The 71,845-nt window shown below is 32.3% G+C and overlaps 4 protein-coding genes, 2 long non-coding RNA genes, 1 other non-coding gene and 2 pseudogenes across 7 annotated transcripts; 5 read left to right on the top strand and 4 right to left on the bottom strand.

The window, feature by feature from the left end:
- Window positions 1–4,901: 4,901 nt before the first annotated feature.
- TRNAM-CAU (transfer RNA methionine (anticodon CAU)) lies at window positions 4,902–4,986 on the bottom strand. Its single transcript is given in 2 exon segments — window positions 4,902–4,937; window positions 4,949–4,986. It is a non-coding gene; the product is annotated as a tRNA-Met (tRNA).
- Window positions 4,987–7,927: 2,941 nt separating this feature from the next.
- On the top strand, window positions 7,928–8,641 carry LOC128292931 (uncharacterized). The gene is made up of 2 exons (XR_008282920.1): window positions 7,928–8,445; window positions 8,533–8,641. It is a non-coding gene; the product is annotated as an uncharacterized LOC128292931 (long non-coding RNA).
- Window positions 8,642–11,297: 2,656 nt separating this feature from the next.
- On the top strand, window positions 11,298–16,035 carry LOC108470675 (uncharacterized). Its single transcript, XM_017772081.2, has 6 exons — window positions 11,298–12,298; window positions 12,412–12,535; window positions 12,650–12,779; window positions 13,997–14,033; window positions 14,178–14,430; window positions 15,543–16,035. The coding sequence occupies exons 1-6, from the start codon at window positions 12,116–12,118 to the stop codon at window positions 15,614–15,616; spliced, it is 801 nt and encodes a 266-aa protein (XP_017627570.1). The 5' UTR covers window positions 11,298–12,115; the 3' UTR covers window positions 15,617–16,035.
- Window positions 16,036–29,078: 13,043 nt separating this feature from the next.
- On the bottom strand, window positions 29,079–49,239 carry LOC108471523 (7-deoxyloganetin glucosyltransferase-like; annotated as a pseudogene).
- On the top strand, window positions 43,527–44,463 carry LOC128292932 (uncharacterized). Its single transcript, XR_008282921.1, has 2 exons — window positions 43,527–43,661; window positions 44,284–44,463. It is a non-coding gene; the product is annotated as an uncharacterized LOC128292932 (long non-coding RNA).
- Window positions 49,240–56,749: 7,510 nt separating the features above from the next.
- Window positions 56,750–58,904, bottom strand: LOC108470815 (7-deoxyloganetin glucosyltransferase-like). The gene is made up of 2 exons (XM_017772296.2): window positions 57,920–58,904; window positions 56,750–57,822 (listed from the first exon to the last, which is right to left on the bottom strand). Exons 1-2 carry the CDS (start codon window positions 58,527–58,529, stop codon window positions 56,885–56,887), a joined length of 1,548 nt encoding a protein of 515 aa, XP_017627785.2. The 5' UTR covers window positions 58,530–58,904; the 3' UTR covers window positions 56,750–56,884.
- Window positions 58,905–62,020: 3,116 nt separating this feature from the next.
- On the bottom strand, window positions 62,021–63,412 carry LOC108471524 (protein PHOSPHATE-INDUCED 1-like; annotated as a pseudogene).
- A 2,603-nt stretch (window positions 63,413–66,015) lies between these two features.
- LOC108470592 (protein PHOSPHATE-INDUCED 1-like) lies at window positions 66,016–67,283 on the top strand. The gene has a single exon (XM_017771951.2). The coding sequence runs from the start codon at window positions 66,195–66,197 to the stop codon at window positions 67,152–67,154; it is 960 nt and encodes a 319-aa protein (XP_017627440.1). The 5' UTR covers window positions 66,016–66,194; the 3' UTR covers window positions 67,155–67,283.
- Window positions 67,284–69,398: 2,115 nt separating this feature from the next.
- On the top strand, window positions 69,399–70,622 carry LOC108470713 (protein PHOSPHATE-INDUCED 1-like). The gene has a single exon (XM_017772147.2). It carries the CDS (start codon window positions 69,493–69,495, stop codon window positions 70,441–70,443), a length of 951 nt encoding a protein of 316 aa, XP_017627636.1. The 5' UTR covers window positions 69,399–69,492; the 3' UTR covers window positions 70,444–70,622.
- The last annotated feature ends 1,223 nt before the right edge of the window (window positions 70,623–71,845 follow it).

The raw sequence follows: 71,845 nt of genomic DNA, 5'->3' as shown, positions 1-71,845 counted from the left end.
CGTTAATAATGAATTTTAATTTTTAATTGACAAATATGATAAAAATTCTTAAGCTCGAGAGTGGCTCCACTCCTTAATTAACTGTCACCGCGTGGAAAGCGGAATGAAATAAATTCAACTCCATCCTGGATTTATTTTTTGGCATAATGATTTTATAAATTAATTATTTTCGAGTATTTATATTTTAATCAAAACTATACAAAATATTTAACTGAATATCGGAATAAATAGGCTTTTTAATAGTTAATGTACTTTAATTATAGTCATCTGCACACATAGGGTACTGTGTGGGGTTAATAGATGCATTGGATCAAGACCAATTTCAAAATAAAATACAGAAATAAAGGTATTTAAATTTATTTTAGTAATGTGAAACTTTGGAGTTTGGAGAATTTTTAGTTGCAATAAGAAAACAGTAATTACCACTCACATGCAAACACACACTAGATTTTGAGGAATTAAAAAACTATAACAATAAAAATGGACCACCCTGAGAAAAAAGGTCGGAGAACAAACTGTAGGGCCCGCTCAGCCGCGTTCCTCTGTCGGTGACATAAAATAATGACGTGTCAGTTATGGAGGCGCTGGTTACGGTTACATGCGATGCCGAAGATCTCAGCTATTATATTTTCTTTACGTACAGAGATTTGTGCGCTGTTTGTTTTTGTGTTGTCATTGAGGTAATGACGTAAACACGGGAGTGACTCGCACCATTCCATTTATCAAATTATACAGTCTTGGTTGAGGTGGAAATTTTGGATTATAGATTATTTTTCGTAAGTAACAACAAATAACAAAACATTACACTTTTATTAAATAAAATATAAATACTTTTGATATTCATTCTATTCTACCCAACATACTTCTAAAGTAGATCTTCCTCCAACCTTTGACTTCCAGGTACATACATACATGCACCAACCGTAAAAGATATTTTTAAGGATAATATTACATTAATTCCCACTTAATAAAAGGTCAAAACCATTTCCCATAAAAACGACGTCGGTGATCCCATTTTCACATTCAATCCCGACGCCATTGATTTCCTTTTCCGCATAATTACAGCCAAATGAGTTTGCTGGTCCATGCACATCTATTCTCTAAATGCCCAATACTTATACGGACACAAATTCAAAGCCTTTACACGTATAAAAGAATAAATATTCCTTTTCTTTTGCTTTTTGTGCGATTTTCTTTTAATTATTTATAATAATTGAGAATCATGAAAAATGAAGTTGACACGTTTTTAGGGACATATCGAATCATGTTGTGGGATCATTTATTGTGTTAATTAATAATTAATACAATAACAGTACTGTAGGAACCTTTTTTTGTTTTGCCTTTCCAGATTTAATTAATTGCTAAACTTCACTTGTACGAATGCATTGATGTTTCGTTTTACGTTGTTAAATACGCATCCTTCCACCTTGGTGCATTGTTAGACTTCAACTGGCCATGGAAGATGGGCTGTACCTCACCAGCCACGTGGTTTCGGCTCCTACATTGGAGCCTGCCTACCGATCCCATGTATGTTTTTACTCACTTCGACACTACACATAATGTACTTCTATTCTCAATAAGGAGATAAATTTTGTGGTTATTTTTGTGATTGAAATAGTTGTCACAAACTTTAGGTAAATTTTACAACAAAAGTATTGAGTTATCTATTTTTGAAAATATTTGGATGAGTTAAAGCTCAAAACATAAAGATCAATTGAATTGAAATTGAAGACTTAAAATTATTTTTTACGAATTAAATAATATTACTTACAGAATAAATAAAGTCACTTTCTATAGTTGAAGACTTTGAATTTCACCAAGATTCAAAATAACAAGAATATGATAACGAATGAAAATAAAAGAAGATAGAGATGATGTGTAGAAGTCTTAAAGAGCCTTGAAAATAAGATGAATTCATAACCTTCTTCAAACAATTCTAATTCGTCCCCAATAAAGAATCATAATAATTGGTAAGAAAAAGCTTGAAGTGATTCTCACAATTTAAAAAGATTGTTAAAACTCGTCTAAAATAATACTGAAGAAAAATTCTTTAAAAGAAAATTTAAAGAGAATTTTATTAACTCAAAAGTGAAGCACGAATAATAAATAACGAAGAGGCCTTCATATAGGCTAGCAAATTGCATTAAAATAGATTTCGAAACTCTAATTAATCTAAACAAGAAGTAATTCTAATATAACTAAATTTTCTTGTTTGACTAAGAAACATAAAATTCCTAAACAACTTAAAATACTTAAAAATATCCTAATATTCGGAATATAAAACCTAATAGATACAATAGTAGGACCATATATAATCAAAATTAAGCCTAAAAATTAAACCCAATATGATTTAAATTCGAATTAAAGCCCAAAACTCGTAATTTGTTGTAATAATCCTATCCATAAATTCAGCTCTCGCAATCTTCACTAAAGCAATCATAACTTGAGCTCCTGAACTTGAAATCAAGTGATTTAAAGTGCGTTTCGAAGATAAGAGATAGCTCTTTGAACGCTATGAAAACATCTCAACCCAGAAAATGCATGGATCCCATCTAGAAAGTCGTTGCAAGTATCATTCCTCCAATAAAATTGACTTTTATCGCTCAAAATCTCGTTTTTATCGGCCTTTTTACATGAATAATTCTCACTTCCCTTTAACCCTTCACAAAAAATTTGAACATTGAATTCATCATCACAACTTTCTTTGTCACTAGAGGAAATCTCAATAATAAGTATAGGATCACATGGTATTTCTTTACAAATGGTGTTGACAGAACTTTCTTGTTGACACATATCACAATCTTCAATAGTACTAGTAGAAGACTCCTCAATAAATTTTATGTCATACTTACGTTCCTCGACTTGCAAAGATTGTATGACTACTAGCATCGAATCAAGCTGAGAGAGCATAAATCAAAATTCAGCCAATAAGGAGCCCACACCACCCCAAAAAAAAAAAAACCCACAAGTGGAAATTTGACTACTACTATTCCTGACTGAAATTTATATATATTTTAGGATGCATTCTAACATTTGAATTCACATGATTGAAATTTACATATATTTTAGAATGCATTCTAATATTTGAATTCACATAAATTTTTTTAGTAATAGTTAAAATATGCTTAAGTAAAAAAAATAAAAGAGTAAAATGTCTTGGTCTAATGCAATAATATTTTTGAAAATTGGAAAAACCATAATATACATAATGTCAAAGCTTAGGGCAACCTATAGCCAATTCCCTCCATTGCATGTGATGTGTTTAAAAAACGTGGGAAAGCCATAATTTCCATTCTTCTCCTATTTCTTACATAGCTATAATCATTGAATTTTTCGCATGTGAATATCAAGATGCTTAATTTTCACAGTTTCCTCACAGGCTGACCACCATTCTTAATTAACCAAACAGATGAATTCCAGAAACTTCTTTGGATTTGAATTAACCTGGTTCATTGTATCTATTTAATTAGCCCCGCTTCGAAGCTTACCATGATTATCACTTTTCCATTAGGGACAAACAACAACTTGCCTAAGCTTGCAATTTAACGCCTTGTCTGTTAATGGGCCGAAATTTTTGAACATTAAAGTTAATATATGCCTATTTAAAAGAAGGCCTATTATTGTAATGAGTATGAGATTTAGAGTATTAACATATATATATTTGGTGAATAGATTCAGAGTATTAACATTTTTCATTGTAAGAAATATAACTTAGTGCAAATTTATGAAAGTTTTAATGGAAAAATCTTAATGAAGAGAGTAATATAGTTAATGTATAAGAGTAATGATGCTATATCTTGATTAAAAATTGAACTCAAATCACATATTGTATTACAATTTACTAGTGGTTTGCTTGTTGGGAATGTCGTATAAACTACGAACTAATTTATGCATTTTGGAAATTTACTTTTACGGTTGTTAAAATTAGCTGAAATTGAATGTGTAATTAATAGGTAAATTTAACAATGTGAAATATTAATTTTAATTCAATTAATCATGTATATGTAAATAAATAAACACATTAATTTATTTATATATTAAAAATATAATTATTTATATATGTAATAGGTAGATAATAATATTATCCCGATAGACAGTTTCAATAATATCTAACGGAAATTAACCCAAAATACTATTTTGTAATTAAGATAATACGCATAAGACAGTGAGCAATTAAGCAAAGCAATCATTAATACATTAATAGTGCAAAAACCACATTAATTTTAAGATGAATGAGGCCCCAAACTTTTTGTGACAGGATAGTGCAAAGTGGAGAGCGATGGATGATAGCGAAGGATCAAAAAACATTATACTCAAAACTTTGTTCCAAGAAAGTGGAAATGGCAACTTTATTCCACATACTGCATACATCCATGATTTGTAAAGGCAAGTCAAAAACTTTGCTCTACATCGTTTACGATTTACGTGTTTTGATGCTCAAAGGTCTCGATAATATTTTATAAATTGAAAAAAAAATAATTAATACATCTTTTTAGTCGATAATTGAGTCATCAATAAGTTGCACAGACATAATTGTGCTATAGAAGTAGATAAAATCATGTCATAAAAGCAGACAAAAATATTGTAAAAAATTTTGAGTGGAGAAACATTTCTTTCATGGACGAAATGGTAACCAAAGGAACTATAAGCAAAAAACGATTAACGGTACTGACAAAGATGCTTAGCTCACCTTTATACCAGTTAACTCCCTTAAAAACTATAATAATCCCCTTCTTATTTATTATTTCATTTTATGTTGTTTTTTAAATGTTTAAATACTGCCCATCCAAATTTAGGGCAAAGGCAAAGGCAAAGGCATAGGCATGCATGACGCAGAATAGCGTAAGCCTGACGACATTGACAATTCTAGGCTGGCACACACACATTGGCAAAAAAGACGATGGGGTGAGAGAGGCTCGAACTCTCGACCTCAGGATAACTCAGAAGCTATGAGACCTACGCGCTAGCCAACTGCGCCACCACCCCTGATGATTGTTGAGTCCAAAATAATCATTTCATTTAAGTGCACCTTAAAGAGATGTAACTCCAATTTCTTTTCATACAAAACTTCAGTTATAACACAACTATCCTACCTTTTTTTATATATATATATCTAGTAATAACGAAAATATTCTCACCTTTTAAAGTAGGTAATATTATTTTATAATTTTATATATTAAAATAAAAATAAAAATACAAATAATAGAATTTAAACTTAACCTTTTATAACTTTCAACATTTATATTTTATCATTTAACCAAAAATTTAAATTTTTTAAATTTTTATAGATATATTTATTACTTAATTTTATTTTTCACTCAGTCATAATGTAATTAACACAAAACATATTTGAAGTTAAGATTTAAAAAAAAGAATTTAACCTCAAATGTTTTAAATGTTTTTTAATTAATTAAGTTTTATAAAATAAATCAATAAACCAAATTTGGCAGAATTTTCAATATATATACAAACCTTTAGATATTATCTATATTGAGAAGAAGAGATTTTGAATTCCAACTTAACCTTATTAAAAGATAAAAATAAGTTTTATTAAGCTTTTATAATGGCGGGTTAAAGTGAGGATGAAATGGTCAATTTATTATTATTTTGTATGTAGCAAAACCTAAACTTTTATCAATAATTCATCAATTATAATAATAAAAATCTGACAGGGTTTAATTAAAGGAAAAGAAAGACTAGGATTTGGTGGTTGATACTCATATCTTATTCATTATAATTGAGTCATTGTTATTTTATCACGAACTAATAAAAATGAACCTAAATAAGCTTTAAAATGTTTTTATTATAAGGCAAGAAGAGGCTTTATGTTATGCTCTCTACTCTTCTAAAAATGAATGTGACGCTATTGTTGCTGATTGCAAGGAATTTCTTCGGAGCAGCTTCACATCAAACTTGGATTGGATGGGTTCGTAAGGCACCACATCTGCTTCCCAAATCACTCTATGCGTATTTAATAAAATTTCACCACCAAAAACAGTATATACGCCGACTTTTCAAATCTCCACCCTCCAAATTAACTAACCCTTACAATTGGTTCAAAGTTGCACAAATTTTATAAAAATTTGATTTATCGATTCATATAAAAGCCCACCAAAAACCTTAACATCGGTCCACACGAGAATTAAGAATATCTTCTTGTCTACTCATTTAGATCAAGATTTTGTTTAGCATCAAAACTATACGCAGATTGTCTAAGTTTGATTTAATTTAATGTGTTTCAAATTTTATCTATATTTATAAATAATTAATCCATATAATTTATAATTTATTAAAATTAAAATATACACAATTATTAAAATTAACACATTATTTTTAATATTTATATTAAAATGTTATATATATATATTCAATTAAAATCCAATATAAATTATGTAAAAATAATATATTACTACTAAAATTGAAAAACGGGCTAATTGATATTTCAAGTATATTTTAAATTGATCTAATTTTATTTTCAAATTTATTTGAGAATATAATATTTTTATTCAAATAATTTGAAATATCAAGAACAAATAACCTAACTTTTACAAAATTTTGTGATATATGTTAATGTCCATATTCCATACAAAACCTTTTCTATTGTTATAGTATTCTTTTTGTTTTCGATCAGGCTATTAATGTTGTTTAGGCCATCCTGTTCCGGTGGATAATGGGCAGGTTAATAAATGTACATAAATTTGCCAGTCTATATGATACAGGGCATTTGAAGCTCCTCAATTGATGCTATCTATAATACAAAATAAATTCTTTAAATACCAAAACACTAATATAAGGCAGGTAGTAAAGGTTTTGTATTTTAAAAAAAAAGAAAAAGAAATATAAGTAAGCTTCTAATTACATGACTCTATTAAAAGACTAATCTTATTTCAGATTGCTAAATATCATTTTCTAGTAGATTTCGGACACCTTCAAGTGGTTCAACAAAGTAACATTTCACATTCAAATATCTATTTAATATTTTAGTTATGCAATCCGTAATCTTGTTTTGCTCACTTAAAACATATCAAAATTTAACTTATCATTCTTTTAAAATCGTAATATGAATAAGTGGAATATGCTACTGTCATGTAATGTGGTTTTTAAGTTAGAAACTTATAGTTTTGGTGTGACCTATTTTGATTCCAAATGTTTGGTTTTTATTCATCATGGAAAGTGATACCCCGTCCAATCATCAAAGCCCATGGCCATGATTTGAACCCAAGAATATTCAGTTTACGGTTTTACACTTTGAGTCTTAATTTAGGTCTTTGAATGCAATATACAATCCTCAAATCTAGATCACTCAGACATCACATGACATTGCAAGAACATTTACTAAGGGAGTTAATAGTTGCTGCTAAAACAGTTTAACTATATGTCTTGATGCCAAAATGTCTAAGGACTGGTCGCCTATAAAAAGCAAAAGATATTTAACACTAGGCCCTCTGATTTTTCAGACATAGCTAGGCCACCCCTTTCCAGGGATCTAGTATCTTACTTTTAAGATAGCACAAAGATTTTATTTTCAAGACCAATCACAATTAAAACACATCTTGTTGCTCCATCTCAAAAATTTCAACTTTGGCAGCGGTGGGAGAATTGAAGCCGGAAGTGAGGTGAGTCTAAGGAAAGAATGTGGGAGAAAATGCTTTTATTTTTTGGGTGTGACTGCAAACTTTAATTAGCCATTCATTGATAGATGGAAGCAGTAGAGGTGGGCCTCAGCTCTCAACCATGAAAACAATGGAAGAACAGATGAAACCCATCATAAATAACAATAAAATATAAAGAGAGAAAGTAGATGAAATCCAGCTCATTGTTCTCAAAGAGTGATACGACCCCCACGTGGAGAAAACAGCCAGCCAGTTCACGGACTTGCACAGTTTTAATAAATATATTAGAAAAATAGTTTCTTATAGCTGTCTCATCGTCCCTAACGCTGGCACTGCCAACAAACAAAGCTAAGCTTAGATAAACTGACCCCCCTCTCTTTGGCTTTCCCCCCTCTCTTTGGCTTTCTTTGCCTGTTCTCATCAACCCCACAAATAACAATAAAAGGGTTCTTTTATTATTATTATTTTCGTTGATATAAAAGCTCGATCCACTGTCTTTTAAACCATGGCTAGCTTTACAACAAAGGATATGACAAACATGCGTTTCCAATTGGGAAATGGGGAAGAATCCTTCAAGAGAGAAAAAAAAGGGCGAGCTTTTCGCTGGCGGTTGTGGACAATATAATTAATGCTCTTCCACACATATATATAATGATAATGCTTTAATCTGTTAAACCATGATTTATTATTATTTTCCTTCATATCAGCTTTTGTTTATATAAATATGATTGACCAAATTAAAGGGGAATGATGTTATTGTTTTCAAACGCATGCAGTCATCCCCGCCCAACGACTCCCTCGTTTGCACATGATTTTCTATCGCTGTTCAGTGGTTAGTTTTATGTGTGTGATCCCAACTGTTATATTCTTTTGATATATATAAATAATATTAATTCTTATTTTCTGTATGTAAAAACAGGCTTGTGATTAGAGGAGGTTTGGAACATGGATTCATGTGGGAATATTCAAGGATCTATTTTTGTGTATTTCCATGTACTTATATATATATATATATTTAAAGCTTACAATTGTACACCACAAGTTAGTATAATGGTTAGTGCACATATCATTATCATATGACTTTCTATAACCTCATCAGGCATGCGGCCAGCTTTAAGTTATTTTGATGAACAACAAATTAAAAAGAAGAGAAAGAAAGGAAAAAGAGAGAAGAAGTGAAGGAATATATGAAATTTATAATTTAACGTATTCAAGGTATTATGTATTTATACGCAATTTTGACTTCTTTTATAATTTATGCTATTTTTTCAATTGTATTTTAGTATTTTTTTCTCGTGTCTTAAATAAAATTATTAAGACCATTCAATTAATTATTGTCATGTTGAATGATGATTAATTTTAAAATATAAAATAATAATGAGATCAGTTGGTCTAACTGATATTTTATATAAATAATAATAAAAGAACTTATCCATCATATTTCAAGAAAATTTCATCAACTCCATTGAAATCTATTTATTAAGAAATCTTAAATGAAAAGACAATTAAGCCGCCACCACCACCATTACTATTATCTGTTTTCTATTTAGTTTATTACCATTTCTCTATTTTTAATTACAAAATAATAAAAATTCAATTGCATATTGAATTAGTATAAAACTTAATTTATTTTACTTCAATTAAAATTAAGTTTTTTTTAAAATTTGTATTTAATTAAGTTATATATTGATTTTTTAGATGAATTCAATAAATTATTTTTATATAAAATTAATTAACTATTATTTAGAATATTTTAATGAAAAAATTATTAAATTATAAAAAGTAAAGGAAAAAAATCAAAACATCAACATATAATTTAATTTAATTTGAATAATCAAAATATATGTAGAAAAAAAAAAGAAAAGACAAAATAAAACAAAACAAAACAAAATACAATTATTATTGATAACAGTTTCTAAAGATATAGCCGGTTAATAACTAGTTAAGGGAACAACTTTAAGATATCAAGTTCAAATTTGATTATTATTTATATTTCATGTGTGATTTTTAGTTCATGTCTCATCATATATGCGTCGTGTATCTGGATTTATTTCGGTTTTTTGGTCTAGATCTTGATAATGGTTAAATTTGTTATTTATATTTGCAATTGTGCATTATGTTTATAACTTTTAAAAATAAATACATTATGTTTAATATATGATTCTATTAGATAATAATTTAATTTAAAATTAGTTAAAATATTTTATAACTAACTAAATGTTTATTACTTTTTTGAAAGGTAAATTCATTAATTTATTCAATGAATGGAACCATGCATACAATTCAAAAAGAAAAAAAAATAGCAAATACTCGTTGTAGATGGTGAAGGACAAGTTTCATCAACACAATAAAGGCTTTAGTCTCAGCATCAATAGAACATTATGACATGTTGATAATTGGCTTTGTCACAACTTAAGCACGACATATTTGGATTATTTGAAAGCATTTAAAATGATAATGAAACCAGCCCCAGATAATCCAAAGCGGCGAGCAAAAATCAACAAAAGAATCAAGTATTTGCCAAAGTAGAGAGGACGACAACAAAATCATTTTTGTCAAACTGAAATTACATGCATAAGTAAGACTGATTAAAAAATGTGCTACAAGAGCAGACAAAAACTTCTAAAACTGAAGACTTATTAAACAATAAAAAAACATATAAAACTTAAGTCAACATAGGTCCAAATCGACACGTGAAATTTTTTATTATTCTAAAATACTTTCAAACCAGAAACAAATTAAGAAGTTGACGAAAAGCCACCCGCTTTCCAAGAAAAACTACTGGCGGCTGGTGGAGTTTTAGCGAACAACAAGTATTATCATCTGCCCATCACAACTTGCGAAGACAACAAAAATACCTACAAAATAAATCTGCAAACTGAAAAGAGAGAAGACGTGTGTAATGATTGAGAATAAGAAGAAAGAAAGGGTTGATGGGAGAGAAAAAAGACGGGCCGTAGCCAACTCGAAAACTGACACCGCCGCTAAGCAAAACAAAAGATAAAAAGTAAATGTTTATTACTTTTAGTTGAAATTATTAATTATAAAGATTGAATCTAACAAAAATAAATAGAATAGTATAATAAATAATTAATTAAAATATTTTTTTATACAATGCTTAAAGAAAACTGACACCGCCGCTAAGCAAAACAAAAGATAAAAAGTAAATGTTTATTACTTTTAGTTGAAATTATTAATTATAAAGATTGAATCTAACAAAAATAAATAGAATAGTATAATAAATAATTAATTAAAATATTTTTTATACAATGCTTAGATTTATTCATAATTTCTCCCAATTTTTAAATAAGTGAAAATTTAAATTTCTACAATAATCAATTAATAATTAATTAATAAAATTTATTTAAATTTAATTTAATAAATAAATTATTTAATTGAATAAGTGTAATTTTTTATAAAGATTTTAAAAAATTATAACTGTATATCAAGCATAAATAATCTTAAAATTGATAAAAAAATGTAAAGAAATAAACAGTATAAGCCAATGATTAATATTTATAAATGAACAAGTTTGAAATCTTACTCATTTTATTCATCAAATTAAAAAAGCAAAAGCGGGTTCAATTGGTTGGACCATAACATCATCAGAGAGTCAATGGTCCTTTCAATGATGGATTATTTTATTTCTAAATGCTCTTCCAGCTTATACAAGCCTGGTATTCTCTATTTTCTTTTTATATATAATGGAAGTAGGTCCTGCAATCACTGTTTTTCTTATTAATTATTTGCCTTTTTCTTTATTTATTTCCTCTCCAAAAGCAATCACCAATGGCAATGTTGCTCAAGACAAGACACACCAATCACATTATATAATTTCTGTTTATAAATCATATTATTTAGTATTATGCTTATATAAATTATCTGCATTTCTTTTCTTTTTTTTATAAAGTTCAAATTTTCAGGCAAGGACTCAAAAAGACTACTGTATTGAGGGGTTGAGGGGGGAGTTAAGAGATTATATTAACGTAGGGACAGGTTCAAGTGCGTGCAATCACGCTGGCTCAGCTGTCATTCGATATTACGAAGCTAAAGCCCCCTTCTCCTCTCTGTCTCTCTCTCAATATCTCAATAGACAGCAAATTAACGTTTGCAGCTGTCGGGTCTCTGTGTCTTTAAACTACTGTTTTCTTCTCCCTTTTTATTTTCCTTTTCTGGCTTTCTCTTTTATTAACCAACTCATCAAATAATAACAACAGGCAACAACTTCTGTAACATCATAAACAAGGCTTCATCTCATTCTCTGACCCTCTTCAATGATTCTTTTGTGGTGAACAAAAAGGGTGGAGGGTGGGGGACTAGGGAAATGGATATAGGGACAAGCACAGTGAGCAACAAGCAAGGGAAATGAGGTGGAACTGCACAAGATTCAGCTTTCTGATCCATTCTTGTCAACTGTGAATGTGATCCATCCAAAAAAAGGAGGAGAGGGTTTTCATGCAAAAGGAAAGTTACCCATTTGTTGTTTTGTTTGTTTAGATGCCATGGCTTATCCACATTACCGATCACCTTTTGGTGACACAACGTTTACCAAAGTGTTTGTTGGGGGACTAGCTTGGGAGACCCCCACAGAGGAAATGCGTAGGTATTTTCAGCAGTTTGGAGAGATTCTTGAAGCTGTTATCATCACTGAAAAAAACACTGGCAAATCTAAAGGATATGGCTTTGTAAGTTTTATATCTGATCTCTTACATTCTCATATGTTGTTATGCATTAAGGTGTTCCTGACTCAGCTCGGAGGGCTTGTGTTGATCCAAAACGTATGATTACATTTGTGAAGGTTACGTTCCGTGATCCTGAATCAGCTCGGAGGGCTTGTGTTGATCCAAATCCTGTGATTGGTGGAAGAAGAGCAAATTGTAACATTGCTTCACTCGGAAGGCCTAGACCTTCACCGCCACGAGGTCCCCCATGCTCTTTGTTCAATTATTGAAAGCGAAAAGAAAAGAAAAGAAAAGAAAAAAAAAAAAAAACAGGTGATGACAATAATGAAATGGATATGATTGATTTTAATGCAGGAAGAAATCAAGGTAGCAGTCCTTTTCAGGGAGTTGCACAGCAAGGTACACCGTCGTATAGTGGAGTTGCAGCAGCAGTGCCTCCACCACCTCCGCCGCCACTACCACCTGTCATTTATCCACCATATGGGTGAGTACTCCCTATTGTTTTTTCAATCAAATCAAAGCTATTGCTTGTCCACATGCACCAGTTAGAGGAAGTGGTACATGCATGCCTTTAAAATTTTAAATAACTTGGTTATTTTAGTGTTTGTCTAATTACATTATGCAAATTTGTCATCACTTGGATTAAAAAGAAAAAAGAAAATGGGAACCTTATATTAATTAATGCAGTCAATGATACATATTGGGATCAAACTGAGTCTTTACGGAAAGGCTAAAAGCATTTCTTTGGCGAAGCAAGCCAAATATATATTTATATATGAAAAGGGTTTGATAGAGGAACGTTTATGATCCTTATAAATTCAGCTTTTAGTTCCTTATTATGTATGATCATATTTCCATTTATTAATCAACTTATAATCTAGTTTACTTTTTTAAGGTATATGAAAATTAAGTGACCAGTTAATCAAATTGGGAAATCCATGGTAAGATTAGTAGAACATATGGCTATGCGTTGTAGTGCCTATTTATATTTCAAAGTGGTCCCAAATAATGCAGATGTTGTATATGAGTTCATACAAAGGGATGCATTTTTAGCCTGCTTATAGTGCCAGGCATCCCAGAGTGAAAACAGAAAAAGTTTTAAGAAAAAAAAATCAGGTTATAGTAATTAAGTTGTTCGATGCTCTCATCTGGTAATGATCCAACTCATTTATAGTTAACATTTCTTGATGTGTGACATACATTTAACTAAAGTACCATTGCAAGAATATACCAATTTCTCTTTCTTGACAAACTTTTATCAGTGATCACTGGTGGGGTGTCTGAACTTTTAGTTTCTGGGTTTGTTGGCAGATTTTTATAACATATTCCACACTGAAATGTACGGAATAAGTTGATATGATACCCTTCGTTTACATCAAACATATATATATATTTGTGTGTGTACATGTATATATAAATGCATAAAAATATATATATATATTTGTGTGTGTACATGTATATCTAAATGCATAAACACTAGAGTTAATACCTTGAATTAATTTCAAGTATATACCTAAGCCGATATTGTTATTAGTACTAATAATTGCTTCACGGTGGACATCTTATTTGCTAGCTATAATTAATTCCTTAATATATATGGATGGTGCTTCTTGCGATTTGCTTCCAAGGGAAAACACGGTTTTTCCCCTTTAATTTGCTTCTATTTCTAACAAAAGTTGTTGATGAATTCTATCTTTCCAGGTTCCCAACTTACAGTCCTGAATACGGGTATCACCAAGTAAGTGAGGAACCCTAGACCTCAGTCAATTTCATAAGATAATTCAGCTGAAAATTAACAATATTAATAGTTAAGTTGTTTAATATAAAGCAAATAGTTGAGGCAACATTATTTGGTAAAGGAATGTTGAAAATGGCAATGCAGGCTCTCTATAATCCACAAATCCAGCAGGCACAATACTATCATCAACTGTATGGTTCATCATCAACTTCAATGGGGTCTCCATATTATTTTGGCTACTCTTTGCAAGCTCCCAGGGGAACATTTTCTGCACCCCAGGCTCAACGCATCCCCGGACCGTCCTATCTTTACTATCCTTCACAAATGGAGGGGTCCTTCTCCACCTATCCTCCCCCCCCTTTTCATCCCACTAGGCATCCATTTCCATCTCCTGCAGGTAAATAATTATTCCTTTCAGTTTTTACTACCACTGAATCCCAACATAACTTAGACTTCATACATATCTGATGATACTGAGTCAACTACTTTTCCAATGCTATAATCAGAATGCACCTGAGCCAAATGCTCATATGGTTTTAGTGTTCATTCTTGGTAAGTGGTAATAATTTTCTGCCTTGTTCCTCTGATTTTCACATACACATTCTGCCACAGATAATATATAGTAATAGCGTTCTAGTTTAGCATGCGCCAAATGGGAAGGGGGCCACATGGGGCAACCTCAAACATGTGAATGAGCTGTCTGGCTATTGGCATGACCTAAAAGATGGGTCAAATAGAAAGTCATGACAGAGGAGCATGGTGTAAACAAATAGTGACATGTGGTTCAAGTATCAGGGATGATGGTTTGATTGATTCTGATCATGCAGTCAAGTGGTCGAATTTGGAGTGGCCCACTAACCATGTTATTCACTGCCATTGTTTTAACTATTTCTTGTGTTCCTATATATGAATGGATTTATTTAACTAGACTTTAAGTAGCAAAGTTAGTATTCACACTTTCTTTTGACAAAACAAACCTTTTTGCTTTTCTATTGGACTGATCAGGCCAATAACCTTTCTTGGAATATGATAGATGAAAAAGGGAATGACTTTAAAGCACAATATATATTTAATTGATTGAAAAGAGTGACCAAAAAATTTGTCTTAAAAATCCCATTGAGTTTAAGAGTACTAACCCAGATTTATATTTATATGCTGAGAGATACTGGCTTTGCTAGGCTAGCTGTCTCAATGTTCAGTAAAAGAGTAACTCTCTCTCTCTATCTCTCTCTAGTAGATGCATGGCTATTGGATTTCCAAATTTACAATGCCCCCAGTCCAATGTGATGTATAAAGACATAACATGGAAGCCAGGCAGGCAGAGGGGCCCTGCTGCTCAGTGAAACATCACATGCGGGGCATTATTTCCTTATGGAAATATATATACATTTTAAAGTAGACTGCTTCATCTGTATCATTGGTTTGCTCTTTTCAATTGTATATATGTATGTGTATCTATATATATATATATATGCTTATCATAAATTTTGTTACTGATTTTGGTCTCAGATTCACAGACTCCTCAACCTACCTCCACAGAATCAGAACCTGGGGCCATCACTTCTGAAAGTCCAAAAACCTAAAGGGAAGAACTCATCCCTGATGCCAAAATGTTCAAATTGTACAATCTTGATAAATTTTTTATGCCCTTCTTATCACCTCATTTCACTCTTATATTCTCAACATTTTAGCCATAGCTGACTACTGCATCAAGTTACTGCTATGGCCTAAGGCAGGAAAAGGAGGACTAATCATCCACCCTTATGCTGAATTTTCCCCCCTTATTCCATTTTTCTCCCCAAAAGTTTTTATCTCAAGTTATTCATTCATTAGGAGTTTTTAACATCCTTTACAGAACTACACTGTAAGAACTATGAACCAAAAGGGAAGCACATTCCCTTAAAAAAAAAATTGCTTAACAATTTACCTCTCAGCGTCTTCTGATTTTCTTTTATGTATGGGGTCAATCTGAATTAATAAATATGTGGAATTAATGATGTAACTCTTTTTTATGAATAGGTCGCAAATTTACTAGTTACCGTAATTAATAATAATAACTATTAACCTAAAATGAATATTGGACCCAGTTTTTGCCCGCATAATGTATAATTCCTCTTAATATTTTTGGCTTTGGGATTATGCTACTTCTCCTTCACGATATTTATGACAGTGCACTGTCCCTCAATTGTCATTTTAATATTTTCTTAGCAAGTTGAATCTTAAAACCCTTAATTTATATCACCAGCCAAAAATCCTTGTTAAGAAGGGAAAAAAAAAACTATGTATATGTATAATAAGATGGATATTTCCATCTTTACAACTTTATCTGCATATCATAACATGTTTCGAGTTATTCATGCTCTGGTTTTTGTCTTCTCATGAAACACATAAACATGTATAGACCATTCATGTCGTGACTTATAAAACTTGAAAGAATGAATGGATCAAAGCTTTAAGCCCAATAACATTAGGATGATCCAAAGTTTTCTTTGGATCTGATTGTCTCAATATTACTAGTCGTCTCAAATCTTCCCTAATGGTGCACTACTTTTGTTGTTGAAGAGGACATAGGAAACCATTGTGGTGAAGTAGCTTGGCACGCTTCAGCATGGGGTTTATGTGGCCTTGTGCAAGGAATGGAATACAAATTGCATGGGACTTATTTCTCAACTCTAAATTCCCCATTATTACGTTGACTAAGGCTCCGTTTCTTCACTAAAAATGATTTTTGAAAAATAATTTATTTTTAAAAAATTAATATTTTTTATGTTTAGATGAATATGTATAAGATATTTTCTGTTGTTGTTTGACAAATTTTTAAAATATTTTATAAAATTTGTTTTCAATGAAACAAATATTCATTCGAGATTTTATTATCTTTTAATTATTTAATTAAGTTTATTTTATATTTATAATTTTATATTTTACATTGTTTTTGCATATATTAAAAATATTTTGTTAAATTCAGGTTCATTACAATGTCATTTTTTAGTTGCATGATTACCAAGTGAGCATTTTTATTTAAAAATGTGATATCAACAAAATTGACAAAAAATTTAATAATGTCACCAATTGGACTTGATTTTCAAACCTGAAAAGTAGAGGGACTAAATTCTTGAAAATAAAAGTATAGAGACTAAATTGCAAATTTGTGAAGAGTACATAAAGACTTATGACATATTTTAACCTTTATACTACAAAACATGTATTATTAATATATTTATAATTGTAATAAATGTATATTATTATTTTTGGTGGATAATAAATATTTATTATAAAATATTAATATTGAATATTTTCAATAATATATGATGAATATTATTTAAAATTATTATTTTAAAATTTATTATTAAATAAAATTAAAATATTTATTAAAATAATAAATTATATTAATTATATTAATAATTTATTATATGATTACATATAAATAATTAAATAGGTATGTTTAATAATATTAAGAAATATAATAATTTAAATATTTTAAAATAAAAATAAAATTCTTATTAATATAATAATATTAAACTTGATTTAAGTTGATTTTATATAAAAATAAAATTATTTATAGAGGAGCTTTTTTTGGAAAAGAGTAAGTTATTTTACAGGAAAAAAATTATTTTCAGTTGATCAAACTATTTTTTGTGAAACAAACACAAGAAAATGTAAAAAATATTTTTAGTAAAACTTTTTACATGTAAGCAACTAGACCATAATAAAAAGAGAAGAAAAATCTCAACTTAAAATAATAAGATATATGGAGATGGTAGCCAGATTGGGATGTTGATGAAAAAAGAGAGATTGAGCTTTCTTTTATGTAGTGCCACGGACAAATACATAGTTGATTCAACTACGTATGGGAAACTATGTGGCGTTTTTAGGCGGCAATTATGCAGAGAGAAATTTCATTTTGGACTCAAAACTCTTGGTTGCAGCATACACACCCTCACATCTATCCAATTACGCTTTTATCTTGTTTCTTCAAATAGTTGTATAAATAATATCAAAATATCTTAATTAGATCATTATTCTGTTTATGGTGAGTAGTGATAAAAAAAAAAGCATGTTTAAATTGACGTCAAATATTTTTTAATTATTTTTATTTTATTACGCTTTAAAAAAAATAACATAATCTCCAACTCATAATTTTTTTTTGCTTCATTATTGATATTATCGATGTACAAAATAATAATTCATTTTAATAATGTGATGACCTATGATTTTATCCTATCCTTTTCCCGATGAATCTTAGAAGCATGAAGAAGAAAATAGTAAACTATTAAAATAGTCGGTTTTTTTTTTATTTCTAGTTATATTTTAGTTGTTTATATTTGAAATGTTACGTTTTAGTTATATTATCGCGTTATAATATTTTAGTAATTGAGCCGTTAATTACCTTTAACAATGTAACGGTAAGTTGACGTGGCACGTTAAATCATCATTTCAAATAAAATTTTAGATTATTTTATATAATCGGTCCTCATATATTTTCATTTTGAGCAATTTAATTATTTTTTTAACTTTCTTCTCTTTTTTTTTTCCATTCTCTTCTGCTTCTTTATCTGTTTTCCTCCTGTCTCTATTTTTTTTTAACGTAATTTTTCTATGTTTTTTATTTGTTAAAACTAGCTTTTCTTATATTTTTTTGAAAAATTTATTTTTTTTCAAATGAAACGAGCTTATGGACTAATTTTAATAAATGAAAAATATAGAAAAACTACGTTAAAGGAAATGAAAGAGGGAGAAAATCAGAGGGAGAAGCAAAAGAGAATAGAAAAAAAAAGAAAGTCAAAGAACATAAAAAATTTACTCAAAATGAAAAAATATAGGGATAAATTATAAATTTAACTTAAAATTTTCGTTTAAAATTATTATTTAGTGTGCCATATCAACTCATCGTTACACCGTTAACGAAAATTAATAGTTTAGTGGTTAAAATATTACAACACGATAATATAAATAATTAAAATATAACCCGAGATATAAAAGTAATGATCACCTAATCGGTACAAAGAAGACAAAGAGACATCTGTTCTACGCAGAATTGGCAAAGCGAGACATCAAAAAAAATGATTAGGATGGAATTAGTTATTTAGTTATATTTCCAAAAGAGGAAAGCAACGCTTTATAGTTCTGTTTCATTCCTTCTCCATCAAAATGGGTTTGAAACAGTGAATACAACCTTTTTACATCACACCTTGAACCCATCTTAAGTTGGATTTTCTTGCTTTTTCCAAAATATTATACCTCACTTTCCTTTTTTGGCTACTAACTATTTGTTCTCTTAATAATAATAATAATAATAATAATAATAATAATATATTATTATTGTTATTATTATTATTATAAATCTTATCTCACGTGGAAATCATAAATATGTATTTAAAATAATATATAATAAATAATAAAATATATCGTTTAAAATTAATTAATAATAATATATGAAATATTTACGATATTAAAATTAAAAGAATGATAGATTAAATTATTTATTATTATATTATTATCAATCTTGAGTCGATATCAAGTTAATTTGTAACATCAACCTATTAATCAAATAAATTATTAATCCTATTTATACCAATTGGGCTTTTCCATTTTCAAACTTACCTCTCTTTATTTTAATAAAAAAACAAACCGATTTATCTAATTATCAAAATCATTAAATATTCATCTTAATTAATTATTAATTAATTCACATAGCTTAATTCTAATTTTTTCAATGATTATTTTACTATATTAAAATTTATGTGCAAACATATTTAATTATCTGAATGGAATTAAACTACGATAATTACATAATTTAATTTTTAATTTAGACTCAATTATTAAATTTATTCATCCTATTAATTTTTAAAATCATATTTTTCTAACACAGACTAAAATCGAGTCGTTACATTGTCTACTCTACATCATCCAACTTTGCATGTTACAATGTTTGCACTTGTTTTTTGATAGCTTCCATTTAGTTTTCAGGGGAGATGGGCTACGTTTGGGGTCAGGGGCGTAGCTGGGGGGGCTGGCATGGGCCCCGGCCCCCCTAAAATATAAAATTATATTTTTGGCCTATTAAATTTTTTAAAAAATTTAAATTAGTAAAGGTAAAATTTCACTTTGGCCCCCCTAAAATTATAAAAATTTGATTTAATCCTTCACAAATTATAAATATATAAACTATAGAAAATTAAAATTTCATCCGCCCCCCTAAAAAAACTTTCTGGCTTCGCCCCTGTTTAGGGTAAAATTTGAAGGTTATTTGCAGGATGTCCTTAGTGAGGACCAAGTTGGGAAAAGGTTGCTTCTTCATTAGTCTGTGAAGAAATATGTAACAATCTTAGCAAAGATGATTTATAAAATTTGTAACATTTCTTAAATTTGTAAAATTTAAAATTACCGAATCACATTAGAGTAATAATTTTAAACCAAAAATAATTTATAACGTACTTAAAACACATATGCACTAAACTTTATAAATTAAATTACATATAACTTAAATAACCGTATCAATATAAAAGAAATTAGCACTACTTAAATATATTTATAAATTAAAACCAATAATATAAATAATACCAAATTAATAAAAATATAAGTTAAGGGTTTGAAAAGAAGGGGCCAGTAAATGTCGATAATAATGACAAGCCTAAGCTTCGACGTCCACATACATTTGTGGTGCCAGCATGAGTTTGAACGTGCCAAGACGATGAATTCACATCACCCTTGAAGCTTGTTAGAGTAACTAATAAAATCAGTTAGCCGTTAGTTGTTAGTAGTTAGCAAAGTCAGTAGTTAGTTATTCAATGCTGTTAGGCTACGTTACTATATAACCTGCATACAGGTACATCAAAAAGGCTGAGTTTTGTATCTTATTGTAATCTTCTTAATTCAATACAGTAGTTCTATTCCTTTAGTCATTGTTTAACATGGTACTAGATGTCCATTGATCCCTGGAGGTTAGTTTTCTAAGTTCTTCATGTCTTTCAGTCTATCTGCTGTACAGTCTATCGCACCTGCAATGGCTTCCAGTGTTGCTGATGGTGTTCTTGATAGTCGGTTCTTCTTTACCAAGAAGATTAGTGTTCTTCTTGATGACACTAATTATCTATTGTGGCGTCAACAAATTCTTTTGGTGATCATGTAACACCCCACACCCGAACCCCACGCCGGAACGGGATGCGAGGCGTCACCTTACTTAACACATGTGTTTCAACCTTTTCGAGTCATCAAGACTTAACCAAATTTAAAATTTTTCGAACTTGGTTTAATCTTCTTAATACGGGCCTACGTAGCCTCAAACATTCAATGGAAACCACTCGGAACCAACTTGGGTCCTTAAATCGACTTAATAAAAATAATTCTTGAAACAGGGCACACGCCCGTGTGGAAGGGTAACACGCCCTTGTGACACACACGACCTAAACATCTAGGGACACGTCCATGTCCCATACTCGTGTAAATTAAATTCTAAATTCAAACCTACAAGGGTTTTGCAACGGCCTGACACACGCCCGTGTCCATGGCCCGTGTCCCTCACACGACCATGACACGCCCGTGTCTAAAAACCTTGACATTCTGTTTCTGACGTCAGCATCCGATTTAGGGCACACGGCCGAGGCACAAGCCTATGGCCAAAGGCTGTGTCCTCCACACGGCCGTGTCTCTGCCCGTGTGTTTACTACCATGCATACTGACTTGTAAAATTTACGTGTAGGGGACACACGGCCAAGCAACACGCTCATGGGGCTAACCGTATGTCACACATGGCCTAGATACACGCCCGTGTGTCTACTCGAGTGGACAATATAAGGCTATCTACAAAGCCCTTTGCCACCTTGAAACACAATCCAACACCAAACAACATAACAAAGTCTAAATTAGTATAATTTTCACAACTAACAACCGTAGTCAAGATCTATATACATCACATATATTCAACCATGCCAACAATTTCACATTCATGAAAGACTAGCTTGCATTCACATAATAACCTTCAATATTAGCCATTTTTCCACGGCCTTATACAAAATGAATCAAATACTAAAGTAAGCCAACACATTTGGCCAATTAACAATGGCAAAAACTCAAAAGTCAGGGTCTTATACATGGCATAATCAAAATGAAAGATCTAACTATACCAAGTGCTTCGGATGATAGTGTGATCGATGCCTCCAACGTTGCATGCAAATAAATATATGACAACAACTTTACCATTTAACACCATGCTCATAACACAAAAGTAGACATAAGCACAACTTACTCATCACTATCCAATATAATTCACATAGCATACATTGAGCTCACATTTCATGCATTTCAAATAGGCACCTGTACCACTCACAATATGGTTATACTTTTCTTGTTTAACTTAAACTGTAACTCTCATCGTTGAACCTTTTGGAATGCTATCGGATATTTATTAAGCCTTAAACTTGGGGTGTAATACCGATGCCATGTCCCAGACATGGTCTTACATTGGCTCATCCATTAAGTTGATGCCATGTCCCAGACATGGTCTTACACTGGCTCTCACGTCTCCGTGCCGATGTCACGTCCCAAACATGGTCTTACACTAATACATCTCGTTGCCGATGCATGTCCCAGACATGTCTTACACTGATTTACATTACGACGCCGATGCATGTCCCAGACATGTCTTACACTAGCTCTCATCTCAATGCCGATGCCATGTCCCAGACATGTCTTACACTAGCACACAAATAACCCGAATATCATGGCATAAATATCCGATTTATTTATTAAGGTTCAAACGGGAATTCTACAACCTCCACATTCAACATACATTATCATTTTTACAAAGAAGCACTTTATGCGATATCAATTCAAACACATATAATAACAATGTAGTTGTATTATTTACATACAACTTACCTCGGTGTACAAAATGTAGGCGACTAGCTCGGCTTAGTTAACTTGTTTTGCTTTTCCCCGGTCTAGGCCTGGATTTTGTAATTATTGATCTAAAATGATATAAATTCATTCATTTCATCAGCATATTAATCTAGGCACTCAAAAATTCATAATTAGGCAAAATGACCATTTTGCCCCTAGACTTTTGTAAAATGACCATTTTACCACTAAGTCTAAAAATCAATTTTTATCACATTTTTTCACTAACCAAGCGTATCTGAATACTTTTTATACTAGAAGTAGCTCACAATTCTCATTATTTCACACATTTATCATCAATTTTACAACATATGCAAAATGGTCATTAGTTAGGGTTTTCATGAAAACTACTTCACAAAAGTTGTTTATTATTACACTACCATAACTCATGTTCTTCCATAAAATTTCAGACAATATGAACACACTCATGGTAAAACCCTAGACTTTCAACCATTTTGCAAAATAGTCCCCTCATTTGAAAACTCATGTTACAAGGTTTCTAAAAGTGTAAAAATCTTCAAGAAAAATCATTAAAATCACTCACTTATGAGAGAACTTAGTGGCTGATATTTTGAGCTCTTTAAAACCCCTTTTTGATGCTGAAAATTGGTGAAGAAGAAGAACTAAAAAGATGAAGCCTTTTTTGTTTTATTTTAATATTATACTAGTCAAAATTGGTTACCAAAACTTCACCTAATTTTGACTTTCTAGTCTCATGGCCGACCAAGCATCATTTCTAGGGTCTATTTGCCCTTTAAATACCCTCAATTTAAGTTTCATGACAATTTAACACCTTTAGCTATCAAATTAAGACTTTTTCACTTTATGCGATTTAGTCCTTTTTCGTAATTAAGCTCACAAACGCTAAAATTAATTCACCAAAATTTTCATGCACATTTATAAACATGCCATCACACATAAAATAATATTAAAAATAATTTCTTCGACCTCGGGTTAGTGGTTCCGAAATCACTATTTCGACTAGGCCCAAAATCGGGCTGTTACAGATCAAAACATTTAAGCTTCAAAGTTTCTTGGATTCACGAACTGTCCCTCCTCCTCAGTTTCTTCCAGATGCTGCTGGTGTACCTCAAGAAAATCCTGAGTTTACCGGTTTGAGCAGTAAGATAGTACTCTTGTGTCTTGGCTCTTATCATCAGTAGCCAAACCATGTCCAAACTGATGTTTTACAAGCGAACTTTACACTCTCAGCGTAAAGGAGATCTATCTATGAAAGATTTTTTAATGAAGATTAAGGGGTACTGTGCTAGTCTTACTAGTTGTGGAGAGATCATTAGCGATCATGAGCATGTCACCGCAATTCTTAATGGTTTTTCCTCAAATTATGAGTCTATTATTACGATCATCACCGCCAGTCAAATACCCTACACTGTTTAGGGTGTCACTACTATGATTTTGGATGCTGAAACAAGGCAACTTTCTCTAGTTCTTGAGGTCTTTGCTCCTGCTAATGTGGTCTTGCATCAGCCAACAAGGCCGGTTGATAACAGCGAATCTATACCTGTTTATCGTCCCTCACTAGCACTCGAGGACGAGAGCGTGGTCGATCATCTGGCTCCTGCTTTCAGTGTCAACTTTGTGTGAAACAAGGTCACTTTGTTGATCACTGTTATTATAGGTTCAATGCCTCGTACAAAAGTACAGGATATAGGCCACCTCAGCCTCCACAGGTCAATGTTTGTATGTTCTGTTGTTTCTCCCATGATGCCTTGGATGCCACCTACATCAACTACCGTTCCTAATGCTCCACCAAACTGGTTTATTCCATCTGTAATGCCAACATCTTCTTGGTCTAATCCATTTGCCACAAACAGTTTTCTACCGACCAATACATCTATTCTAGCAGCCCCACTTCCCCAAGCTTACATTGCCACACCCGAGGCTGCTAGAGAAAATGCATGGTACCTTGACTCTAGGGCAACATATCATCTCACTCACTCACTCCCCTACTTCTCTAGCAGACAACACACTATACAAAGGTCCAGCTAAGGTGTATGTTGGTAATGGCAATGCTCTTCCGATCCTGTCCTTTGGTCAGTCTTCTTTGCTTACTCATTCGTGCCCATTATATATGCGATCTTTACTGCTTGTGCCTGGCATAACTAAGAACCTCTTGTCTGTCTCAAAGTTTACTAAAGATAACCAGGTGATGTTTGAGTTTTTTCCTACACAGTGTCAAGTTCGTGACATGCACACAGGGGAGGTGCTTCTTAAAGGGTCAGTGCAGTATGGATTTACAAACTTCACTTACCTACTTCTGCCCAGCCAGGCTCTTCTGCTTTAGGTCAATGTTTTACTACCAGCTTCATTATTCTTTATGATGTATGGCATTATAGGCTAGGCCATCCTTGTAAAGCTATACTTACAAAGGCACTGCTTAAGTGTAACATACCTTTTGGTGATAATAACGGTTCCTTTCCGTGTATTACGTGTCATTTGGGCAAAGAACATAAGCAGCCATTTCAAAAATCTGTAACCGAATATACTGTACCATTTCAATTAGTGGTTGCTGATGTCTGGAGACCAGCTCCAATTATTTCTAATAACTTTTGATACTATGTTGCTTTTACAGATGCTTATATACGCTACACTTGGGTTTACTTTCTGAAAAAGAAGTCTGAAGTTCTTACTGTATTTTCACAGTTTCAGCGACAAGCTGAAAGAGTTATTGGTTGCAAGCTTAAAACTCTTCAAACCGATGGGGGAGGAAAATTTCAAGCTTTGAAACTGTACCTATCTCAACAAGAGATTGTGCATCGCCTTACATGCCCGTATACCTCAGCTCAAAATGGTCTAGTTGAGTGAAACATAGACAAATAGCTGAAGTAGGTCTCTCCATGTTGGTACATGCTTCTATGCCTTTGACTTACTGGAATGATGCCTTTGCTACTGCGGTTCACTTACTCAACAGATTGCCCTTTCATCCTCTGAACCACATCTCGCCATATGAAAAATTGTTTAAAGTTTTGCCCAGTTATGCCTTCTTACATGTCTTTGATTGCTTGTACTTTCTTAACCTACGACCCTACAACACTCACAAGTTACAGTATAGATCAACACCATGCACTTTTTTGGGTTATTCCCCGTTGCATAAGGGCTACCAGTGTCAAGATGCTTTTGGTTGAATGTATATCACACGTCATGTCACTTTTCATGAAACAATGTTTCCATTTAAAGTTGTCAACTCCAAGCCTCATTGTTCTTCATCTCCATCACTGTCAAGTTTTAAACTACTTGTTTTATCGACAACCTGTACTCAAGCCCACTCTTCTATTCAACCATCTCGACAACTGACCCCTATGTCTACTGCCTCTCTTACTAATAATCTTCAGTCTTATCCCTCTACCTCAACTCCCTTTATCTTTGACAGATCTCCTTCACATTCACCTAACCCCATCTCAACTCAACCACTTTCAATACATGTCCCATGCAACACCCATACTATGGTTACTCGTAGCAAAGTTGGCATCTTTAAGCCAAAAGCCTACATGAGCATAGCATCTTCTTCCTCTGACGGTATTCTCAAAGACATTCATGCTGCGATGAGCAATGAGTCTTGAAAGGCTGCTGTATATAGTGAGCTGCAGGCTCTTATTCGAAATAACACATGGTGCCTATGTCCTTTACCTGAAAACAGACGAGTAATTGGTTGCAAGTGGTTGTTTAGAGTAAAAATAAAGGCTGATGGTACTGTTGAGAGGTACAAAGCACGTCTCATGGCCAAAGGGTTCTCACAACATGCACGCTTGGATTATCAGGACACCTTCAGTCCTGTGGTTCGAGCTGCTACCATTCGCACTATCTCGCTCTTTCAGTCATGAAAGGCTGGGCATTAAGATAAATTAATGTGAACAATGCCTTCCTCAATAGGTTGTTGACTGAAAAAATTTACATGGAGCAGCCACCTGAGTTTGAAGAAGTTGGTTTTAATAGACAGTAGCTTGTGTGTCGATTAAACAAAGCTCTATACGGACTGCGGCGAGCCCATCGTGCATGGTTTCAGACACTCAGACAGTACCTGATTAGTCCGCTTGGTTTTCATGCATCCAAAGCTGACCCTTTGTTGTTCATTCGATCTACATCTGACAGTTTTCTTCTACTTATGGCCTATGTTGATGATATAGCCATCACAGATAGTTTCAATCAGGAGATTGACAAGGTTGTGCAACTGTTACACACGAAATTTGCTTTTAAAGACATAAGGCCACTCAGTTTTTTCTTAGGTGTTGCAGTCCAACATACACCTCAAGGGTTATTTTTAAGTCAACAAAAATACATTGGTGAGATTATGTCTAAAACAGGCATGTCAGCAGCAGCACCCACGCCAACACCCATGGTGAGTTTTCCAAAGCTGGTAACTGCTAATGAGAGTCTTCCACTGGTTGATGATCGTTTATATCGGAGTACAATTGGCATGCTTCAATATGTGTGTATCACTCGTCCTAACTTATCCTACTGTGTTAACAAGCTAAGTCAATATATGAACACTCCAAGTAAGGCTCATTGGAAGGCAGTAAAGAGGGTTCTTCGATACCTTAGTGGCACTATGGTTCATGGGCTCCTTTACTCCAAAGGCCAGTTCCAGCTAACCTGCTACTCAGATGCTGACTGAGCCTCTTGCATTGAAGACAGACGGTCACCACAGGCTATGTCATCTATCTAGGACCGAATCCAGTTGCATGGTGTTCCAAGAAACAAGCGGTCATGTCTAGATCCTAGTTCGAAGCCGAGTATCGCAGTATAGCCAATTGTGTGTCTGAGCTACTGTGGGTCAAGCAGTTATTAGCTGAAGTTGGTGTGATCTTCTGCCAATCTCTTGTGGTTTGGTGTGATAATACGTTCATGGTTTCAATAGTTGTCAATCCTATGCATCATGCTAAAGTAAAACATGTAGAAATCGATCATCATTTTGTTCGAGAAAAAGTTCTTAATGGCACCCTGCAAGTCAACTTTGTTCCTTCTGAGAAGTAGGTTGCTGATGTCCTCACCAAGCCCATCACGCCTAAGCAGTTTGGCTTTTTTCGACAGGCTTTTTGTATATTGCCCAGAGATACTGTCTTTCTTCTCGAAACAAACAAGGAAAAAAGAAACCAGGAGAATGTTAGAGTAACTAATAAAATCAATTAGCCGTTAGTTGTTAGTAGTTAGCAAAGTCAGTAGTCAGTTATTCAATGCTGTTAGGTTACGTTACTATATAACCTGCATGCAGGTACATCAAAAAGGCTGAGTTTTGTATCTTACTGTAATCTTCTTGATTCAATACAGTATTTCTATTCTTTCAGTCATTATTTAACAAAGTCGACACTACAACATTAATTTGAACGTGCCAAATTCCCCTTCCTTGTAATTTTATACCTTGTATCTAGTTGCCTACATCTTTCCATATTTAAAATATGTTGAATCCATGATATTAGTTTTTTTAAAACTTCAAGGTTTTATTTTCATTTCTTCTATAAATTTTGATATTTTTACAAAAAAAAAACTTTAATTTAATATTGATTCATGATTGATGAATTTTTTTTAAGTTACCATCCATATACATGAGTGGTGACGATTTGAGACAAACAAAACACTTTGAAATTCTAAATTATTATGAATAATGGCAATTTGATGTTAAATTTATTGACAAATAAATTAAAACATCTCATTTTCATAAACAATTTTCAAAGTATAATATTCTAGTAATTAATTTTATTTATATATTGTTTATGTAAAAAGTCCAGTCATATAGTTAGAAAGAAATTTATATTGTTAATGATAAATAATAATATTACACATCATATTTTTATTATATTTATATAAGATAAATTATGCTCTCTCTTTTTTACATGATTAACAAATGATGTTTTAAATTTTAAAATGTCACATAAGTGAATTTAATAAAAATATTTAACTATGATAATAATTATTTTTAAAATTTTAAATTAAAAAGTAAAAGTCTAAATTTATGAAATTAAGTATAATTTAAAATTTAAATTTGTACTCTATAATTTAATACAAATAAATAATACTGAATGGAATTTTATTAGTGTTAATGTTATATTAATTTTGTAAGGGCAAAACAGTATAACTTTATTAATTCTTAGATATTTCTTTTGAATCAAACAAGTAAAGTAGGCTTTGGTTTTAAGCTCTAGGTGTGCATAGAAGTTGGATAATTTTGTCGAGATTCCTATAAGACGAGCCATCAGAATTAACAGCCGCCGCCTCTACTTTTCTCTCCTATTCCACAGATTTCTTCTTCATATCTTTACTCTTTTCTCCTTTGATTAGCTCTCTAACAAGGCTCTCTACTTCATTCCTCTTAACATTATTGTCGATTTCCATGCCCATTCCTTTACTCTTTATATATTTACTCTTTAACAGCAGCCGCCTCTGCTTTTCTCTCCTATTCCCCATTTAGTACACGAATATAAACAATTCGTTTGCTGCTCCGTGAAAAACGACCAATATGTCATGGGGATGCCGCCGGATATGCTTTCAATCATGGAATTCCATCCGCTATGCATTAAGAATCCTTCAACTAAAGGGTGGTTTAGGACTTGTTCTTGTGGGCACCATGTTGCCAACATGCCTCTATCTTTGGTCTCTGCTACAAACTCTATCGGCACAACTGTTGATTCATCACCGACAAGATTGGGTCTAATGACCCACATCAAAGGTTGTTTGCTGTTTGTTGGCCCCCAAGCAAATTCAGTTAGTTGATTAGCTATCATCACAGTGATGCTCCCGAATTCATGTAAACAATAGAGTTGGGCTCTTTGGAGTCTAACCATTGGAGCACTCGGGCTCTTCTTTCCAAAAATTCAATCCTATTTGTTTCAACTCACTATCATCCACATGGTGATTCAAAACAAGATGCAGAGGATGTAATAGCCCAATTTTCAGTGGTGAGGTGTAACACCCCTAACCCGTATCCATAGCTGGAACAGGGTTTCGGGCATTACTAGGATTTACATATCATTTAACAAAAATTTTAATTAAATACTTACCGTTTCTTCATAAGTGTATATCGTTCATTTCATTATATCAATATTTCATGCACCATCATTTTCATATATTTTATGTATATTTATTCCGGTAATAGTTCATATCAAACTTAACATAAATTATATTCTATGTACCTATGCTTATTTCGTTTATCTATCTTCATAATTATTTCATGCAACTATTTTGTACATATATTTCCATATGACCAATTCTTGTAAACATTTCATACAACCATTTTGTACAACCAATTCATATAACCATTCATCATCGATACATATTACCTGAATATTAATTGTTCAACAGATGTCATAGCGTCTCCCATCCACGATCTTATTTATCTTCAACATGATGCCATAGTGTCTTTCAACTATGGTCTTACTCATTTTCTGTCGTGTTGCCATGGTATCTTTCAACCATAGTCTTATTCATTCCTTGTCATATTGTCATTGTATCTTTCAACCATGGTCTTTCACATTTGAATCGCAATGCCATAGCGTCTTTCAGCTATGGTCTTACCATAGCGTCTTTCAGCTATGGTCTTACTCGCCTGAATCATGATGCCATAACGTCTTTTAGCTATGGTCTTACTCATTTCTGGTATGATGCCATAGTCCAACTATGGTCTTACACGTGTATTGCCATGGCCCAGCCATGGTCTTACACTCGTGGTGCTATATCCCAGATATAGTCTTATCATCAGGATGTCATAGCCTAGTTATAGTCTTACACATATATTGTCATGGCCCAACCATGGTCTTATCCGTTAATTCATCATTGATCACTGAATGGCCATACTCAATTCAGCGTTCTGCTCAATTTGAACTTTTGATCCGATTTCCATAATTTAATAATATTCATAATTCAATAGTAAACATATGAAATAATACATTATATCAGTCTTAGTTTAGCAAATAATCATGAAAGTTCAATCATATGAACTTACCTGGCTAAATTGCAGAAATACCAAAATTCAGGGGCATTTTAGAAATTTTTTATTTTTCTCTATTTTCCACACGATATTTATCTAAATTGATAATTTCATTCAATTTATTAATTTAAATAATAAAACAATTCATTTCATGCAATATGGTCATTTTTTACATTTTTATAAAATCACCCCTAAAGTTTTACTTTTATTCAATTTAATCCCTGAGCCTACAACATGCAAATTAGCCATTTTTAATGTAAACCCATGTTAGCTGAATATTCACATATATTTTCCTCCTCCTCCTCTCCATTCCACATCCTTGATATGTACATAATTTCACTATATGCTTATATACTCATATCAAGCTGTCCAAAACTGTTTTAGTACAAAATATTGATTACCACGTTTATAACACTCTTATTTCCTTTCTCAACAATATTTTCCATCACTTTCTCTTATTTTCCTTCACTAACATATCAAGAACATAAAACTTTATATAAGAAAACTCTACATTCACATCATTTCCTTACTTTTTCAATAATATTACACTTAAAAATATATTGAAATATTGATATTCTTACCTTGTTCTATTGATTTCAATCTCTAACTTGATCTTCTCTCTCCTCTAACTTTTATTTCTTGAATCTAATTTGATATTCTAGCTCCCCATAGTCTCCTTGTCATCTTTCTCTCTTGATGGCTATAGAAATTCTTTTGATTTCTAAGTGAAAATGGTGGATTTTTGGTGAAAGGACTAAATTGTAAAGAAAAGAAAGATTCTTTCTTTCTTTCTCTTCATACATTGGGTGCATGGGAAAAAGATGATGGCTCTTCATCTTTCTTTCCTTATATATACTAAATAAAATAATAATAAAATAATAAAATATCATTTTAAAATTAAATTAAAATATTCATAAACTAATATTTATTTAATTAATCTAAAATATCTTCAACATCATCATTATCTTCTAGATTCCTCTCTCCTTATTAATTGACCATTTTTCCCTTTATAATCTTTTAAAATTCCATCATTGAGTCATCATTTAAATATGGTAAAATTACAATTTAGCCCATCATAATTCTTCACCTATTCAATTTGGTCCTAATTCATTCATTTTTCTTAGTTTCTAGATCATTCCACCCTGAAAGTATTAACACTATTAGTCCTTCAACTCTTTTATATTTACACTTTAACCCCTCAAATTTTGAGTATTTACTCTGTGCAACAAAACTTTTCTCACTTTTACAATTTAGTCCTTTCTTGAATTAATATATCATAATATACTCCCCAATGTTGACATAACTCAAAATTTCTCCTTTTGTCACTTTATTTCCTTATTTTACTATATCAAGGATAATATCTTACTATAAAAATTTTCGAGGTATTACATGACAGAATAGTGGTTTCGGGACCACAAATTTCTGTCGTATCGACTCGTAAATATTATTTTTAAAATATTTATAGAGTCACTAGAGTCGTATTAAATTTTGGTTCGGGAATTTTATCGTTTAGATAGTTAATTAAAGAAAAAGGTGAAAAAGTTAGTACTTATTACAATTAGGTGATCAAATTGATTAGTTAATAGTTAAGGATAGACTTAAGTAGCAATTACACATGATTAATGTCTAGGACGGCAATTAGAATTAAAAATGAAAAAAATTAATGATAATGGAAAAATGGTAAATTTGTTAAAATTAAAATTAAACAAATGGAATCAAAAGCCAAAATTCTTCATTTTTCTGTTCTGCTTGGCCGAAACTCACCATTGATGCCCTAGGAAGCTTTTTTCATCATTTTTCCTAGCATGGTATGGAAATTGATCCATCTTCTTGTAATTTTTATATTTTTGAGATCGTTGTAACTAGGTCCAACTAGCCAGTACCTTCGTGTTTGATTTTGTTAAAAAATTTTGGAAGTTGTCATTGATGAATATTGAATATTTTTTATGAATACCATGTATTTGGACTCTTTATTATGCTATATGATGAATTTGTAAAAAGATTTTTGTTAAATCTTGATTTTAGGATTAAATTGTGAAAATGTCAAAATATTAGGGTTTAATAGTGAATTTGATGTTTATTAGGGGCTGGTTGACGGCCTATAATATTTGGATAAATTATTGACTTGAGAAAATTAGTTAATTTGATGAGTTTCGAGTTAAGGGGTTAAATTGCATAATTGTAAAAGTTTAGGGTAATTGTATAAATTCAAAAAATAATAGGGTATTAATTGTAAAATGAATTTGAAATGAAATATATGCTAATAATTGAAGAATTTAATATTATAGATAAAAAATCTGTAGATATTCGAGGAAAAGGAAAATTAGCGGAATAGTCCTTGAATTTCTACCATTTCTATAATTCAGTCTAGGTAAGTTTGTTATATGGTTACTATTAATCTTATTGAATATTTTTACTATTTCATAATTGGTTGAATCATGAATTTTATTTAGTTATGTTTAACAAATTAGAAGTGTCGGTGATTATTTAGGCTATGTGTGCCTAGCATGTTATGTGTCGGTGATTATTCAGGCTATGTGCCTAGCAGGCTGTGTGCCGGTAATTATTCGGGCTATGTGCCTAGCAGGCTTTGTGCCGGTGATATTCGGGCTTTGTGCCTAACAGGCATTGTACTGGTTTAATGCAAATTGACATTTATTTGATAATTTTGGTTAATTAATAAATGAAACTAATACCGAACTTACTAGGCTTTGTGATGCTTATTAGTTTGATTTATTCTTGTAGAACCTTTGGAATCGTTGCTTTGATTGGATCGACTCGGAAGCTCGTGCACTGTCATCAACATCTTGGTAGTCATTTTGGTTCTTGCTAGTTGGTTTAAGTGGCATGTATTAGGAAAGGGTCTATAGTACTTGAATATTTTGAAAGGATATAACTATTGGAAGTAACTTGTTATGCTTGTTTCTAGTAAAGATAATTGAACTTGTGTGCTCAATTAGGTAAACTTTTTGGAACATATATAAGAAAAAGTTGTATAAATCTTTTGGTGTCAAATGATGATGATTGAATACTTCAAGTATGTTATGTGAATTAGTTTAGTTATAAGTAGTTATGATGATTAATTTTTTATAAGTATTTGGCATGTTTGGAAATATTGTGATTGGTGCTTTGTTGTGAATGACATTTATGAATGTTAATGCTAGTAGTTGAATGGCATGTTTTGCACTATTTGGTATGTTTTGGTAAGTAAATTCAATTATATGCATTGATGCAATTATGCTTAAAAGTTAGTTGATTATTTTGGCCAAATTGAGTACATGGTTATACATGCTTTCATGTTATCATTTGAGGTGCCTAAGGACATATTGGTTATATGATTTTATACCATGTTAGAATAGCTAGAATATGAATGATTTTAGTGCCTTGTTTTGGCTTGTATGTATATGAAAATTTGTTATAGGTGCATGCCATAATGGGTGAGAAAAATGGCTTGTAAAATAGCCTATTTTCGTCCACATGGGTAGAGACATGGGAGTGTGTCATAGTCGTGTGTGACACACGGCCAAACGGCACGGCGGTGTGTCCCCTGTAGCTTTCAAAGGGTTGCAAGTCAAGCAGTTGCATTGCCTAGCACATGGCCTGGCACATGGGCGTGTGACTTGGCCGTATGGCCCAAGTTAGTGACTTACACGGGCACGGGCATGGGTTGGGACACGACCGTGTGACCCCTGTAGTTTTGAAAATTTTCCTTATTTTATGAAAACTTCTCTGAGTTTCTGATTTAGTCCCAACTTGTTTCTAATGTGTTTTTATGGCCTCAAAGGCTCGTATACGGGACAATAAGTATGTTTTGGATTGGATTTAATATGATTATTGATATGATTTTGAAATGTTTGAAATTTATGTTTGTTTGATTTGAAAACTCTGGTAATACTCCGTAACTCTATTCTGGCAACGGATACGAGTTAAGGGTGTTACAGAGGACCCAATTAGTAAACTAGGGGTAGCATTAAGTTGAGTACGTCCAATGATTCATGCTCCAAATCATCAAAGGTGTTCAATATAATTGCTGACGCCTTCTGAGCTCTTTTGGTTTCAAAGAAAATAAAATTAAGTATAACGAAATTTGGATCAGTTGTTTTAAAAAAAGAAGGTAGATCCCTTTATCGGATACCTTCCATTGCCTGTATCCAATCTATGACGATATCCAAGTACCCATTCGTTAAATAGCTTTCATCTACAAATAAAAAATAACAATAATTAAACCCGACATCAATGGCGAAGCTAATGCAAGTGGTGAAAGTAGAGCTAAAATGTTGGATTATAAAAATTATCTTTGAGAGGCTTATAACCCTTTTCCATTAATTGGTGATAGTGAATGTAACCGAGGAAGCCGCAAGTGCTTGTAGTCCAAAACAGAAGTTTAGGGACATCTAGTTCTTTAATTGCATTAAGAGTGAAGGTCATGACACCATTCGAAATAATGCAAGAAATAGGGGAAACTTTGGATGTGGACGTTGTAACATCCCGAAATAGGGCCTAAACGGAATAGTGGTTGTGAAACCACAAATTCGAGGTAAAAAAATTATTTTATTATTATTTTGAGGTTCATGGTATGATTGCATGATTGTGTGAAAATTTCGTAATGAAATTCTATGCATAAAGTGCTTAAGTTAAGGTTAGGGACTAAATCGAATAATTTGCAAAACTTGCATTCTAGAATTTTTTAGTATGAAATTACTTTGGAATATTAATTAGGAGGGTTTAAATAACAATTTGACCAATTTTAAGTTCATGGACAAAAATTAGGACATGGAAGGAATTTTTGAAAGTTTAGTAAGGAGGGGTAATTTGGTCATTTGGATATTAAATGAATTAAAAGGGAAAAATAACACAAAATGGTCATCTTCTCAATTAGTTTCTGCCGATTTTTTCTCTCCTCCATAGCTGGGGTTTCTTCAACTTTCAAGCTTCATAGTAAGTGATTCCAAGCCCCGTTTTTAATGATCTTTACATTTTTGGAGTCCCGGTAACTTGATTAAGCTTATTCTAGCAATAATTCAACCTAGGGTTCATATTTGGAAAAATACCCATGGCTGAAATTTGTGTATTTTGGTGTTTTATGATTGAATATGAGGTTTTAAATTATGTTAAACAACTTATGCTACTCGGTTTTAAGTGAAAACGAGTAAAAGGGCTTAAATTGGAAAAAAAATACCAATAGTCATAAGTATATGTTAGAGTGTGATTTTGATATTTCCATAGAAGGGAAAAATCATCAGCATGTCATAAAACATAAGAAAATAGGATGAAGTTTAATTTACGAGCCTTGGGGCAAAAGTGCAAATATGTGAAAGGTTAGGGGTAAAAATATAATTTTGCCAAAGTTTGGGTCAAGGACTGTTTTAATAAATGTGAATATTAAATAAGTTAAATTTGCTATTATAGATCAAGAAGAATGAAATTCGGGAGTAGATCAGGGAAAAGAAAAAGTAAAGGACTAAATTGTAAAGTTTAGTCACATTTTGTATCAAGGTAAGTTACAGTAAACAAATGCAATATTCTTTTATTTTACATTATTATTGTCAACTTCCAGCATTTATATATTTATGTTATGAAAATATTTAAAGTCGAATTTAAGGTGAAATGACAGAGGAAAAGTGTTAGAAAGCCCCGGTTGAATCCTAAGAATGTTAGGATATTAGGGTTGACAGGACAGAACAGAAACGAGCCATGTAAGTCCATATTAGAAATATGGCTTTGGAGACAGGGTTGAGCCATGTAAGTCCATATTATATATGGCATTGGAGACAGGAATAATTCATGTAAGTCCATGTCAAAGACATGGCATTGGCAAGATATTGATAGATAGGAACGACCCTAGTATCCTTAGTATTCCGAGTGGTTTAACGGGTCAGGATACGAGTTAAATTACAGTGAATTAACAGCAAAGGAAAAGTAGATTATACTTATGAAAAAGGAAAGGTCAGGTAAGAAAGAAGGTAAGGGAATAAAGAAGAAGATAGAAATTGAGAAGTAAAGAAATTTATGATGTTAGATGATATTATGCATAATTATCCATTATGTTGAATATTGTGATTTATTTGCTTGTAAGCTTACTAAGCCTAGTGCTTAATCTCTTTATTTTCTTCTTCTTATAGTACTTATCTAGTCACTCGGGGATCGAAGGAAACGTCGGAGGCCGATCACACTATCAAAGAAATAACTCGATATAATTAGACGTTTTGTTTTGGGTATAGCACGTATAGAAACTTAGCTACTTTTGGTATAATATGAGCAAAGAATGATGTGTAAATACTTGCTAGTGATTAGCTAATAAAATAGCCGATGATATACATGTTTATTAATATGTATGATTGAATGGTGATTATCACATGAAAATTATGAAAAATATGAAAGTAACCTAAAAATAGATTCAAGTAACAAAAATGATGTAACTTTGAAAACTCACTAAAAATTGTAGAAACATATTTTGAAGATGAATAATATATGAAATTAAAGCTTATTATGTATATTTTCTTATGGAATAAGCAAAAAAGGTAAAGGTATTATATTTTATGAGATATCTAAGTTTTAGTGAAACAGGGTTAGAGCGATTTCTGGATCCCCTGTTTCAACTTTGGAAATTCACCATAAATTGTAAAACACTAATTATAAGGTTCACTTTATATGGTTAGAATCCTTGTTGAATCTAGTTTTAAGAGAAACAAACGGCTTAGTCATATGAATTTTGTACAGGAAGAAACATGGTTCGTAGTAAGAATAGGTTAGTGCAGTCGAGTTTTGAAATAGGGGAAACTTTAACTAATAAACTATACTAATTGGCCAAGTATAAAATTCTAGAAAAAAATTAATAGATAGATATATGAGTCTAATTTCAGAAAAAAATTATGGATCTTAATTTTGAGTTTTGAAACTCGAGAAATGAATTTTTAAGCAACCATGACGCAGAAAAATAGTTTATTCCGAAAATTAAAATAAGTGGTTTAGAGTTGTTTAAAAGGTAAGATAAGTTTAGTAACACCTCAAGCTTGACTTCGGTGACGGTTTCGGGCATGGGGGTGTTACATTTATTGGTATCAGAGCAGGTTTAGTCGGTTCTCGGAACAGTTAGTGTGAGAAAAAGTCTAGCTATACATGCCATACTTGTATTTTGATAGTGTGACGACTCCTGACGATTTTTAAATTTTTGTTTTATAGTAATGGATCCCGGACGAGGTGGTGATGATGATGTAGAAAGTAATGCGCTTTGCTCCCCATGAAGGAAAGCACCATCCGAGAATAGGCGATAATAGTTGATCGGAGGAGTGACTCGAAGCTCTCTTAGAGCTTTGAATGATTTGTTTACCGAGTTCGTTAGTACGAATCCGCGATTAGACCTCCACGCCTCATGATTCTCGGGCTATCCATGTAGCTCAAGCTTCCCCGATCCACAGTGCAGTGGTAAGAGAAAAGCCACCAGTTGATAGAATCAGGAAACAAGGGGCAGAAGAGTTCCGAGCAATAAAAGATGATGATGTAGAAAGAGCAAAATTTTGGTTAGAAAATACTATCAGAGTCTTTGACGAATTATCTTGTACACCCGAGGAATGTATGAAATGTGTAGTATCACTTCTTAGAGACTCAGCCTACTACTGGTGGAAGACACTTGTATCAGTTGTACCAAATGAGAGGGTCACTTGGGATTTCTTTCAGGAGGAATTTCGTAAAAAGTACATCAGTCAGAGGTTTATTGACCAGAAGAGAAAGGAATTCCTGGAATTGAAACAAGGTAATATGAAAGTGACCGATTATGAGCGCGAATTTGTCAGGCTTAGTAAATATGCTCGAGAATGTGTGTCTACAGAGGCTATCATGTGTAAAAGGTTTGAGGATGGGTTAAATGATGATATCCGACTGTCAGTGGGTGTCCTAGAAATAAAAGAGTTCGTTATTTAGTTAAGAGAGCCTGTAAGGGAGAGGAGCTGTTAAAAAGAAAAGGCAAAGTTGAGACAGAGACACAAGATACAAAGAAGAGACTGATGAGTAGATCATTTCAGGCTACATCCAAGAGGCCCAAAGAGTTTTCTACCAGATATAGCTTTTCGGCAGGGCAATCTAGTCAGAATAGAGGTAGCAGATTTAAGGATCCGAAGGCTCAGACCACCTCGACTACGAGTGTAGGTAATGTCAGATAGGGCAGGCGAAAATGTTTGGTATAAATGTGGTGCTCCAGATCATTTTGTACGAGAATGTCTAGAAGTGGCTAGCCGAGAGGTAACACAGAGTGCTAGATCCAGAAATGCTCCTACTAGAGGCAGATCACCGAGGCAACCGGGAGTAGAAGCAAGTAACAGAGGTACCTCTAGAGATTCGGCTGTGACACCAGATGTTAGAGCCTCTGCAAAGACTTATGCTATTCGTGCACGCAAAGAGGCATCCTCCCCCGATGTGATTACGGGTACATTTTCTCTACATGATATTAATGTCATTGCTTTGATTGATCCGAGTTCGACTCATTCTTATATTTGTATGAAATTGATGCCTAGTATAAGTATGCCTATAGAATCTACAGAATTTGTGATTAAAGTATCGAATCCATTAGGCAAGCATGTATTAGTAGATAAAGTATGTAGAAATTGTCCTTTAATGATTAGAGGCTCTTGTTTTCCTACGATCTCATGCTATTGCCATTTGATGAGTATGATGTGATTCTTGGTATGGATTGGTTGACTACACATGATGTGATAGTGAATTGTGGAAAGAAATTCATTGAGTTGAAGTGTGAAAATGGTGAAATTCTTCGGGTTAATTCAGAAGAGTCAGTTTATTTCCCATAATTTCTATTATGTCTGCTCAGAAATGTTTGAGAAAAGGGTATAAAGCTTATCTTGCTTTTGTGTTGAACACTAAAGATCCAAAATTGAAAATTAAATCAGTGCCTGTGGTATGTGAGTTTCCCGATGTGTTTCCGGAAGAACTACCAGGTTTGCCTCCTGTTAGAGAAGTTGAGTTTGGTATTGAGTTGATTCCAAGTACCACACCCATTTCTATTGCTCCTTATAGAATGGCTCCGTTGGAATTGAAAGAATTGAAAGCTCAGTTGCAAGAATTAATGATAAAGGCTTGGTAAGACCCAGAGTTCACTATGGGTGCACCAAGACTATTTGTGAAAAGAAAGACGGATCGATGAGATTGTGCATAGATTATCGGCAACTTAACAAGGTAACAGTAAAGAACAAGTATCCATTGCCTAGAATTGATGATTTGTTTGATCAATTGAAGGTAGCTACTGTGTTTTCCAAGATAGATTTGAGATCCGGATACTATCGATCATGAGTTAAAGAGTCGATGTCCCAAGACGCTTTCCGAACTAGGTATGGTCATTATGAGTTCCTTGTGATGCCATTTAGCTTGACTAATGCTCCTGCCATTTTCATGGACTTAATGAACCAAATTTTCAGATCGTACTTAGATAAGTTTGTAGTTGTGTTCATTGATGATATTTTGATTTATTCTCATGATGAGACTGAGCATGCAGAGCATTAGAGAATAGTTTTACAAATTCTGAGAGATAATCAGTTGTATGCCAAGTTCAGCAAAAGTGAGTTCTGGTTACGAGAAGTTGGTTTTCTTGGACATATTGTCTCAGGTGAAGGTATTAAGGTTGATACGAGCAATATTTCAGCCATTGTTGATTAGAAGCCTCCTAGAAATGTATCAGAAGTTAGAAGTTTTCTTGGTCTTGCCGGATATTATAGACGATTTGTGGAGGGATTTTCCATGATAGCTACCTCGTTGACGAGACTGCTACGGAAAGATGTTAAGTTTGAATGGACTGAGAAGTGCCAACAAAGTTTTGACAAGTTAAAGGCATTATTGATGGAAGCTCCTATCTTAGTACAGCCGGAATCGGGTAAAGAATTTGTGATTTACAGTGATGCATCCTTGAATGGGCTCGGTTGTGTACTCATGCAGGACGGAAAGGTAATTGCTTATGCCTCTAGACAATTGAAGCCACATGAGAAAAATTATCCGACACATGATTTAGAGCTAGCTGCTATTGTATTTGCATTGAAGATTTGGAGACATTATTTGTATGGTGAAAGGTGCCGGATATTTACCGATCATAAAAGCTTGAAATACTTGATGACTCAAAAAGATTTGAATTTGAGGCAAAGAAGATGGTTGGAATTGCTTAAAGATTATGAGTTAGTGATTGATTATCACCCAGGTAAAGCAAATGTAGTTGCTGACGCTTTAAGTAGGAAACTTTTATTTACATTACGAGCTTTGAATACCAATTTAGCCATGTCAGATGATGGTTCTATTTTAGCTGAATTGAGAGCTAAACTGGTACTTCTTGAAGAGATTTGTGAAGCTCAGAAAGATGATAATGAGTTACAAGCTAAAAGAGTTCAATGTGAGTCAGGCATAGAATCAGATTTTTGGATTGGTTCTGATGGTTGTTTGATGTTTAGAGACAGAATATGTGTACCAAAGAATGATGAGCTTATTCGGAAGATTTTACAGGAAGCACATAGCAGTCCTTTATCTATTCATCCAGGCAGTACAAAAATGTATAATGATTTGAAGAAATTGTATTGGTGGATAGGAATGAAAAGAGATATTTCAGAGTTTGTTGCTAGATGGTTGATTTGTCAACAGGTAAAGGCCGAACATCAGGTACCCTCAGGATTATTGCAGCCTGTGCTAGTTCCGGAATGGAAGTGGGATCGAGTTACTATGGATTTTGTGACAGGATTGCCGTTTACACCGAGAAAGAAAAATGCAGTATGGGTTGTGATTGATAAGTTAACGAAGTCGGCTCATTTTATCCCAGTTCGTATGGTTTATTCACTTGACAAGTTGGCCGAGTTGTATATTTCAGAGATAGTCAGGCTACATGGGGTACCATTATCGATCATTCAAACAAAGATCCAAGATTTACTTCACGGTTTTGGAAGAAATTACAAGAGGCTTTGGGCACAAAGTTGAGTTTTAGTACAACTTTCCATCCTCAAACCGACGGTCAGTCAGAGAGAGTTATTCAGGTACTTGAAGATATGCTTAGATGTTGTGTATTAAAATTTCAAGGTAGTTGGGAAAAATACTTACCATTGGTAGAGTTTGCCTATAATAATAGTTACCAGTCAAGTTTGAAGATGACACATTATGAAGCTTTATATGGACGTAAATGCCATACACCTTTATATTGGACAGAGCTTAAAGAAAGCCAGATTTACGAGGTTGATCTAGTTAAAAAAAGAAGAAAAAGTGAAAGTTATCAGAAATTGTTTAAAAGCGACTTGAGACGCGAAGTCGTATGCGATTTAAAAGAAAAGAGATCGAATATCAAGTTGGTGACAAAGTTTTTTTGAAAGTATCCCCGTGGAAGAAAGTTCTCAGATTTGGCAAGAAAGGCAAACTAAGTCCACGTTTTATTGGACCGTTTGAAGTAATTAAGAGAGTCGGACCATTAGCATATCAGTTAGCTTTGCCGATTGAGTTAGAGAAGATTCATAATGTATTTCATGTGTCTATGCTACGTCGTTATCGTTCAGATCATCACATGTGATTTCTCGACAGAGGTTGAGATTGACCAGACATGACTTACGGTGAAGAACCCAGTAAAGATTCTAGCTCGAGAGGTAAAGCAATTAAGGAACAAAAGTATTGCACTTGTGAAAGTACTATGGAATAAACACGGGTAGATGAGGCTACATGGGAACCCGAAGAGGCTATCAAAACAAGTACCCAAATCTCTTCACGGTAAGATTTTGGACGAAAATCCCTAAAATGGGGAGAAATGTAACATTCCGAAATAGGGCCTAAACAGAATAGTGGTTGCGAAACCACAAATTCGAGGTAGAAAAATTTATTTTATTATTATTTTGAGGTTCATGGTATGATTGCATGATTGTGTGAAAATTTCGTGATGAAATTCTATGCATAAAATGCTTAAGTTGAGGGTAGCGACTAAATCGAATAATTTGCAAAACTTGCATTCTAGAAGTTTTTAGTATGAAATTACTTTGGAATATTAATTAGGAGGGTTTAAATAACAATTTGACCAATTTTAAGTTCATGAACAAAAATTAGGACATGGAAGGAATTTTTGAAAGTTTAGTAAGGAGGGGTAATTTGGTCATTTAGATATTAAATGAATTAAAAAAGGGAAAAATAACACAAAAATGGTCATCTTCTCAATTAGTTTCTTCCGATTTTTTCTCTCCTCCATAGCTAGGGTTTCTTCAACTTTCAAGCTTTATAGTAAGTGATTCCAAGCCCCGTTTTTAATGATCTTTACGTTTTTGGAGTCCCGGTAACTTGATTAAGCTTATTCTAGCAATAATTCAACCTAGGGTTCATATTTGGAAAAATACCCATGGCTGAAATTTGTGTATTTTGGTGTTTTATGATATAATATGAGGTTTTAAATTATGTTAAACAACTTATGCTACTCGGTTTTAAGTGAAAACGAGTAAAAGGGCTTAAATTGGAAAAAAATACCAATAGTCATAAGTATATGTTAGAGTGTGATTTTGATATTGCCATAAAAGGGAAAAATAATCAGCATGTCATAAAACATAAGAAAATAGGATGAAGTTTAATTTACGAGCCTTGGGGAAAAAGTGCAAATATGTGAAAATTTAGGGGTAAAAATATAATTTTGCCAAAGTTTGGGTCAAGGACTGTTTTAATAAATGTGAATATTAAATAAGTTAAATTTGCTATTATAGATCAAGAAGAACGAAATTCGGGAGTAGATCGGGGAAAAGAAAAAGTAAAGGACTAAATTGTAAAGTTTAGTCACATTTTGTATCAAGGTAAGTTCTGATAAATAAATGTAATATTATTTTATTTTACATTATTATTGTCAACTTCCAGCATTTATATATTTATGTTATGAAAATATTTAAAGTCGAATTTAAGGTGAAATGACGGAGGAAAAGTGTTAGAAAGCCCGGTTGAACCCTAGGAATGTTAGGATATTAGGGTTGATGAGACGTAACGAAATGAGCCATGTAAGTCCATATTAGAAATATGGCTTTGGAGACAGATTGAGCCATGTAAGTCCATATTATATATGGCATTGGAGACAGGAATAATTCATGTAAGTCCATGTCAAAGACATGGCATTGGCGAGATATTGATAGACAGAAGCGACCCTAGTATCCTTAGTATTCGAGTGGTTCAACGGGTCAGGATACGAGTTAAATTACAGTGAATTAACAGCAAAGGAAAAGTAGATTATACTTATGAAAAAGGAAAGGTCAGGTAAGAAAGAAGGTAAGGGAATAAAGAAAAAGATAGAAATTGAGAAGTAAAGAAATTTATGATGTTAGATGATATTATGCATAATTATCCATTATGTTGAATGTTGTGATTTATTTGCTTGTAAGCTTACTAAGCCTAGTGCTTAATCTCTTTATTTTCTTCTTCTTATAGTACTTATCTAGTCACTCGGGGATCGAAGGAAACGTCGGAGGCCGATCACACTATCAAAGAAATAACTCGGTATAATTAGACGTTTTGTTTTGGGTATGGAATGTATAGAGACTTAGCTACTTTTGGTATAACATGAACAATGAATGATGTGTAAATACTTGCTAGTGATTAGCTAATAAACTAGTCGATGATATACATGTTTATTAATATGTATGATTGAATGGTGATTATCACATGAAAATTATGAAAAATGTAAAAGTAACCTAAAAACAGATTCAAGTAACAGAAATGACGTAATTTTGAAAAATCACTAAAAATTGTAGAAACATAGTTTGAAGATGAATAATACATGAAATTAAAGCTTATTATGTATATTTTCTTATGGAATAAGCAAAAAAGGTAAAGGTATTATATTTTATGAGATATCTAAGTTTTAGTGAAACAGGGTCAGAGCGATTTCTGGATCCCCTATTTCAAATTTTGAAATTCACCATAAATTGTAAAAAACTAATTATAAGGTGTAATTTATATGGTTAGAATCCTTGTTGAATCTAGTTTTAAGTGAAACAAACTGCTTAGTCATATAAATTTTTTACAGGAAGAAACATGGTTCGTAGTAAGAATAGGTCAGTGCAGTTGAGTTTTGAAATAGGGGAAACTTTAACTAATAAACTGTACTAATTGGCCAAGTCAAAAATTCTAAAAAAAAATTAGTAGATAGATATATGAGTCTAGTTTTAGGAAAAATTTACGGATTTTAATTTTAAGTTTTGAAACTCGAGAAATGAATTTTTAAGCAACCATGACGCAGAAAAATAGTTTATTCCGAAAATTAAAATAAGTGGTTTAGAGTTGTTTAAAAGGTAAGATAAGTTTAGTAACACCTCAAGCTTGACTCTGATGACGGTTTCAGGCGTGGGGGTGTTACAGACATGGAATCATTTAGCTTGCGGAGGAGTTGTTTGAAGTGGGGTAAGTAGATGTTGCTGGTGGTGTAAGACCCCAAAAATTTTTACAGTAAAATATTATCCTTGATATAGTAAAATAAGGAAATAAAGTAACAAAAAGGGAATTTTTGAGTTATGTCAATATTGGGAAGTATATTATGATATATTAATTCAAGAAAGGACTAAACTGCAAAGATGAGAAAAGTCTTGTTGCACAAGAGTAAATACTCAAAATTTAAGGGGTTAAAGTGTAAATATAAAAAGTTAAAGGACTAATGGTGCAAATATTTTAAGGGTGGAATGATCTAGAAACCAAGAAAAATTGATAAATTAGGACCAAATTGAATAGGTGAAAAATTATGAGGGACTAAATCACAATTTTACCAAATTAAGTGATGACTCAAGGATGGAATTCTAAAAGATCATGAAGGGCAAAATGGTCAATTAGTAAGAGAGAGAATTCTAGAATGTAATGATTATGTTGATGATATTTTAAATTAATTAATTAGATAAATATTATTTTATTAATATTTTTATGAGATGTTTATTATTATTATATTATTATTTATTTAGTATAAAAGGAAGGAAAGATGAAGAATTAACATCACATTTCCTTTCCCATGCAACCAACGTTAGAAGAGAAGGAAAAGAAAGAAATTTTGTTTTCTTTACAATTTGGTCCTTCCACAAAAAATTCATCATTTTCACCTAGAAATCAAAAGAATTTCCATAGCTACTAAGAGAGAAAAATGTTAAGGAGACCCTGGGGAGTTAGAATATCAAGTTGGATTCAAGAAATAGAAGCTAGAGGAGAGAGAAAATCAAGTTAAAGATTAGTATCAATAGAACGAGGTAAGTATATCAAGATTTCAATATGTTTTTAAGTTTGTTATTATTGACAAAGCATGAAAATAATGTTATAGTAGAGTTTTCTTACACAAGGTCCTATGTTCTTGATATGTTAATGAAGAGAAAATAAGAGAAAGTGATGAGAAATGGTGTAGAAAAAGAAAATAAGGGTGTTATAACATGGTAATTAATATCTTGTACTAAAACAGTTTTGGACAGCAACAGTAGTCTAACTTTGAAAAATCATCAAAAATTGTAGAAATCTAATAATAGGATGAATAAAATATGAAATTAAATCTTATTAAGTCTAGTTTCTTATAGAAGAAATGATGTAAGCAATGGAATTGTAAATAATGAGATATGATGAATTTTGTGAGACAAGGTCAGAATGATTTCGGGTTTCCCTGTTCTGACTTTATAAAATCATAAAAAATTGGATAGAAATAATTGTGGGATTAAATTTATATTTTTAGAATCCTTAATGAGTCTATTTTCAATATAAAAAACACGAACATCATTTGAATTATTTACGAGGAGATAATTAATTTTTAGTGAAGAAGGGTCAGAACTGTCAGACAGCAGAACATGGGTAAATTTAAAGAATAAACTGTACTTATTGGCTAAACCAAAAATTATGAAAATTTTATGGTAATAATATATATGAGTCTAGTTTTAGTGAAAATTAGCGGATATTAATTTGGAGTTCTATAGCTCCAGATATAAATAATTTAGTGACTATGACGTAGATAGACAGCTTGAATATTCATAAAAGTAAATAATAAAAATTATGGATAATGTTACTTACAAGTGTGTTATCTACATTAAGGATGTGGAATAGAGAGGAGAAGGAGGAAAAATATGTATGAATATTCATCTAGCATGGCTAATTTGTATATTTTAGACTCAGGGACTAAACTGAATAAAAGTAAAACTTTATGGGCAATTTTGTAAAAATTTCAGAAATGACCAAATTGCATGAAATGGATTATTTTATTATTTAAATTACAAAATTGAATGAATTTATTAATTTAGTTCAAGATCGGAGAGAAACATGTTTTAGGGATTAAATTAAAAAAGTGTTGAAATTATGGAAAATTCTGATATTTTATAGAATTCATGAACTGTTATCAATACATATGAGAATAATAGCTGGAAATAAGGATTAAATTGCAAGAATTTTATTTTCCCTAACCCTAAGGATGAAATCGTCATTAATTAAAAGTTTAGAGGCAAAATGGTAATTTTTCCTAGAGCATTAATTAAATGCATTAGAATATGAAATGAATGAAAATGATGATCAAATTTATTTATAAAGATCCGGACGACTCAAATATGAGACTTGATAATAGAAAAGAAAAGATATCGGATTAATGAAATTATAAACACAAACAAGCAATGAGGTAAGTTGGTGTAACTTGAATTATATTCTTAAATGCTTGAAATGTATGTTATTGATGTGAAAATAATTTGAATGTTCATTGTATGAAAATTGATGGAACATTGATATATTTGATAAAAAGGGGAAGAAATCCCGGTTGAATAAAAGGAAATTTCGATGGATCTCTGAAAAGGAATTGACGGTAAAAAGGATCTAGCCCGGACGGGTGATCCTATCCTGATATAGCCCTCCTGAAGAATACGTGTAAATGGATTTAGCCCGGACGGGTAATCCAAATTAGGGTCTGAATTTAGCCTGGACTGGTAATTCAGATCCAAGCTCATTAGAGTAATTGTCGTTGCGGGATTTAGCCCGGGTGGTAATCCCCTGTAAGGATGAGGTTCATGGAGTGTGCTCTCTGATATGAAATGTGTAAGACCATGGTTGAAAGATACCATGGCAACCTGATATGAAATGTGTAAGACCATGGTTGAAAGATACCATGGCAACCTGATATGAAATGAATAAGACCATGGTTGAAAGATACCATGGCAACATGACGGGATATGAATAAGACCATGGTTGAAAGATACCATGGCAGCGTGACATGAAATGAATAAGACCATGGTTGAAAGATACCATGGCAACATGACAGAAAATGAGTAAGACCATAGTTGAAAGACACTATGGCATCATGTTAAAGATAAATAAGACCGTGGATGGGAGACGCGATGACATCTATTGAACAATTGATATTCAGGTAATATGTGTCAGATGACGAATGGTTATATGGAATAGTTGTGTGAAATGTTTACAAGAACTGGTCATATGGAAATATATGTACAACATAGTTGTATGAAATAATTATGAAGATAGATAAACAAAATAAGAATAAGTACATGGAATATAATTTATGTTAAGTTTGATATAAACTTTAGGAATAAATATACATAAATTATATGGAAATGATGGTGCATGAAATATTGATATAATGAAATGATTGATATATACTTATGAAGAAACGGTAAGAGAATGATATGTTTCATGACATGTACATATATGATAATCTTTGATATGTTAATACAAGAAAATTATGTAAGTAAAGACAATTATTAAACTCAAGTGTGACATGTCGAGAAAATAAGTATATAAATGTTGAATTTATATGAAATATATGCAAGTATACTAACAATGATGTTGTTTGACGCTTAGACAAGTGTCAAGCTATTGATTGAATGGTAACATATTTAATTATAAGAAGTATTGAAATGGTAAGTACTTAGATGAAAATAAAATTTAAGATTTTGCGAATTTTTTTTATGATCCCGATTTAATTCTGGTTGGTTTTTAATTTATGTTTGGGGCTTCGAGGGCCCAATAGAGAGACGTTATGATTATTTTCAACATATGAATAATAAATGACTCAGAATTATCTGAAAATATTCAGTAAACTCCGGTAATGCCTCGTACCTATTCCGGCAGTGGATACGGGTAGGGCGTGTTACAGGTGGAGTCGCAGAGGGAAGGGATGTCTTGGGTGGCATTGATATCCGTCGGCGGAAGGCTGTCGGGAATGGTCTCGAAACAAAAAGAAGGGAGACCATTAAGAACATCAGGTCCTCAAGATTTAAGTAGATGTTTGTGGTTAAACTCAGTGTTGACAAAGGTGATATAAAAGCCCTTCTGGTAAAGTATTTTGGCTAGCTTTAGCATAGGATTGATATGGCCTTGAGTAGGGAAATGAATGCATATTGCATGATGCCTATAACCCAAGGAACCCATTGTTGACCAATATTTCAAGTTTAGAAAAACAGGAATGTAGAAGCCCAATTTTGCCCGGGCCCAACCCAAAAAACCAAAGCAAATAAAATAAAAATATAAAAAATAATTATCCACAGTCCATTTACAACAAATGTAGCCCAAATGCATTAAACCCAAAAAGCCCAATTTACAAACCCAAAAACTAAAAAACCTAGGCGGCCTGTTGGCCCAAAAACTAAACTCAGTTTTAGTAAAAACTGAAACCCTAATACTATATGAGCCAGCAGTGCCGCAGCCTCTCCACGTCGGAAGGCGTGCCGTCTGACTCCCTTATGCCACCATTATTGACTTCGCTCTCTGCTACCATCGCTTGCAAAGAAAAACAAACACGCAACAGCAAACAGCAGAGAAATAAATAAAAATAATATGTAAAAATTGGTTATAAAGGCCGGATGGAAAATGTAATTTTTTTACGAAGAAAGCAATCAAAAACAGAAAAATCGAATACAAAAAAAGCAAAGAGTTAACAAAAGTAGTTTTTTTTTTCACGTCTAAAATAGAAAATATAAGAGTAAAAGGCTCAATTTTTACCTACGACACTTTGTCTCCAGTCGTCTTAGGGGCTATCTCTTTTTTCTTTCTTTTTTTAAAAAAAAAAATCCAAGAAACTGAAGTGTTTCATCTTTTTATTTTTATTTTCTAACTTGGGATCATGTTTTGGGGATTTTGACCCCAGATCTGTGCTCTACACAAAAAAAGGACTCGAAAATGAGCCTTTTTCAATTTCTGGCCACTAGAGGCGGCGGTCTTCGTCGCCAATGACCGGCGGGCACGGCAAAGACTCACATGCCTCGTGACAGGAGGGGAGGGTAGCTTCAGAGAAAAAAATGAAAGGAAAAGAAGTTTTTTTTAAAAAAAAAATTGATTCAAAATTATTTTTTAAAAAAAGATTTTTCACTTATGTAAGGGTCCAAAACGGCGTCATTTTAGGCTTAAGCTTTAGACGTCAAAACGGTGTCGTTTTGACGCAACCCCACCCGATCCGCTACAGGTTAGCGTGTTTTTTATGTGGGTTCTATTTGCACCTTTAGTCCTTCTAGTTCTGCGACTTTTTTCAATTTAGTCCCAGTCCCTTCTTAATTATTTTACTTATCCCTTGTAATTTTAAATTGTTCACAATTTGGTCCCTAGACCATTATGAACCCGCTTAAGGGATGACATTTGTCCTAGGGCTTGGAATAATTGCCTATTTGGTCCCTGCCCCTTTTCAGCGCGTTTTAGTTTCTCCTTTATCTTTTTTTTTTGTAATTTAGGCCCTTAAATTCCATTCAAATTTTGATCTAGTCCCTTTTATATTTATTCATTTATTTTATTATAATTTAGAATCTAAATTTTATTTTAATTCCAATTTAATCATTTATTCGCTTAATTTCAAGCTTTTATAATGTTTTATATGTATATTGTTTTGTTTTATTTTATTTATTTATTTATACGTTCATTCATTTATCTATTCTTTACTCTTCTTTTATTTAGAATTTATATTGTTATTTATTCCTTTATTTACACATATTATTATTATTATTATTATTATTATTATTATTATTATTAGTGTTTATTTCACTTTATTTATTTAATTAATATTAGAATAGTAATTAATATGATTATTATTATTGTTATTATTTGGTGTTATTATTATAATTACATCATTATTATTATAGTATTCTATTATTTATTAATTACCATTTTAATATTCTACGGTATAGTTATTCTACATTATTTCATTATCATTATACTATACATTACGTTTAAAAATATTTGTTCGTTTTACATATGATGCTCGAATAAACTAAATATATACCTTTTAAGTATTACGTTAATTTTTGCTTAATGCATAAAAAGAAATTTTTTAAAATAGGCAATATTTCATATTTGGAGATTCGAGAAGTCGTACCCTAACTTACGGGGTTTCGATTTTCTCGTTGAACCTAAATGATCGAATGTCCTTTTAAAATTAAAAACCATGAGATTTAATAAAAAATAAAAGGCAAGCTTATTCTCAAGGATTCGAGGTGTCGTGTCCTAACTTAAAGGATGTGACATTTTGTTATCTCGAGATGAGAGGGTCTTTAACATACGTTTCGATTTATCCAAGCAACTTTTAAGTAAAAATAACATTAACACAAAGAGGGATCGTACTTTAAACTCTTTTCAAGTTTTCAACTTTCGACACTAAGACATTAATTAATCAACTAGGTACCAATTTTGGGCGTTACGAGGGTGCTAATCCTTCCTCGTGCGTAATTGACTCCCAAACTCATTTCTCAAAGTTTATAGACGAAAAATCATTGTTTTAGCAAATCAAACCGTTTATTAAAACGATTAAATTACGAGGTGACCTGATCACACCTCATAAAAAAAACTTGGTGGCGACTCCCATTTTTATTTTTTTTATTTATAAAAAGTTTACTTCAAAAAAATATTTCGACTTCAAAAAGTAGACGTTTGTGGTTAAACTCGGTGTTGAAAAACGTGATATAAAAGCCCTTTTGGTGAAGTATTTTGGCTAGCTTTAGCATGGGATTGGTATAGCCTTGAGGAGGGAAATGAATGCATATTGCATGATGCCTATAACCCAAGGAACCCATTGTCGATCAATATTTCAAGTTTAGAAAAATAGGAGGATGCAAGAAAGATATATGCTTTGATGGGGGGAGATTCGGGACCCCTTTTATAGCCCTTATGCAAGTGGCATTTTCAAATTTTCATATTACTGAAAAATCTAGCATTAGCAGTAAAATGTAACACCCTGAAAATTTCTACAGTAAGATATTATCCTTAATATAGTAAAATAAGGAAATAAAGTGACAAGAAGAGGAAAATTGAGTTATGTCGCTGGGAAGTATATTATGACATATTGATTCAAGAAGGACTAAATTGTAAAAGTGAGAAAAGTTTCGTCGCCCAAGAATAAATACTCAAAATTTGAGGGATTAAAGTGTAAATATGAAAAAATTGAAGGACTAATAGTGCAAATATTTCTAGGGTGGAATGATCTAGAAACCAAGGAAAATTGATTAATTAGGACCAAATTGAATAAGTGAAGAATTATGAGGGACTAAATTGCAATTTTATCAAATTAAGTGATGACGCAAGAATGGAATTTTAAAAGATCACAAAGGGAAAAATAGTCAATTGGAAGAGAGAGAAATCTAGAAAGTAATGATATGTTGGTGATATTTTATAATTATTTAATTAGATAATTATTATTTATTTAATATTTTAATAAGATATTTTATTATTTTATTATTTTATTTAGTCTATATATATATATATATATATATATATATGATTGTGTGTGTGTGTGGAAAAAAAAATACACACTTCATCATCTTTCCCATGCAAAACCAACGTGAGAAGAAGAAGAAGAAGAAAAGATGTTTTCATTTCTTTACAATTTGGTCCTTCTACCAAAAATTCACCATTTTCACCCAAAAATCAAAAGAATTTCCATAGCTACCAAGAGAGAAAAATGTTAAGGAGACTATGCGAAGTTAGAATATCAAGTTGGATTCAAGAAATGGAAGCTGAAGGAGAGAGAAAATCAAGATGAAAATTGAAATCAATAAACAATGTAAGAACATCATGATTTCAATATATTTTTAAGTTTGATATTATTGAAAAAGCATGGGATTGATGTTAATGTAGAGTTTCCTTACATATGGTCCTATGTTCTTGATATGTTAGTGAAGAGAAAATAAGAGAAAGTGATGAGAAATAGTGTAGAGAAAGAAAATAAGGGTGTTATAAACATGGTAATTAATATCTTGCACTAAAACAGTTCTAGACAGCAGCAGTAGGCTAACTTTGAAAAATCAACATAAATTGTGGAAACCGAATTAGAGGATGAACAAAATATTTAATTAAATCTTATTGAGTCTAGTTTCTTATATAAGAAACGGTGTAAGCAATGGAATCATAAATTGTGAGATATAATAAATTTAGTGAGACAAGGTCAGAATGATTTTGGGTTCCCCTGTTCTGACTTTGGAAAATTATAAAAAATTGGATAAAAATAATTAGGTTCTTAAAGTTATATGTTTAAAATCCTGAATGAGTCTATTTTCAATAGAAACAAACAAGAACATCATCCAAATCCTGTACAATGAGATAATTAATCTTTAGTAAAGAAGGGTCGGAACTGTCAGATAGCAGAATAAGAGTGATTTTAAAGAATAAATTTTACTTATTGGATAAACCAAAAATTCTGAAAATTTTATGTTAAGTTAATATAACTTGAATTGCATTTTAAATGCATGAAATATCGATATAATGAATTATCTGATTTATGTTTATGAAGAAATGGCAAGAGAATGATATTTATCATGACATGTAAATATGTGATTATCTTTGATATGTTGATACAAGAAAATTAAGTATATTGGGACGAGTAATAAATTCAAGTAAAACATGTCGAGAAAAAAATAAGTATGTTTAAGGGACAATATGTTTGATTTTAATTGGTTCCAAATATGAACGTTAGGTGAAATAAAACATCTGATAAATAAATCGGTAACTCTAGTAATACTCCGTAACTCTATTTCGATAATGAATTCGGATTAAGAGCATTACAGTAAAAATATTAAATTATATTAAAAATTGATGCTCCAATTGTTCAGCGAAGAAAAGTAAAATAAATCAGGAAAACACCTAAATAAGCCAAATAATAATCATCTGAGTATAGCTGAGGTATAGGTTTGACGGTAAGTACCTGTTCCAGGGAAGGCCAGCTACTGCTGGCTTAAATGATATGGCAAAGCAGCTAACTTTGATAAAACAACACATCATTTTCCCATTATAGAAGTGGTGATTATTGAATCATATTTCGTCATTCGTCAACTCCAACAGTTGAGGATTTCCGTAATTATCTCACATCGGGCTTTGTTTAATAACATCATACGTAATTATTTCACGTAATTAGTATTTAGGTGTTGACTAACAAATAGATTTTATAAAAAAAAAAATATATTGTCTTACAAGCAAGTTTTAAAATTCAGTTTTTATTTTTTTATTTTTTATGTTCGAGATTGTGACTTTTAATAATATCGATTATAAAATTCAAATTTCCATTCTTCCTTTCTTTGAGAGCACAGTATACATAACCATAACCACGATTAAATATACAAATATAAAAATTAATAAAATTTTAAACATATTAAAAGCAAAGGATAGATTTAAAAGAGAAGCATTCCCTATTCGTCCATAATGAAAATTGTAGAGTTAGGTTATTCATGGGTGTAAAAAGGATTGATGAGGATATTTTTCTCTGTTTGACGTGCAAAATGAAGTATAGTTAGAAATAATTACGTGGTCATTATTAAATTGGTTGGGATACTGACAAGGTGCAAAACTCATGTTATGTCAATGAAAATGGCTGATGTATTTCCATTACTTGCATTATCTTTTTAATAATTTAAATTGCAAAATGAGATATTTATTGAGATCCTTTAAAAGTATTCCTTCACCATTTAAAGCTCTTTTTGATAAGGACGTTGCCCTTAATTTCCACCATAACACATTTATTATACTAGATAATGGCACTCAAAATGTAGTTAAGTAACAGCACATGTCCATGTTTTTAATGCATTACATGTGATTTGATTATTTGTTATTTTATAATTATAGTTTTTTTTCAAATTTTGATGTCTAATTAATTTGTAATACAATTTAAGTGTTGTTTGATCAAATTAAGTAGTGAAATTAAAGTTATAAAATTTATTTGGTATATTTTATTAAAATTAACTATGTGTTATGAATATCTTATTAAGTGAATATCCATCAAAATCAAGATAAATTTTGATTTACCTTAAATTCTAATAGTTATCAAGAGTAGATCTCTATTTCATTTATACTTCTTATGTATACAAATATAAATTTTGGAGAAGTATTGTAATAATGATCAATAAAATACGTTTTCTTTACTCTCCAATTCTCTTTATTCTTTATTCTGTCTTTTATTTATAACACTATAGAATATGATATGACTATTTCACAAATGTAATATTTAAAATATTTAAAATTAAATTATTTAAAAATAATGTTTAAAAAAAAAAGAATTATTAAAGAAATATACATTAAGTGATGATTAACTACTTATCAATCTATCGTTTTTATTATGAATTATCAACATAAACTTAAAATTAATATTTTAGTTTTTCACAAACAAGCATTTAGACAAAAAAAAAAAACTTAAAAGTAGTGTAATGTATATAATATAAGATGTATAGAAAGTATATATTTTATTTTATAATTTTATCTTCTTTTGAACTGAATCATATGTCATTAAGTCTAAAGACATCTCCCATAAAAAAAAAATTTAAAGACATCTAAAAGCATTATGAAAATATAGATATTACTACATCATACTACACCTATTATGGTCATCTATATTTTTATATTATATTTAATATTTAACGTCATAAGATAGTTGAAAATTGATTAAAAGCTATTATTCTTACAAATAAAGTATAATATGATGAAAATCTATTTTGATTTTTATATAAAAACTTTTAGAAGGTACATCAAATTCAACCGAAAAGATTAGGATAGTAGAAAAAATAAATTATGTTCAAATACTGTAGTTAAAGAAATCCAAAATGATCCCAATCTCAATAATTGATGAGATCCATCTTCAATAAATCATAATGTTGGCATAGAAATTTGAGTAAAAAGTAAAGATATTAACCTAAAACCATGATTAATTTGAGAAATTGTCCTTAATAATTTAGTTACTGTTCATTTATACATAATAAAATCATTATTAGTCCAAAGTAAGAAATTAAGTTTATATGCATGTTAACAACTAGACTAATTTCTTTTTATTTTATTTTTGAAAAATAATAAATGGATGCCATTAATGCTGAAACATTAATCACAATCTTGGTCTCCTACATCTATTAGACGGTGGAGCAGCTCCTAATTAATGAGGCGGCTGTATCCTACACACCTCCTATCGTCCGGTCCTTTTTTTTTAAAAAAAAAAAAAAAAAAAAAAAAAAGACAGCCTAAACAATCAACCTAAAATGGAACTCCTTCCTAAATTTCTATGACAACATTATGATTTATTTAAAGTGCATTAGATAATGAAAAGAAAGTGAGATTTGAATTGCCTTTCTTATCTGTTAAATTAAAATATGAGTGAAGGGATCAGATCAAACAATAGTATTCTTCCTTTTCATGAATAAACAATACTAGTACTAGATATGAAGTTGAATAGTAACATCATGGATGACACAATCACATTCCCCACTCTTCTTAGGCGGCGGCACACTATTCCGACCGCCGTAACCCATACCATTTCCTTTATGTGTTAGTAGCCAATTGGGTTTTGGGTGATGGAGGACGAGACAACATCTTCCACCAGTTTAATAATTTTTTTTTTTACTTTTCATTACAATTAGATTTAAAAGTCTAAATTTATGAAATTAAAAGTGAAATTAGAGTATAGTATAATATTTAAATTTAAACTCTATAGTTTAACACAAATAAATAATACAAATGAAATTTTATTAGTGATAAGGTTACATTATTTTTGTAATGGCAAAATATAACTTTATCAATACTTAAAAGATATATCTTTTGAATCAAACAATTAAAGTAGGCTTTGATTTTAAGCTCTAGGTGTGCATAAAAGTTGGATAATTTTGTCAAGATTCATGTAAGACGAGCCATCAGCATTGACAGTCGCCGCCTTTGCTTTTCTCTCCCACTCTACAGCTTTCTTCTTCATATCTTTACTCCTTTCTCCTTTGATTAGCTCTCTAACAAGACTCTCTACTTTATCCCTCTTAACATTATTGTCGATTTCCATGCCGATTCCCCATTTAGTACATGAATACCAACAGTTTGTTTGTTGCTCCGCGAAAAACGGCCAACATATCATGGGCACGCCGCCAGATATGCTTTCAATCGTGGAATTCCATCCGCTATGTGTTAAGAATCCTCCAATCGAAGGGTGGTTCAGGACTTGTTCTTGTGGGCACCATGTTGCCAACATGCCTCTATCTTTGGTCTCCGCTACGAACTCTGCTGGCACAACTGCTGATTCATCACCAACAAGATCAGGTCTAATGACCCACAAAAAAGGTTGTTTGCTATTTGCTAACCCCCAAGCAAATTCATTTAGCTGATCAGCTGTCATCACAGTGATGCTCCCAAAATTCACGTAAACAACAGAGTTGGGCTCTTTGGAGTCTAACCATTGGAGGCACTCGGGCTCTTCTTTCCAAAGATTCGATCCTATTTGTTTCAATTCACTATTATCCACATTGTGATTCAAAACAAGATGCAAAGGACCCACTGAGTAAACTGGGGGTAGCATTGAGTTGAGTGCGTCCAATGATTCGTGCTCCAAATCATCAAACGTGTTCAATATAATTGCTGACGCCTTCTGAGCTCTTTTGGTTTCAGAGAAAATAAAATCAAGCATAACAAAATTCGAATCAGTTGTTCTAAGAAAAGAAGGTAGATCCCTCAATCGGATACCTTCCATTGTCGGTATCCAATTTATGACGGTATCCAAGTACCCATTGGTTAAATAGCTTTCATCTACAAATCGAAAATAACAATAATTAAACCCAACATCAATGGCGGCACTAGTGCAAGTGGTGGAAGTAGAGCTAAAATGTTGGATGATAAAAATTACCTTTGAGAGGCGTATAACCCTTTTCCATTAATTGGTGATAGTGAACGTAACCAAGGAAGCCACAAGCGCTTGTGGTCCAAAACAGAACTTCAGGGACGCCTAGTTCTTCAGCTGCATCAAGAGTGAAGCTCATGACACCATCCGAAACAATGCAAGAAACAGGGGGAACTTTGGATGTGGACGCAGAATCGTTTAGCTTGCGGAGGAGTTGTTTGAAATGGGGTAAGCAAGTCTTGCTAGTGGAGTTGCAGAGGGAAGGGATGTCTTGGGTGGCATCGACGTCGGTCGGCGGAAGGCCGTCGGGAATAGTCTCAAAACGAAAAGAAGGGAGACCATTAAGAGCATCAGGTCCTCGAGATTTAAGTATACGTTTATGGTTAAATTCAGTGTTGACAAAAGTGATATAAAAGCCCTTTTGGTGAAGTATTTTAGCCAGCTTTAGCATGGGATTGATATGGCCTTGAGCAGGGAAAGGAATACATACTGCATGATGCCTATGACTCAAGGAACCCATTGTTGAATGATATTTCTCAATTTGAAAAAATAAGAGTATAAAAGAACGATATATGCCTTGATTGGGGGAGATTCGAGACCCTTTTATAGCCCTCATGCAAGTGGCATTTTCAACTTTTTATACTAGAATAGAGGATGAAACATTATGGTTAAATTAAAAGTGCATTTGAGAATGAAAAGAAAGTGAGATTTGAATTGCCTTCTTACCGGTTACTGAAGGAATCAAATCAAACAATAGTATTCTTCCATTTTTATGAATAAACAATACTAGTATTAGATATGAAGTTAAGCCTTGAATGGACGACCCAATCAGATTCCTCACTCTTCTTAGGCGGCGGCTGACTATTCCCACCGCCTTAACCCATACGATTCCTTGATGTGTAAGTAGCCAAATTGGGTATAAGTTGATGGAGGAGGAGATAACATTTGGACCACTTTCCCCCTTTGCTCGTCCAACCAAACTTAAATCATTGTTCCATTATTTCTGCTAAACCAAACTGAATATATAATTACGTTGAAAATGGGGATTTACTTTAAGAAGCAAACCTAAAATGCAAGTCACACTACAGTGAAAAGATTAGGTAAGCAACGAATTACTGTTTCCTAACCTCATTCGCTTTCTTATGTGTTAATTAAATTTAACCCACTGTTACCAAATTTGTGGTACCCATCTACTCATATTTTCATCACAAGTTAGACACCTAATTCAACTTATATTATGTATTTTTATTATTATGTGAAATTCAGCATTCCCCATTCCCATTGCTGCGTTTCTTAAGTTGGGTTATTACCAAAATGCAAATTATCTGATCTTCATTATGTTTGACTAAAGTTAACAAAAAAATTCCAAAAGGAAATTTTAGTAACATTGACACAGACATTAAATGCTACATTCTCTTTCTCTTTCACTTACATTAAATCAAATCCTCAACTCTATTATCAATTTTATATCAACTCATAAATCCAACTTTTTCTTTCTTATCTTATTTCTTTTATAATTTATTTATTTATAAGATAAAAGAAATATTATTATAATTATCAAATCATAATTTCTTTTCATTGGATAAAAAGCACATGTATTTCATTTAAAGTTGATGATAAATCAGGCTGGATCTCAATAAAATTTTAAGTTAATTTTCTAGGATCAAGCTAGACTTAAAAAATAGGTTTAAAATTTTAGTCAAACTCAGCCCATGCGTATTATATTTTAATATAAAACAAATTTAAAAAATAGAATATCAAATACACTACAAACATTAAAATAAATATTTCTCACTAAATTTAAAATAATTTTTTTAAAAAATATTTATATTTAAATAACACTAAAAGAGGTGCAATTTAGCAAGCAAATGCCTCTAAAATAATAGTAAAATTAACAATATAACCAGAGTTATATAATATCCAAACAATAACAAAAGATAAGTAGCAATATAATAGCGAAATGACAACAAAACAATAGAAACAAAAGTAAAACAGTGACAAAACAATAAAAAAATTTTACAAGCTCAGGCCAAAAAAAGCTTACTCGAGGCCCGACCTATTTAGAATGTTGGGAAATATGTTCATATTGTAGTAAACATGTAACTGTTTTCTATGTATTTAAACGATGAATAAATAAAGTTAATTTCATATTTCACTATTACGTCTTTTGTATTTCTTTCTTCCATATTTTGTATACATAACAAAATTGTGACAAAAAAAAATTAGCTTATTGATTGTCTAAGTTCAAACTGGTGATAAGTGGCACTATAAGAACGTCTAAATACGAGAAAGACAACTTATTTCAGTAGATAGTCTAAACAAGTCCGTAATCCCGTCAAAAAATTAAAGTGAACATTTGATTCAAATACTTAGAACGATTATTATGTTGTCTACAATTCCAATTGGGAAGATGACTAGTTTTGGCTATCGGAGCAGTTGGCTCCACAGGTAGAGACATAGATGATACATTGGGCTGAACCCAAGTTGAATTAATTCTGAATTCATTTGTGAATTATTTCACTTGTGACATTCATGGTGTGAATTACCTAAATCCTGAGTTAGTTATTGACCATAAGTATGTAACTCAAGTGCTTTGATATAAGTGAAAGTTTATGCTCTAAATATGATCCAACCCATAGCTGATATGTTGGGTACATGACTTGTGTATGGCATGATTTTAGTAGTAAAAATGGAATTCATAACTTGATTAAAGAATTAAAGGTATCCTCTCATTGACATTATGTGAATTGATAAATATGAAATATGGCCACGGGTTGCTAATTTTCATACGAGCAATATATCTATGTTTTGCAAAGATCAAATAAATGAAGATTGAAGAGTACAAAGTACGAGTGTGCAATATGTTTGTATTTTAAATATTGTATAGATCATATAAAATTTTTAATATTGTATGATTACATAAATTATAATTTCAAAATTTTCTATTTTTCAAGACTATATTTTAATTATCTTTAATATTGATTATTTATATTAATTGTACTAAATAAAAGTAATTTATTAAATAATATAGAAAACCTGTAATTTGCGTGCAACGAGGATAAAAATTAAATTTTTAATGGAGTTAGTGTTTAGTAAATTTCTTATAGCAAATTTAGTAAGGGATTTGTTTTTTGTAAATACTTACTTTTTCTCAATTGTGATGGGCAGTTTTCAATTAATGATTAATTTATGTTACTAAATTGTGTTCATACAATACTCTCATCTATTAACTCTCTCACAATTCGGAAGACGTGATTAACCAAATCTTTGTAATTAGGCAGAAATGGGTTGTTGAGGGCAGTTATCAACTATTGTTTTAAAGGCTTGTAAGTCGGCCAGGGGCTGTTGGGCTAAATTTATAGCCGCAAATGTTGTCCTATGTAATAATTACCAAAGGACGAAGGTCTTTAGTTTAAGAGGTTCACAAAACTAATCAATAGCCAGAATGAATTATGTTTACCTTAGTTTTTTTACATCAATTTAATTATAAAACATATACCTTTTAGAAGGTAAATTATATTCTTATTAGTTTGTGTTAGTAATTTCTAAAAAATTAAATTTAAATCAAATTTTCATATATAAAATTTTACAAAATTAAAGTTTATATATGAAAATGCACATTAAACTAAAGTCTATATATACATATATTTTATATTTATCCCTAAAAGATATAAACCTAATAAATACACTATGATTTTTAAACTTTTTAACTTTAACATTCCAACTTAAAATTCATCTATTTCTTACGTAAACTTTAAATAACCAAACTGTTGTTTCTCTAATATTAACCAAGTAGCAGATAGTAATTTATCAAAACTGCATGAGACTCATGTAGGGAAAAGTACTATGGAGCATATTACTTTTTAGCATTTCTATTTAAAAATAAGTAAATTGTTCATTTTATTAAAAAATTATTTATTTACACTGTTAAAAATTAGAATAATTGATACAATAATTAAATAATGACATGTGACATGCCCACATGTAATGTAAATTAATTAATTTTAATGAAAAAATAAAATTTTTAAATTTGCCTCATAAAATTTGTAATTTTATTGGTGATAATATTTTTACCTGGATCCTCCACTATAAAATTCTTTATATTCCCCCCTCATACAAACTCATTTTATAGGTAAGATAGCGTAAGAAATATAGTAAGGATAAGATTTATTTACACATATAACAGCAGATTAATAGATAGTACAAACTTAAAATTCCCATGAGGGTCTCAGACAAGCGTTGAACATTGAGAAGTAACAGGGTCATACAAGGCTGGTAGCAAGTATTTCCTTTCATTTCCATATGGGTCGGTGACGGCCCCAGCCAGAAGACTAGCCATGTTTATGATCATGCCATCCACACCCACGTCTCCATTGGCGGCGTTTGTGGTCCGTAAATGGGCTGGTGGAATGACCAAGCGCATGTTGAAAAATAAAAGCTACTGCTAAATTTTTATTCTATAAAAAGAAAAAGACTAGCGATAGAGACAGACGAGAATTGAATTGATTTTTACATTTTATTAGTCACTAATCAATGCCTTTAAATAGGTAAAATTCCAACAGCTAATAGCTAGTAAATAAAAATCCTACTATAATAGAATACCCAAATTAGAGGAGCAATAACAGTAAAATATTAATAAATTATTAACAGATTATTTACATAAAACATTATCTTTTTAATCAACTACTTGACTCAATCAAACTCCATACACATAACTTTAACAGCGCATTGACCTGGGCATTGAGTCTCCGAGTTTCCAACCCATACAAACACGGACTTTTACTTAGCGTTCGAGCTATGGAATCCACAGTTGCTCATGCAAAAGCCTTCGACAGCCACGTCTTTGGCTGTAAGAACAAGAGTCAATCCATGAGGTTTGGAGTGAACTCGTTTAGCCAACAAGGAAACTTGAGACTTTTTCAGAATTTTTCTGATGGAATAGTTCGTATCGGTGACTTGATTTGCTAAAACAATACGAGCATTGCTTCTGCCTGCTTTTTTCATGTAAGTTTGGATAGTGTTCCACCAAAGAGAAACCAAGGGTTTTGCAGGGGAGGGATCCGAGAGAGTAGAAAATCAGCAATGATGGATTTCTGAGGAGGTGAGAATTCACCATACCAGAGAATAGAGACTGGAATATTGCCTTCAAGCAATGCGCCGTTATGGTAAGTCAAAGCCAGGGGTGGTTGCTAGTATAAAGAGTTTAGCTTTCTTGCTCCGAGGCAAACATTGGCTAAGCTTAGGTAAATCAGTACAATAACAAGAGGAAGTGTTTTGGCTAACCAATGGAAACTCATTTCGAAAAGCTTTCAAGATAAAAAAAAAATGGAACCCAAAGATTCTGAAATTGCAAGAGACAAAGGGAGCTTGAATTTGGATATTGGGACATGGGTAAGTTGGTACATGCACTGAGAAAGTGGTAGCGGTTGCACGGTAGCTTTCATTGGCAGCTACGCAGTTAAAGAAAAATGTAGAGATCATGAAAATTGGGAAAAGATGTGAGGTGAGAACATCTAGCGAGAATCTTCCCTTTATTTATTCACTTTTTTGAACCCATTTTATTTTTGCATGGAGATTAGGACAACTTTAGCTAATGCTTACATCAATTTAAAGCTCGCAAATCGATTTAAATATAATTGTTTGAAGAGGTATGGGCAGCAGGTGTTGTAAAAAAAGCCTCTTACCTTATGCTGCGTCGCATTTCCATTCCCTTCAGTTTGAAGATTTGTTTTTGGATCGATGCTCTTATCTATTGGTGTTGCCGCCTCGTTTTATATCATTAAACTGCGTTATTATTCAATATAAAAGATTAAAATTTGCAGTCGATATTCAAAACTTAACCAATTCTTTAATTATGTGCATGAACCCTGCAAGATTTATTACCATTGTGGTTAAATTAAAAATTGTTCTGGTTTTTGAAATGTTCTCCACGAAAAGAATCTTTAACCCCATGTAAGTTAGCTTTATATACCCACAGACAAAACTTCACTGCAATGTCACATCCATGGGGAATATTCCAGAATGTTTGGGACTACTGTAAGAAATAGAGCAGAGCCTTCCCCATCCCATGCTTCATAGAGGTGGATGCCATGCCTCATTTTGTGAGTGGACATTTTATCAAAATCATAAAATAGATAGATGAAAGGCCCTCTCACCCTGCCCATCGTTTCTCAATTAATGCAATCATGGTTGAATATCATGGCTTTGATGTTACTTTTCAATGGATTGAGTACCGGGGATTGAATGTTTAATTAATTTAGAGTTTCAAAGCATCACTCGTGCAGGTTTTGAAGAAATCAAAGCAATTGGTGACCATGTTTGCAAGTATGGGAACAAAAGCAAGCTCATCTACTCTCAGACAGGCTGGATGCTCTGCTCGAGTTCATCGGATGCTGCTGCTTTGGCGGCATCTGAGGTGTCTAAGTGCGCTGTTAATGGAATATAATATGCTCTACTCACGCACTTAAAACTGATTTCTTCAAGGGTTATGGGAATAAAATAATTCCAGCACCAAAATCATGGACTGCAATTGAATATGCAATGTCGATGGAGTTGGAAGTATGGGAGAGTTGACAATTCCAGTGAAGGCTCCACTCAATTACTTTCTGAGAAAGTGCCAATATTGACTTCCGATCATCTCAAAATGATGGATTCCCAAAAGTCTTATTAAGCACAGCTCAATTCAACACATAAATATAGGAAACTGGGTGTGAAGAAGGGGAACACTTTGACACTGAGATCATCCTCGTTCAATGAATTCATAATTGGGAATTCCCAAAACTCTTATTATGCATAGCTAAAAACCATGGCTTGAAGTTCAGTTTTTTTATCAGTGAATTCATGATTAGATTTCGGATTGCAAAAAATAGGGATTAGATTCGGAGAAATGTTGCAGTTAGAAAACGAAAAACAATTTAGAAATATCAAAACTGAAGATATAAATAAATGGGAAATGTCTGCAAGTATGTAAGAAGGCAGGTAGAATATGAAAATTCCCATCAGACACGACACGATGCAGTAATTGTTTAATGTTTTGAGTATTTCGGGACTTTAGGGCATTGTAAGTGGACTCATTGGCAACCAATTCATTGATTCAACATATTATAATATTTTATGTTAATTAAGATATACGAATCATGTGGTCCAAGTAATTACTAGATAACAATTTAGCATGCCTCGTGATTGCTACTAGATTAGGTTTTGGACACTTTTTTAATAAAGCTCGTGACATTTTTTTATGTTTGCTATACTTTTAATTTGGTCTTGTAAGCAATAACACAGTTCATGATTTGGTTTTTAAAATGAAATGAAATCCCGTGGGGATCTTAATTCTACGCTTTGTCTCAAGTGTGCCTCCTCAATTGATACAACCATCTTGGTGCATCGTTGTTTGACCATGCTTTGGATGCAGTCTTTGCCTGCCTTGATGCCTATGCTCATTTCTCAGGCAAAGTGTTGAGGCTCATGCCATACTGGGATAGCATGATTGTGCTACTCGTAATATATTTGCCTCGTTCGAAAATCATTTAACATAAACTTTAATCTCCAAATGCAAAACTTCTGACTTCCTCTAAAAAAGAAATTAAGTATATAATAATATGATTTTTTTTGAAATTTTTTCCAAGTTCAAACTTTAAACCACAACACCAACGTTAACCTGCAAGAAGTACAGGAACCAAGATGTCTGTTTTTGTTTTTTGATTTTGAAAAGCAGCTAGCTGGCTAACAACAAGCAAGTCCACAGTATGGCTGGCTAAGCGTTGAAGCCTAGCAACAAAACTGACGTGTCAATTTACCTTGGATTCCAGACTTCACTACTTTGCCCGCACTCTTGACTGCCAGCCAGCTTGCTTTAATAAAATTAACTCCAGCCTGTTCATTTCATACCCTATATATATGCTTCCATCTTCCACAAGGAACATATGTACACGCGCTTTCTAGGAATTGCCCAACACGACCGATTCTGATTGCTGAGTGAACTAAATGACACGTTCAGCGAGCCAGGGAGACCGCGCTTTCTTTCTCTTTTACTATTAAAAACACGCTTGGGTGAACCGTTGGGTTTTTTATTTTAAGCTTGCTGGCAATGTCTCGAAGCTCCAAACCCTATCCCCTTCCTTTTTTTTAAATTTTAAAAAATTGATTAAAGTTAAATAAATAAACACAATTTCTCGGCCTATATATACTCATTTCCCCTCGATCAAATCCACAACCCAAAACCCAAAGCTCAAAGCTTTCTCAGCTTTTTATATATTCCTCCTTATTTTCTATCAAAATCAAAATGGCTTCTTTCCTTACTCAAAGTGTCCTCAAACTTTTCCTTGTCATCTCTTTGTTTCAAATCTCTTTGGCCGTTAGGAAGCTGAGTGAAGTGGTGCAAGACCAGCCTCAGCTCTTGACATACCACAATGGTCCCCTTCTTTCTGGCAAAATTACTATCAATTTGATTTGGTATGGCAAGTTCAAGCCTTCCGAGAGGGCTATTGTCTCTGATTTTGTCACCTCCCTTTCCTCCACGGCTCCATCGCAAAGCAACCGGCCTTCGGTTGCCCAATGGTGGAAAACCACTGAGAAATACTACCACCTCACCTCCAAGAAATCTTCCCTTTCCCTGTCTTTGGGAAAGCAGATTCTTGACGACAAGTATTCGCTTGGCAAATCACTCAAAAACAAACAAATCGTTGAGCTAGCTTCAATGGGTGACCAAAAGAATGCTATCAACGTTGTTTTAACAGCATCTGATGTTGCTGTTGAAGGGTTCTGCATGAGCCGCTGTGGGACTCATGGCTCTGCCTTGGGCTCCACCGATGGTCTCGTCAAGGCCAAGAAGCACTCCAAGTTCGCTTACATTTGGGTGGGTAACTCCCAGACCCAGTGCCCCGGTCAATGTGCCTGGCCGTTCCACCAGCCAATCTACGGACCACAAAGCGCGCCTTTGATTGCACCAAACAACAACGTGGGTCTTGATGGCATGGTTATAAACTTGGCTAGCCTCTTTGCCGGGACCGTCACGAACCCTTTCGGAAATGGTTACTTCCAAGGCCCAGCTGAGGCACCATTGGAGGCTTCATCGGCTTGTCCTGGAATTTATGGTAAAGGGGCTTATCCAGGCTATGCAGGAAACCTACTTGTAGACCCTACAACTGGCGCTAGCTACAATGCTCGTGGTAACAACGGAAGGAAATACTTGCTTCCTGCTTTATATGATCCTTCTACATCATCTTGCGCAACTTTGGTCTAACCATTTGAAGCAGCCATCAACAAAATCAGTGTTAGCCAGTACTCGGTTTATAATGTAATTCTTTTATTTGTTGATTTATTTTGGATAATAATATATCAGCAAACTAGTTCGGTTTGCTTTTTTTCACAATCCAAGTTGAAAATTGTGGAAGGTTCAAGTCGAAAAACAAAACAAAACAAACGAAAAACAAAACAAAACAAAACAGTTGCCAGCAAAATAGTAGGAGCTATACATCGATTGGGTGCTTTTTATTCTTTCATGCCATATGTCTTTGTCCTATTCTGACAAATGCTCTGCTAATACAATTTAAAAGAAGGCAAGTTTCAAGCAAAACTACATTTTCATCTCTAAACACCGTTTAGTGGAAGACTCCCAACATTCTGGAAACTGTTCAGTAAACCTACAAGACTACAACTGGATCCCTCACGAGTAAAGCTGGGATTTTATTTAAGAGGACTATAGTGTTAGAATAAAAGCTGGATCTCGCTCTACAACTTGGACTCGGGCTTTCTAAGTTTAAATGTTACTTATTTTTTTATTTTCAAATTTAGAAATATTTTTATTTAATTATAATTATAAAAATTTGAAATTAATTTATTATAATAAACTGTTAAAGATTGAAAACTTTAGATTACACATTTTTCTTTTATCCTCTTTTATCCTCCTATTTATAAATAATTTTGAATGTTTTGAATATATTGATAGTAAAATTTTTAATTTTATAAGTGAATTTAACGAGTATCTTATTTATGTAGAATTTTTAAAAATATCAATCAGTGATATCTTATTGTGAAATTTAAAAACTCTTATCACCTATATATCAAAAAATTAATCCATAATATTTTATCATTCCACATTGAGAAATTAATCCTTTTCTATTTATTATGCTATTAATGGAGTAAATAACACAATTTTTAAAAAAAATTTAGATATTTAAAATTATTTAAGATTATTTTTGTTTTTTATTTTAAAGATTTTTTAATTTTGTAATTTTTATATCTTTTATTGAAAATATGGAAAAAAATTTAAATATGTTTGTAATTGATTATATACTTTGACTAAATTAATAAAAAATATAAATATTAAAACATTCACATCATTAATCTAAACAATAAAATTAATAAAAATTCAATATCTCAAAATTAAAACACTGTATCAACCTTCCACATATTTAAACCTTAACCTCTAACTACTCTATAATTTCTTTGTCTACATTAAATGGGGATTATGATCTAACGTAACAATTGCCATTTTGTTTTTACAAAAGAAAAGAAAAAGAGACCACAATCAATGTGGACTACAATTGAGATATAAATGTTAACGATTAAACTCACAATCACCATATACGTACATATAAATTTGATTAAAATAAATTATATTAAAAATCATTAAAATTTCTTATTAATTATAATTATTGGCTCTATTAATAAAGGCGAAAATCTTGTATTTTAAATACTTAGGATTGAAATGTTAAATTTTGAATTTATAATGCTTGTGGATTTTCGATTTTCGAGTTTCAATCCAATTTAGTTAATTTAATAAAAATTCATGTTGTAATAATTTGATATTTATAATCACTTATTTATATATTTATATAATAATTATAACACTTTCAAAAAGAAATAACAGTCCTTTTAAAAATATCTCTAACAATAATATCAATGATTTTTTTTTATGGAAATCAAACAAAATGCAATAACCACTCCCTTACATATTTAGGGGAAAAAATAGAAACAAAACAACAAAACATCCCAAATCAATGAAGGTGCTTATAACCGGCAACACATAACTTGCCACATATTCTTCATGTTACATAAATAAATAAATAACATGACATGTTTGATGTATGAAAATTATTTTGTTTGGTTTAGAAGTAGTTATTCTGAATTATGAAATCTTAATATTCCAGCAAGTTGCTGTTATTGAAAATGTAAAGGCAATAACAAACGCCCACTTGGTTTGGCTGCACAATTCCCAAACACTAATACGCGTTTTCCTTCAGCCTCAAAAGCTCCCTCACCTGAATACCCACTCAATTTCGTCATTTTCTTCACGTCTCTGTGTCTTTATCTACCCTTAGCTGGCGTTAAACTGGATCCTTTTAACGCATTGTTTCGGTTGAGTGGGAGAGTCATTGATTATAATATAACGCGTCAATTGGCTGGCATGCCACCTCTCCCTCCTCACTCCTTTACCTTTCTCTTTAAATTTTTTGGCTCTTTCCTACCTTAAAAAATCACCACTATAAATATGTTCCTTACCTCCTTTCATTTCATCCCAAACCAAACAAAGACATTCATCTTCACCTCAGCTTCTTCTTTTTTCTCTTTGTTTCATCATGGCTTTTTTGGCTACATTTAATTTTGTTCTGTTTCTTATTGTCTTGGCCTCTTTGCTGCATTTCACCGCCGATGCAAGGAGGCTCGTTGAGTCAGACCAACCTGACCAGCCTTTGCTCTTCCAATACCACAATGGTCCTCTTCTGTCTGGGAAAATCTCTGTTAATCTTATTTGGTACGGCAAGTTCAAGCCTTCTCAACGTGCGGTTGTGTTCGATTTCGTCACTTCCGTTGCGTCTTCCAAGCCTACAATAGCTCAGCCCTCGGTCGCCACATGGTGGAAAGCCACAGAGAAGTACTATCAGCTCAGTAAGAAACCTTATTCTCTTGCCATCTCATTGGGTTCACAAATCCTCGACGAGAACTACTCTTTGGGAAAGTCGCTAACAAATCAACAGATCATGGAATTAGCATCAAATGGTGGTCAGAAAAACGCCATTAACGTTGTTTTGACATCAGCTGACGTGGCTGTCGAAGGGTTCTGCTCAAGCAGGTGTGGAACCCATGGTTCAGGTTTGGGCGGATCAAGCAAGGGTCTCAACAGTAAGTTCGCTTATATTTGGGTTGGTAACTCCGAGACCCAGTGCCCAGGTCAATGCGCATGGCCATTCCACCAGCCCATCTACGGACCACAGAACCCACCTTTGGTTGCACCCAACAATGATGTCGGTCTTGATGGGATGGTGATCAACCTGGCTAGCCTCTTGGCTGGGACAGTGACCAACCCGTTTGGAAATGGGTACTACCAAGGTCCAAAAGAGGCACCACTGGAGGCTGCATCTGCTTGTCCCGGTATTTATGGTAAAGGAGCATACCCAGGCTATGCTGGAGACGTTCCGGTGGACGCCACAACTGGCGCTAACTACAACGCACATGGTGTGAATGGGAGAAAGTATCTGCTTCCTGCTTTGTTTGACCCTGCAACCTCAACTTGCTTTACACTGGCTTGAAAGTCTTAAACAAAGATTATAAGACATGAGAGCATGTCAGTGTATAAAATATATATTTTGGCGGTATAATTTTGTCACAGATTCTTTCATTGTATTGTTATTGAATTATTCTTTTTCAATCATGCTTGAATATCAGATTTATACTTGAAATACAAAAAATCTTATTTTCTTCTTAAGAACTCGTACTCGTAATTACACATGAATACTTCTAATCCGAAACCAAAAAAATTGGGTTAATAACTCCAAATTTGGATGCATTTGCTGAAGCACAAGAAAGCTTAACCTAGTAGAAATGTTATTATTTTCGAAAAAAAGAAAACATGAGGCATAGACTGATGGAGTCTATGTAGAAATTTAAGTTGGTTAGCCATCCTTATTCAAAAGATGGGAGCCCTTAGCCACCCCAAATTGCACATTCCCTGTGTAAGGCATTGGCTGCAACCCAATCTTACATTGGCTGCAACCCAATAAATTCAGATGAACCCCGTATTCATTACCGAAAGAGAAAGGCCACAATTTTTCATCATTTTACTAGCCATTCAATTTTTTTTACTTACTCATATCTTCAAGTTGTTATATTTTGTCATTTGTTTATTGCTTTTTCAAATTATTTATTCATTTAATTTAACTAATAAGTGAATATAATTATACAATGCTACATTAATTATTTATTAAAATATTTGAATAAATACATATATCAACATTATTGTCATACCCTAACAGTAAGCCCACAAATGGTGTAGGTAAATTCTTCAAAATGACTTTTTTTCTTGACAAATAATTTAACAAATCTCACTTTATATCATCACACTAAATTTTTATCGTAACGTTTCATCTGAGGTGACATATGACAATTCATAGTGTCACTCTACTTAAACCAGTACCATTACCATTAAATCACTTAACTACGTAACTCTAACTTGCCAATATCAGCTCGTCCCGTGGCACTTGAGAGTCCAAAACTAGAAGTATATAAAGCCAAAAGCAACTAAGCACAGGGGATCATCGCTATATCAAAAACTCGTACCTCTCTCTCACTCTCTCCTTTTCTTGTCCTTCCTCCTTTCCGTATTTGATCACCTCATCCGATGGTGCTCTACCTTGCACTAAACGAAGTGAATCACATAGCCTCATCACCTTTTTTTGCCTCATCCAGCAAGCACATCAACAGCTATGTTTTGATTGAATTATTATTTTTAGGATTTTAAATTTTCAAAAGTGTTAATATATAGTTTTTCTTTTTCGTATATACTGTTTTAAGTTTATATTTATTTTCAAATTTTATCCACTATAATACTATTTTGATATTCAGGTATATAAATGTTAATGTATATTTTAATCTCCTTATTATCACTTGTTTTTTCAGACTCACGAGGTAGGGAGGGAAATTTTAATTAAAATT

The sequence above is a fragment of the Gossypium arboreum genome, chromosome 5 (assembly GCF_025698485.1).
Source record: "Gossypium arboreum isolate Shixiya-1 chromosome 5, ASM2569848v2, whole genome shotgun sequence".
NCBI classification, from domain to species: Eukaryota; Viridiplantae; Streptophyta; class Magnoliopsida; order Malvales; family Malvaceae; genus Gossypium; species Gossypium arboreum.
The sequence above is the reverse complement of the archived record's forward strand: the minus strand, read 5'-3'. Positions and strand labels throughout refer to the sequence as shown.

Excerpts from the sequence above, each read along its gene's own strand:
- LOC108470675 (XM_017772081.2), top strand. The coding sequence starts at position 12,116 with ATGGCTTATCCACATTACCGATCACCTTTTGGTGACACAACGTTTACC. Across the intron at positions 12,299-12,411 it reads AATCTAAAGGATATGGCTTT|GTTACGTTCCGTGATCCTGA; the intron begins GTAAGTTTTATA and ends ACATTTGTGAAG. Across the intron at positions 12,536-12,649 it reads TAGACCTTCACCGCCACGAG|GAAGAAATCAAGGTAGCAGT; the intron begins GTCCCCCATGCT and ends ATTTTAATGCAG.
- LOC108470815 (XM_017772296.2), bottom strand. The coding sequence starts at position 58,529 with ATGAGGGCTATAAAAGGGTCTCGAATCTCCCCCAATCAAGGCATATAT. Across the intron at positions 57,823-57,919 it reads GGGTTATACGCCTCTCAAAG|ATGAAAGCTATTTAACCAAT; the intron begins GTAATTTTTATC and ends TTCGATTTGTAG.
- LOC108470592 (XM_017771951.2), top strand. The coding sequence starts at position 66,195 with ATGGCTTCTTTCCTTACTCAAAGTGTCCTCAAACTTTTCCTTGTCATC.
- LOC108470713 (XM_017772147.2), top strand. The coding sequence starts at position 69,493 with ATGGCTTTTTTGGCTACATTTAATTTTGTTCTGTTTCTTATTGTCTTG.